Genomic DNA, 72089 nt, shown 5'->3' with positions numbered 1-72089 from the left:
TGGACGGTCCAAGCGCTTTCCGAGCAGACTCACCCCACGCATTTTTTATTTGCTTGTCCGGGTGCGATCCCTTGACCCCCGAATGTTGTTTCTCGTCTTGTGAGAGCAACTTCGGTGCTTTCATGGTGTCTGTCGATGTGTCCGCGTCGTGCGGCTCTGCGTGAGCGCTCGCTATCCACGGGTGATTTTGGACCACTCTGTACACGGCGAGCAAATATGGCTTTGACATTTCCTCCTCGAAGAGGCGACGGTGGCGTGGCCATCAGCCGCATCAAAAACATCAACGGGACGACGAGCACAAAGTCTCCCACAATGGAAATTGAAGATTAAAAATTCAAGCCACACAGGAGTGCGACCGTGGCTTAAGAAAGCCAAACTATGGGCCATATTGTGACAACAACAACAGCATTCGCCACTAAGTGGCGGTGACATCACCACGGCGTCTGTGCCAGGCCAGGTGCACTTTGAGGCCACGTGAAGTGTCGAGGGCTCGCTGCTGACAGGTCACGGGACAGATCCTGCAGGTGCCACGGGTTGACTGACGGAGATGACTGGCAGATGCACCAGCTGTAACCCCATAGGAACACGTGTAGACTCATACAGATTTATCAAAGACGAGCCACAGTGCCATTGTGGCCATACCAACCCCAGCCTATGGATCATGTAGTAACCTACTGGAGTCTGCGCTCCTCCAGCAGAGGAGGAAGAGCAAGGCTCCACGAACTCTCTCTTCTGAAGCCCCCCCCCCCTCTCTCTCTCTCTCGCCATGGCCAGCAGCATAGAGCTCCTGGACGTATTGCTGCTTATTAGGAAGCCACTGGAGCTATGCACTTTTAAATCAAGATTGGAAAACGAATTTATTTCCAACAGATTTTGTGTGTGTTTAGTTTTCTGTCCTTCCCTCCACACCTCCGATTAGCACGGTTGGTTACGAACGCAAGAAGTCCAACACAGATACTGCCACCATACGCAAAAGCAGATTTAAGCAGCACAATGAAAACAGCACGCGCTGCCTGAATGTTGTCACCGAATGTTGTCACTTGTGCTGCCCCTATAGCAGCCCGCTCACAACAACATGCCCCAGCTGCCTACCTACCGACCGGCGTAGCACGCGGTGTGCTTGCCCGCGTGATGGCATTTCCGATTTGCCCCTAGGGCCTCGGAGGAGAAGAAAAAAAAACCCTTTCGAGCAAATAGACACCGAGCGGCAGCGGTGGTGGTGGGGGGAGAGACACACACCGGTGTTGTGGGGCCTTCTCCTAGTTTATGATTTGTCGCCAGAGGCAACCCCCCCTCCTCCCCCCTCCCCCTTTATCCAGAACCCCCCCTCCTTCCTCCTGTCCCATCCCCTACAACCCCCAAACCTTTTTATTTGAGTGATTGGCGTGTTGCTTGTCGTGACTTGACGTTGACGCCAACCGGATGCGGTCGCGCGCACACGCGCGCGCTGTTGCTTTGTGGATGTTTTGTTCTGGTGGTGGAGGTTGTTGTTGGTGGTGGCTGGTGGCGGTGGTGGTGGCGGTGGTGGTGGTGGTGATTCAGTGGGGAGCGGTGGTGCAGCGGATTGCGGCACCGCGCCACGAACCCGAGGGGCGTCATCCCACCCAGAGCTCCACTTGACAATCGCCACCAATAAAAGTTGGCGAATTCATTGAAACTGGCCTGGGCCTCCCCGAAGTCGGCCCAGGCCTTAAGCGAGTAGCTGGTGCGGCGTGTACCCGGCAGCACCGGGGAGACAAAGGCGGCCAGGCGTGGTTATTGACCACAGGAACCACCGCGTGTGGCGTAGAGGGTTCTCATAGGTGCTCGCTGACTGCACTCGAGAGGATATACCGGGGGATCGGGTTGGTGGGTGTGTGGGTGGGTGAGTGAATGGGTGGAAAGCAAGGCAGTAGCCATTGAGGCAACATTGGGGGGGACCAAATCTTCAAGGGGGTCTGGGGGTCCCCGCCCAGGAAAAAAAATTTAAATTTGAAAACTAATTTTCTGCCTAAAATATAACAAAATTCACTAATACATGGGATTTTTTTTTTTTACAATAATGTCTAATAGTGTATTGCATTACATTGCTCTGTTTTATCTTTTTTACCTTTTCTTATTTCATTGTATGTAATGGCAGAGATTAAGGATTAATAAAGTACAACCATAACCACAATCATTTATACAGAAATCTATTTTATAGCAATATATTGGGAGGGACATTGTGAGCATATTTGAATATTGCGGGGTATGTTTGCCCCCCAATATGTATTATAATTACGGCCTTGGTGGAAACACACCCGGATGTATTTGTGTTTGTCTCCGAGATAGCAGAGGGACTCCCTCCCCGCCCAACTCTCCCCCTCTTTCTCCTCCTCCGCCTTACAACGGGCTTTAAGTAGTGTGGGAATGTCATCGTAGGCAACTGGTGGTACATTTCAATATGACAATTATAACAACCGAATGAAACAGCAATTTACGACCTTTGCATTGTTAATGTAGATACTGCATGGGACTCAACAGCTAGTCCTGGTTTCATACTATGTATGTTGAACTTCGTTTGTACCCTACGTCGCCAACCGCGCAAAAGCGGAAATTAGCTTTCAATCGACCGTATATTAGAAAAAAGTTTTGCTGGCTGGATGACAAGTTCGTTAAAAACAAATCTGCGTAAATTCAACATTCGCTGACCCCCCGTGCACGGCAGCACGCAGGCCCCCATCCACCAGCGGATCGGCAAAACAACCCCTGTACGCGCACACGTACACGTCACACTCACATTGTTTATTTATCCTCGACCGAATCTGATAAGCTACGAAGCTATTTTTGTTCACAGATTGTCCAGTATGTGCTGCGTTACGGTAATGACTGTGACGTGCAGTGTGGGTGGGTGGGTGGGGGAGGAGACTCAATGAACCGAGTCAGAGATCATGGTTCCAGGCCCAGGAACTTCTACACCAATCAGATAACTCATCTTCATCGCCACCCATCGCTGGGAGGAATGTGTCACACCGACTGGGACCGCATGCGTGTATGTTGAACTTATTTCGCATCGTACATAGCCAACCGTTCTAATCGGAGGTGAGAAGAGATGGCACAAGAAGAGGTAGGAGGGGGGGGTTGTTTAAAGAGAGCAACGGAAGTAGGTTCGAATCCAACAGGCATCCCTGGTTATTCCCTGCGGCGTGCATTAACCGCACGATCCCTTGACGATAATTTGCAAGAGCAGGGCCCATTGTGTGCCGCCGTCTGGGTCCGTATATTTATTTTGTTTCCAAATTCGAGCCGCAGTAACACGCGTGACCCCCCCGGTTAACGTCGGGGGTTGCGTTCCTGAAAGGCGGAATAACGACGGCAAATATCGACACGACGGCAATCATACGCGGGGTTTTTATTTTGTTTTGCCAACGAGAGCTGAACAAAGACGCCCGGAGGGTGCGGTGGTAACGCGCGAATCTTCGTCCTAGACGCACCCACAAAGTCACGTTGCACTAATTCTAGATTTGAAGCTTTCGTGACTGCAAGGATTCATATGCTTAGGTTTTTTCGGTAAAGTCACGTAGGTAAAAAATGTAAACTAATAAAAGTTAAATAAAATAAAAATCACGACGTTTCGGAGGCAACACAAGCTTCCGTCTTCAGGTGGAACCGTCACAGCCACGACAGCTGTAACACTAAGAATATCACATTGCACTGCTAGAGATACGCTGCTCATCGCTCATTTACGGCTGTTAACTCTGACACGAATTAAACAGGGCACAATAGGATACAGTGCGCGATACAATAAAACCAGAATGTACGTAAATCATCTATTGTACTCCACGCAGTGCGGTTACACGTCGTTATGCGATACGCGAAGTTGTTTGAGTACGGGGTAGGTGGAGGGGATGGCTGAGAGGTGACGGACACGAGAAACGGCGGACGATGAGAGACACACCGGCGTGACGAATTGGCCACGTTCTGCTTACGTGACGACCCTTACTAGTTGGCTGTGTCTGGGTGGTGGCGGGTTTTGACGACACGTTTAAACAGTTATGCGATCTAACCCCCCAAAAAAACCTCGATTGTGGATGATATCGGTCGCGAAAGCCGACGTGTTCAATTGATTCCTTGCGTAAGGTTTCTATTTGGCGTTCGAACATCTTAACGACTCCTGTTTTAGTGCCAGAAAGGGTCAAACCCATTCGTATTTGTTCATGACAGGTTCACGATTGGCCGACCGTGCTGGATGTAGCGGCCACGAGTCACTGCGCATGGTGACGCGAACCTCTGACACCTCAAACATAAATCTTTGCTGCAGCCTTGAACCCCATTTGGTACTGAATCGTTAAAACGTTATGCTCGTAAATACATAGGGGTTTTGATGAAACGAAGCAGTTGTACGGACTTACTTTGTGTTTTCGATTATGTACCTTCTAAAACAAACATCTGGTCACGTCTCGTTACCCCCCAGGGTGTGCGTGCAACCCAGGCTAAGGATCGCTGATATATAAACCAACAGCCCCTTGATTCTAGATTTGAAGTTTTCGTGACTGAAAGGATTCATACTCTTTGTTTTTTTGGGTAAAGTCACGTAGGTAGAAAAATTAAACTAAATTAAATCACGACGTTTCGAAGGCAACACAAGCTTCCGTCTTCAGGTGTAACCGTCACAGCAAAATTACTGTATCAAATTAGTTTAACAAAATTACCGACGTGACTTTACCGAAAAAAACAAAGAGTACCAACAGCCCCGTCTGGTGCTTGTTACCCAATGAACCAGCGAGCCGGACTGACGGACGCACGTGTGTGGAGCCACAGCCATGTCGTGATAGGTATACTGGATGTGGTGTGTCGGGTAGCGGGGAAAATACATAAATCCGGTTTGCCGAACCAGACGGAAGCCGGGCCGAAATGAAGTCCTACCGCAGACTAATGATGGCTCTGTGTGTGTGTGTGTCGCGCACGCACGCACACGCACAGAGTGTAAATGCGTAGATGTGCATGTAATGCACACACGAGCCGCCACTGGATGACCCGCTTATTCGTCTTGCAATTAGCGCATCTGCCCTTCTGCTCGGCGCACAGCGAGGCAAGCCAGCAGCAGCAGCAGCAGTCTTCACTGTCGAGTGCTATCGCCAAGTTAATCAGTAACCCTGAACATCGGTGACGTCTCACCGCCGAGATCAATCAATCACTGTCATTGTCAACACAGCGCGCCGCGTTTCACTGGAGCGCGTGCACCGTGAATTCGGGTGTGTACGCAGCATTGCGGGATGATTGCACCCTTGACGATGGCGAGAGGGGTTGCGTGCATCATGAATTACTACGCAGTCAGTTGTCAATCCACTGCTGAATGGAGACCTCCCGACATCGACCATTGGTGTCGGTTGACCAGAAGTTCGCCGCGCTGATCGCCGCTGCAATCTGAAAGGGGATAGAGCAAACGTCGCTTCGGGTATTACCCGTCAATCATTGAGGGTGGTCATTAATTCGTATTATTACTACTACTACTACATGTATGTAGCCATTGCCAGACTGTTTGGGGAAAGTTCGATTGTAAAGCCAATTGCTGATGTTGTACACACGGCGTCACGTTCTCATGTCAGGGGCTCAGTCGACATAGGGGAGGCCCAGGACTGTTTTCAAATAATAGTCACTGGTGTTGACCGTGAACGGGGAAATGATTCGGGTAACTGGGTTCGAAGCGCAGTACCCTAACCGCTGCGCCACCGCTCCCCACACACACGAGTTAACACACACACGAGTTAACACACACACACGAGTTAACACACACACACACGAGTTAACACACACACACACGAGTTAACACACACACACGAGTTAACACACACACACGAGTTAACACACACACACACGAGTTAACACACTCACACACGAGTTAACACACACGAGTTAACACACACACACGAGTTAACACACACGAGTTAACACACACACGAGTTAACACACTCACACACGAGTTAACACACTCACACACGAGTTAACACACTCACACACGAGTTAACACACTCACACACGAGTTAACACACACACACACGAGTTAACACACTCACACACGAGTTAACACACTCACACACGAGTTAACACACACACACGAGTTAACACACTCACACACGAGTTAACACACACACACGAGTTAACACAGACGAGTTAACACACACACGAGTTAACACACACACGAGTTAACACACACACACGAGTTAACACACTCACACGAGTTAACACACACACGAGTTAACACACTCACACACGAGTTAACACACTCACACGCGAGTTAACACACTCACACGAGTTAACACACACACACGAGTTAACACACACACAAGTTAACACACACACACACACACGAGGTTAACACACACACACACGAGTTAACACACACACATGCACGAGTTAACACACACACACACGAGTTAACACACACACGAGTTAACACACACACACGAGTTAACACACACACACGAGTTAACACACTCACACACGAGTTAACACACACACACGAGTTAACACACACACACGAGTTAACACACACACACACGAGTTAACACACACACACACGAGTTAACACACACACACGAGTTAACACACACACACACGAGTTAACACACTCACACGAGTTAACACACACACACACGAGTTAACACACACACACACGAGTTAACACACACACACGAGTTAACACACACACACGAGTTAACACACACACACGAGTTAACACACACACACACGAGTTAACACACACACACACGAGTTAACACACACACACGAGTTAACACACACACGAGTTAAACACACACACGAGTTAACACACACACACGAGTTAACACACACACACACGAGTTAACACACACACACACGAGTTAACACACTCACACACGAGTTAACACACACGAGTTAACACACACACACGAGTTAACACACACGAGTTAACACACACACACGAGTTAACACACTCACACACGAGTTAACACACTCACACACGAGTTAACACACACACACGAGTTAACACACTCACACACGAGTTAACACACTCACACACGAGTTAACACACACACACACGAGTTAACACACTCACACACGAGTTAACACACTCACACACGAGTTAACACACACACACGAGTTAACACACACGAGTTAACACACACACGAGTTAACACACACACGAGTTAACACACACACACACGAGTTAACACACTCACACGAGTTAACACACACACGAGTTAACACACTCACACACGAGTTAACACACTCACACACGAGTTAACAAACTCACACGCGAGTTAACACACTCACACGCGAGTTAACACACTCACACGAGTTAACACACACACACGAGTTAACACACTCACACGAGTTAACACACACACACACGAGTTAACACACACACACGAGTTAACACACTCACACACGAGTTAACACACACACACGAGTTAACACACTCACACGAGTTAACACACTCATACGAGTTAACACACACACACACGAGTTAACACACTCACACACGAGTTAACACACACACTCACGAGTTAACACACACACACGAGTTAACACACACACACACGAGTTAACACACACACACGAGTTAACACACACATACACGAGTTAACACACTCACACACGAGTTAACACACACACACGAGTTAACACACACACACGAGTTAACACACTCACACACGAGTTAACACACTCACACACGAGTTAACACACACACACACGCGAGTTAACACACACACACGAGTTAACACACACACACACGAGTTAACACACACACACACGAGTTAACACACACACACACGAGTTAACACACACACACACGAGTTAACACACACACACGAGTTAACACACACACACGAGTTAACACACTCACACACGAGTTAACACACACTCACGAGTTAACACACACACACGAGTTAACACACTCACACACGAGTTAACACACACTCACACGAGTTAACACACACACACACGAGTTAACACACTCACACACGAGTTAACACACTCACGCATGAGTTAACACACACACACGAGTTAACACACTCACACACGAGTTAACACACTCACACACGAGTTAACACACTCACACGAGTTAACACACACACGAGTTAACACGCACACACGAGTTAACACACTAACACACGAGTTAACACACACACTCACGAGTTAACACACACACACGAGTTAACACACTCACACACGAGTTAACACACACACGAGTTAACACACACACGAGTTAACACACTCACACACGAGTTAACACACACGAGTTAACACACACACACGAGTTAACACACACACACGAGTTAACACACACACGAGTTAACACACACACACGAGTTAACACACACACACGAGTTAACACACTCACACACGAGTTAACACACTCACACACGAGTTAACACACTCACACGAGTTAACACACACACTCATGAGTTAACACACACACACGAGTTAACACACACACACACACGAGTTAACACACACACACGAGTTAACACACACACACACGAGTTAACACACTCACACGAGTTAACACACTCACGCATGAGTTAACACACACACACACGCGTTAACACACACACTCACGAGTTAACACACTCACACGAGTTAACACACTCACGCATGAGTTAACACACACACACACGCGTTAACACACACACACGAGTAAACACACTCACACACGAGTTAACACACTCACACACCAGTTAACACACTCACACGAGTTAACACACACACACGAGTTAACACACTCACACACGAGTTAACACACACACACACGAGTTAACACACTCACACGAGTTAACACACTCACACGAGTTAACACACTCACACACGAGTTAACACACACACACACGAGTTAACACACTCACACGAGTTAACACACTCACACACGAGTTAACACACACACACGAGTTAACACACTCACACACGAGTTAACACACACTCACGAGTTAACACACTCACACACGAGTTAACACACACACACACGAGTTAACACACTCACACACGAGTTAACACACTCACACGAGTTAACACACACACGCGAGTTAACACACACACACGAGTTAACACACACACACGAGTTAACACACTCACACACGAGTTAACACACACACACACGAGTTAACACACACACACACGAGTTAACACACACACACACGAGTTAACACACACACACACGAGTTAACACACTCACACACGAGTTAACACACACACACGAGTTAACACACACACACACGAGTTAACACACACACGAGTTAACACACACACTCACGAGTTAACACACACACACGAGTTAACACACACACACACGAGTTAACACACTCACACACGAGTTAACACACTCACACACGAGTTAACACTCACACACGAGTTAACACACTCACACGAGTTAACACACACACACACGAGTTAACACACACACACGAGTTAACACACACGAGTTAACACACACACACACGAGTTAACACACTCACACACGAGTTAACACACACACACGATTTAACACACTCACACACGAGTTAACACACACACACGAGTTAACACACACGAGTTAACACACACACACACGAGTTAACACACTCACACACGAGTTAACACACACACACGAGTTAACACACTCACACACGAGTTAACACACACTCACGAGTTAACACACTCACACACGAGTTAACACACACACACACGAGTTAACACACTCACACACGAGTTAACACACTCACACGAGTTAACACACACACACGAGCTAACACACACACACGAGTTAACACACACACACGAGTTAACACACACACACACGAGTTAACACACTCACACACGAGTTAACACACACACACACGAGTTAACACACACACACACGAGTTAACACACACACACACGAGTTAACACACACACACACGAGTTAACACACTCACACACGAGTTAACACACACACACGAGTTAACACACACACACACGAGTTAACACACACACGAGTTAACACACACACTCACGAGTTAACACACACACACGAGTTAACACACACACACACGAGTTAACACACTCACACACGAGTTAACACACTCACACACGAGTTAACACTCACACACGAGTTAACACACTCACACGAGTTAACACACACACACACGAGTTAACACACACACACGAGTTAACACACACGAGTTAACACACACACACACGAGTTAACACACTCACACACGAGTTAACACACACACACGATTTAACACACTCACACACGAGTTAACACACACACACGAGTTAACACACACGAGTTAACACACACACACACGAGTTAACACACTCACACACAAGTTAACACACACACACACGAGTTAACACACACACACACACGAGTTAACACTCACACACGAGTTAACACACACCCACACGAGTTAACACACACACGAGTTAACACACTCACACACGTACACGAGCTAAATTCCTTAATTACGATGAGTTGTATGCACCAATAATTCGTGGTGAAATCACCGTTGCGCTGTACACATACACTAAAGGTCACTGGTGATGATGTTGATAATGATGATATCGACGATGATTCATTCTGTTTTAGGACATGCTTAGTCACGCATGTTGTATGTTATATACAAATTTGGCAGATAGCGTCCGACAGCTATGGAGTAGTAGTTAATGCTCAATTATTAAAAACAAAACTCAGCAAATTCGTCAATAACAATAATACTGTGGCCTTAAATAAAATATACATTCATAAGAAGCGACGTTTTGAGCACTGGTCCTTGTTAAAAACAAATATTAAAACTTGTTTTACGTATGTGCTACGAAGGACCGTTGCCCGAAACGTCGCCTCTATTATATATACGTTTTCCTTTTAAAGCCACAGCGTTATTGAAGACTTTTGTTGTTGTTGTTAACTGTACTTGTGCACCACTGCCAACGCAACAACAACATCATCATCATCAGCAACAGCAGCCTCTAACGATTCACGCTCGCGATTGTTACATCACTGCAGCGATTACCCCCCCTCCACTCCATCTCCATCAACTCTCACGTCCTCTCTGCAACAATTCATGACAATGCAACCACCGCCGTCCCTACTCAATCAGCTGTGAGTCACGGTCACGAGACGGATCCGGGCGAGAGATGTTTGTGTTTGTTTGTGATGGCGGAACCCGTGGAAAACGTGTACGCTGCTGCACGCGAGAATCAGAGTCGCGCACAGAACAACAACAAAAAATTGGGAGAAAAAAAAATCCAAAGCCAAAGATTCCCACACCCGTATAGCCTCAACAATCCTTTTGGGAAGGAGAGGAGGGCGGGGAGCCTCACCTATGAAAGCCGACACTGCACGTGACGGCTTTGCATGGCCAGAACCACGCCCGAACACCTTTGTCTCCCTCGCGGCCAGGTGCTCATTTGAGGCTGAGTCGACCTAGGAGATGCCCAGGCCCCCGGTTGTGAGATAATCGTCAGCGGTGTTGGCGGCCGTGAACGGTGAATCGAACTCGATCGCCAGGTTCGGAGCACAGATATTATCCACCTCCAAACTTTTAACGGATTGCTGGAGCAAGCGCTGTTAGCGAGCACCTATTAAGGTCGCGATGGCGCCCGGAGGGGTATTGTGGCTGCAGCCGCCTTTAGCACCCCGAAACCAGGTACTAATTTAAGGCTGAGTCGACTCGCAAACTGCTGAAGATAATTAATCACCACAGCGGTGCCCGTGAGCGGGAATCGAACTCGAGTCGCCGTGGTGCCTTGGTGTTCACGGCGCTCGCCAGCAACTTCCCACGCCACCACTCTTCACATTGTTGAGCGCACACACAGAAAGAACAAAGATCACCCGTGTAGCCTTATACAGACTGTTGGGGCAAGTGCTGTTGGCCAGCGCCTATGAATGCCGGCACAGTCGACGAAGGGGTGTGTGGCCAGCACCACGCCCGATCGCCTTTGTCTCCCCGGTGGCGATGTTTTTACGCACCGCACAAGGTACTCATTTGAGGCTGAGTCGACCTAGGGGAGGCCCAGGACCGGTTCGGATCATTGTCACTTGGTGTTGGCGGCCGTGAACGGGAATCGAACCCGCGTCGGTGGGTTCGTAGCGCAGCGCTAACCGCTACCCTTCCGCTCCCCACACACTCTAACACACGTACACACACACACAGACCACCACCACCCAGCCCTCAACACACGCGCGCTCATAAACGCACTCACGCAGTTGATCAAATAACTTTTATGCACCGAAGCCCGCATCGCAAGCACAGAAACGCACAGATCAAGTTTAATGCCCCCACCCCCCTCCACTCCACCCCCATGTTATGCACCCCAATGCGAACATCCATCAGACCCTCCCATCACGCTCAGTCACTCACCCAATGCAAGTCACACCCAGTCAGCCAATAAGCCATTCAAGCCACTCACCCAATCAGCCACTCTTGTCAGCCACCCACCCACCCGGCCAGGCAGACACCCAGTGCCCACCCCTCCTCTCATCCCGCCCACCAGATACGCATGCCGTCTCAGCTGTTCGTCGCGGTAGGGCAGCGATTGATCGATGCGCCGACTTTACAGGCAGCCGTTCAGCCACAGGGCCAAGCAATCAGCCCAGCCAGGCCAGGCCCAAGCGAGCCCGCTCGCACAGACACGGCTATTCCGCTAGCGCAAGCGACCACGCATCCAGACAAGCGGCTACCACCCGCAGAAAGTTTGCGCTCTGGGCGGTGATTACGGGAGCGCCGCTGTTGCTGTTACTGCCGCTGTTGCTGCTGTTACTGCTGCTGCTGCTGTGACTGCTGTTGCTGCTGCTGTTACTGCTGCTGCTGTGACTGCTGTTACTGCTGTTGCTGCTGCTGCTGTGACTGCTGCTGTTGCTGCTGCTGCTGTGACTGCTGCTGTTGCTGCTGTTACTGCTGCTGCTGTGACTGCTGCTGTTGCTGCTGCTGCTGTGACTGCTGCTGTTGCTGCTGCTGCTGCTGTGACTGCTGATGTTACTGCTGCTGCTGTGACTGCTGCTGTTGCTGCTGTGACTGCTGCTCGTCGCTCCCTCGGCTCCCCCGGTCGGCGGTGGAATTCTATCGCGCGGACACCGCGGAAGGAGCGCGTCGCTAGCGAACGCGCGCGTCCCACGGCGCTCGCGTTGGGAGGCCATCGAGAGAGTGCGTGGCGAGGTGGAGGGGGGGCGCTGGGCACCACCACGCTGATTGTACGGCGGCGAGACATCCCCCGCTGCTGCTGCGGCTGCTGCTGCGGCTGATATCGCGACGTAGCGAAGGGATTCCGGGGAAGCGGAGTGAGTCGCGAGAATTCAGCTCACGGCGCGTGTGTCTCGGCGCGTGTGACTGGCTCGCTGGCTGGGCGCAAGTCCGTAGCGAGCGCGTCTCTTCGCTGGGGCATTAGCACGTGCAGCGAGCTGGTGAGACAACACGCGCCACGACACGGCAAGTGTGTACTGTGTGTGTGTGTACTGCGTGTGTGTCTATAGCTCGACGACGAGAGGGTGCACGGTGTGTAGTGTGAGCAGATGTCGTGCGCGCGAGTGCTCTCTTCCGCGTGTGTGTCAGTGAGAGCGTGTGTGTGTGTGTGAAAGAGTTTGTGTGTGTGAGAGAGCGTGTGTGTGTGTGAGTGTGAAATAGTTTGTGTGTGTGTGAGAGAGAGAGAGCGTGCGTGTGTGTGTGTGAGTGTGAAATAGTTTGTGTGTGTGTGAGAGAGAGAGAGCGTGCGTGTGTGTGTGAAAGAGAGTGTGCGTGTGTGTGTGAGAGAGCGTGTGTGTGTGAGTGTGAAAGAGAGTGTGCGTGTGTATGAGAGCGTGTGTGTGTGAGTGTGAAAGAGTGTGTGTGAGTGTGTGAGAGAGCGTGCGTGAGTGTGTGAGTGAGAGTGTATGAGCGAGTGTGTGAGTGTGTGTGAGAGTGTGTATGAGAGAGCGTGCGTGTGTGAGAGAGCGTGAGTGTGTGAGTGAGTGAGTGAGAGTATATGAACGTGGTTGTGAGTGTGTGTGAGAGTGTGTGAGAGAGCGCGTGTGTGAGTGTGTGTGAGAGAGTGTGTGTGAGTGTGTGAGAGAGTGTGTGTGAATGAGAGAGAGAGCACGTGTGTGTGTGCGCGCGCGCGTGTGTGTGTGAGCGTGTGTGTGTGAGCGCGCGTGTGTGTGATAGTGTGTGTGTTAAGCTCGCGTCGCGACCGACTCTCACTCCACTCTCTGCACTCGCTCTCCCCCTCTCGCTCGCACGCCCGCACTTGTTCTAAAGCTCCCTGTGCGCTCGCTCACGTCGGTGGTAGCGAGCGAGTGGCTCTTTGCCGTGAACCTTAAACACACACCCCACCCACTCACCTACCCCAGCCACCTCGTACCCATCGCCTCGACAACAAACGCCGACCAACCATCTCGGAGTCAACTCGCTCCCTGCCCAGCGAATACAGCGCAGGTAAGAAGAGAGCTGAGGTCACCAACTTCTCTCCGTGCAACTTTGCAGATACATCTCTTCTACTGCGATGAAGAGGTCGCCGCCCGAAACGTCACCCATTTATACTTCGTTTTTTTTAATTGTTGGTGTTGTTGTTGTTGGGGTTAGCGATATTATTGACTTAATGCGCCGAGTAGTTTTTTTTTTGGGTCACAAGTGGCAGAGACGTCACAGATGTTACGCTCTGGTAACATCATCATGTACGCATGTTCAACTTATTTCGCACCGTACGTAGCCAACCGTGCTAACCGGAGGTTGAGAACGCGTAAGAGAGGACACACACACACAGTTGTGTAGGCTTCGGCTGCCGGGTGGCCAAGAGATGGCAGGACCGCAATTGATTCTTGAATCAATCTGTGCGCCGCTTTTTAGTGTTTATCCCCCTCCCCACCTCGTGTGCGTGATGATGGGTTTCCTCCCGGGGGGGGGGTGCTCAGGGTTGCCGCTGGCAATCATATACGACACGAGTTCAATGGAATATCACCAAAGGCAGGAACCTCCTGCGAATGTGTCTCGGGCATCAACTCGGGGATTATTAGCATTACAAAGATGTGTGTGATTTACTATGAGTGTTCGTGTGCTTTTGCGTGTGCTTCCCAAACAACTTGCAGACACTGCTTTTATTCATACATAACCTCTGTGTGTATGTGTGTTTAATGTATGCGGTGTTTGTATGTGTATGTCTTTATACGTGTGTGTGTGTGGTACACATACAGACTTACGGGTTCTGGGCATCCCGTATGTTCACTCAGCCTAAAATGTGTACCTGGTGCGGTGTGTGAAACATCGCCACTGGGGAGACAAAGGCGGTCGGCCGTACCGGCCTTCATATGTGCTCACGAACAGAACTTGTCCCAAAAGTCTGTTAAGGCTATGCGGGGGATCTTTGTCTTTTTGTATACTTACAAGCCATGTGTACTGGGCGAAGTTTCTGGTGGTGTAACGGGGCGGCTAAACGAGTGTGTGCGTGTATGTGCATGTGTGTATGTATGTGCGTGTGTGTGTATGTGTGTGCATGTGTGTGTGCGTGTGTGTGCGCGTTGTAAGGAGCGGTGGTGTAGCGGTTAGCGCGCTGCGCAACGAACCTGGCGACCTGAGTTCGATTCCCGCTCACAACCAACATCTGTGACGATTATCTGAATCGGCCCTGAGCCTCTCTTAAGTTCGACTCAGCCTCAAATGTGTACCTGGTTCGGTGCGTAAAAACATCGCCACTAGGGAGACAAAGGCGGCCGGCCGTGGTGCTGTCCACCCACCCTCTCGTGTCCCGTTCCGGCGTTCCGTAGGTGCTGCTCGCTAACAGCACTTGCCCCAACAGTCTGTGAAGACTATACGGGGGATGTTTGTCTTTGGTTTTTTTGGTTTGTGTTGGCAAAGTCTCACATAGAGTGAACCGTATTGTCCAGGTGAAAGCTCTTCATCTACACGAGGCCAGATGGTTTTATTTTCATCGGAACTCTGTTGATCACTGCATGATGATGACCATGACGCTGTAGCGGTGGGGTTAGAGTCGCGTCGGCGATGTAGTCTGTGATGAGTGACGCGTCGCTTAGTGGCCACCGCAGTAACTAAGAAGGGCCGTTGCCCGAAACGTCTCCCATTATATATTTCCGGACCCCCCCCCCCCCTTTTTGAAGAGCACAATGTTATTGACGAATGTGTTGAATATTATTCTTTTTTAAATGTTTGCTTTGTTAATGTTTGCTTGCGAAACCACCGCCAAAGCAGTCCAGCCACATGAATTAGTTTAGTAACGTGCTGGGGATAAAGTTTGTCCTGGGTGTGTGCATTTTCAAGAGTCTGATGCCCTGTGAGCAATCAGAGGGGGGGGGGGGGCAGGGGTTTCTCCACGTCGTGCGTGCACGGAGAATCCCATAACTCGTGGGCTATGGACTCGTGTTGGACTTGAGTCATTAGTCGTACGTGTGACACTACTCCCGGAGCAAAGCATATTCTCCCATATCTATTAATGCAGAGTGCTATGCATATGATGGTATGTTATATGTATATTATAGTACGATGCATGGAGTCTATAGAGTATAGGTACAACAGTATACTTCAGTGCAATGGATTAGCCTGTATATAGGAGAACCATAACACAGGGCGATCCATTTACAGATGCCCCATAAATTACGATGGTGACACATTTGACCTCGCCGTCGAGGTGATGACACTGTGATCTAAAAGCTGTCGAACGCGTCTCTCGCCAAACTTAGCTTTTGTTAATTAACCACTCTGCCCCCTCTCTCTCTGTACTATACGGGAGGCGTCGCTTGCTCGCCGCGGTGCCGTACTCGATGAACTGTAGCGAGGAAGAGAGTTCGACATTAGTGGGGTATCTCGAAATGGATCGCCCTGAAAAATAAAGTTTGCCGAGGAATATGGTCCAGGGCATTGGTGTCGTATCGCGCAGCCAGCGATGATTTTTATATATATATATACACAGTAAGTAGCCTTCACGTGCACAGTATGGATATACTGGCGCACGTCATGAGAATGTGGAGTGTCCACCACTCGCGTTTGTAGAGCGAGACGGCCGAGTTGATGTGTGACACGTGTGTAGAGATATGGTGACATTCACGTTCACATACAGGGCTTGCGTTAAAGGTAGGGTTCTGCCCAGACAAAGGCCGACTTTATCCACTGTCGTCATTAACAACACGACTGCCATATAATAAACATATATATATAAGCTGGCGTTTATGGAAACATTACTTATTCGAAGTACGTATAACAGAGGCAGCACTGTGCGTTGATAATAAAGCGTGCGTAGCGTCGCTAGTGGCACAACAACTGTTCACGTTTCTGCTATGAATGTAACAACACGTCGTATGAAGTTTCTACCATAATCCACTGCTGTAAACCACGGGGTCAAGTGCTGTTAGCGAGCTCCTATGAGAGCCGTGGTGCTGGGCGGCCAGCACCACGCCCGACCGCCTTTGTCTCCCCAGTGGCGACGTTTACTACACACCGCGATCACCAGGTTCTCATCCGAGGCTGAGTCGACCTCGGGGGGGGAGGCCCAGGACCGGTGCAGATAATCGTCACCGGTGTTGGCCGTGAGCGGGAATCGAACTCGGGTCGCCGGGTTCGTAGCGACGCAGCGCTGACCGCTACGCTGCCGTGGCGACGCAGTTCGTCATTTTAGGCTGAGTAAACTTTAGTGGGGGGTGGGTGGGGGGAGTCTTGAGACTCGTCGTGATGTCGTCGTAGTTGTCGCGTATGGCCAGGAATGTGACTCAGGTAGCCCGGCTTGTGTCGTAACGAACCTCCGATTGCATCGCCGTCAAGCTGTAAGGTTCAGCCCGTATTCTTGTGCAGGGGAATTGAGTTTTCACGTCCATACGGCGTACAGCCGTTGCAATGCGGGCAACAACAAAAACTGTGTTGTCTATTTGTTTGTGTTTCTCTCCCTTGTGACGGGACTTTGAAGAATGAACATTGGAATTGATAACAGCACGGGGTGACCAATGAGGTCAGAATTGGTCTCTAATAACGTCGGCACTGATAATGGGTTGACAAGTATGCGATGATCACGGTTGGCTACGTACGGTGCGAAAGAAGTTCAACAAGCATGCATACGTAACGCAAGCGACGAGCGACACATCATCCACACGAACAAATCTATGCGCGTTGCGATGCAACATGCGGTGTGACCGGAGCGGGTGGGGCAGGAGTTCACGCACTACCCTAATGAGCTCGGCTACGTGAGTTCAATTCCGGGCCACGGCTATAACATCGGTGACGAGTTCTATCTCAACCTGCCCCCCCACCTACACACACAAAAAGTATGGTCGACTACCACCCCCACGACCCAAACGGCACGGAGGGGAGGATGCCTCGTAAGCCAACAGTGTGTATTGATACAGGTCTGTCTGCACATCCTCACATGCCATACAAAGACAGCGTAGACCAGAGGGTTCGTTGCGACATCCCTCCCTCCCCCTCTCTCTCCCTCTCTCTCTGTGCGAGCGGCATTGAGTTCATGGCAGTGCCGACACAAGAGATGAGAGAGGAGAGAGAGGTGGGGGTGCTGTTGGTGGTGGTGGGGTGCGTTCTGCATTAGTAACAGCTGTGTATTCTCATAGCCGCCCCGTAGTAACGACTTCGCAACTTTTACCGCTCTTTCAACAACAACAGCAACAGCAGCAGCAGCAAGAACTACGACGACAACAACGTGTGCGTGTGTGCGTGTATCTAACGGTGAGCACTCAGAGCCCATGCCGGCTGCACAGACATCATCACTCGAGTCGAGCACTTCGCATTGCGTGGAGCGAATATGAACGACACGCACGGACGGCCACACAAGCGGGAGTTGGTGGGTGGGTGGTGGTGCGTGGTGGTGGTGGTTGGTGGTGTGTGATGGTGGTGCCGATGGTCGTTGTCGTGGTGGTGGTTATGGTGGTAGTACAGGGGGTGGGTGTCAGATAAATAGAAGCCCCTTTGAACACGGCTCATGTTGAGTCTTTGTGTCTCGCGACATTTATGAGCCAGTTGCTGCTACCGCTGCTGTAGCGACTGCTGTTGCTGCTGCTGTTTTAGTTGATGCTGCTGTTGTTGTTGTAGCTACTTGTGTTACTGCTGCTGCTGCTGCTGCAGCGACTGCTGTTGCTGCTGCTGTTTTAGTTGCTGCTGCTGTTTTAGTTGCTGCTGCTGTTGTTGTAGCTACTTGTGTTACTGCTGCTGTAGCGACTGCTGTTGCTGCTGCTGTTTTAGTTGCTGCTGCTGTTGTTGTAGCTACTTGTGTTACTGCTGCTGTAGCGACTGCTGTTGCTGCTGCTGTTTTAGTTGCTGCTGCTGTTGTTGTTGTAGCTACTTGTGCTGCTGCTGTAGCGACTGCTGTTGCTGCTGCTGTTTTAGTTGCTGCTGCTGTTGTTGTAGCTACTTGTGTTACTGCTACTGCTGTAGCGACTGCTGTTGCTGCTGCTGTTTTAGTTGCTGCTGCTGTTGTTGTTGTAGCTACTTGTGCTGCTGCTGTAGCGACTGCTGTTGCTGCTGCTGTTTTAGTTGCTGCTGCTGTTGTTGTAGCTACTTGTGTTACTGCTACTGCTGTAGCGACTGCTGTTGCTGCTGCTGTTTTAGTTGCTGCTGCTGTTGTTGTAGCTACTTGTGCTGCTGCTGCTGTAGCGACTGCTGTTGCTGCTGTTGTTTTAGTTGCTGCTGCTGCTGTTGTAGCTGCTTGTGTTACTGCTGCTGTAGCAACTGCTGTTGCTGCTGTTTTAGTTGCTGCTGCTGTTTTAGTTTCTGCTGCTGCTGTTGTAGCTACTTGTGTTACTGCTGCTGTAGCGACTGCTGTTGCTGCTGCTGTTTTAGTTGCTGCTGCTGTTGTTGTAGCTACTTGTGCTGCTGCTGTAGCGACTGCTGTTGCTGCTGTTGTTTTAGTTGCTGCTGCTGCTGTTGTAGCTGCTTGTGTTACTTCTGCTGTAGAAACTGCTGTTGCTGCTGTTTTAGTTGCTGCTGCTGTTTTAGTTGCTGCTGCTGCTGCTGTTGTAGCTACTTGTGTTACTGCTGCTGTAGCGACTGCTGTTACTGCTGCTGTTTTAGTTGCTGCTGCAGTTGTTGTAGCTACTTGTGCTGCTGCTGCTGTAGCGACTGCTGTTGCTGCTGCTGTTTTAGTTGCTGCTGCAGTTGTTGTAGCTACTTGTGCTGCTGCTGTAGCGACTGCTGTTGCTGCTGCTGTTTTAGTTGCTGCTGCAGTTGTTGTAGCTACTTGTGTTACTGCTGCTGCTGTAGCGACTGCTGTTGATGCTGCTGTTTTAGTTGCTGCTGCTGTTTTAGTTGCTGCTGCTGTTGTTGTAGCTACTTGTGTTACTGCTGCTGTAGCGACTGCTGTTGCTGCTGCTGTTTTAGTTGCTGCTGCTGTTGTTGTAGCTACTTGTGTTACTGCTGCTGTAGCGACTGCTGTTGCTGCTGCTGTTTTAGTTGCTGCTGCTGTTGTTGTTGTAGCTACTTGTGCTGCTGCTGTAGCGACTGCTGTTGCTGCTGCTGTTTTAGTTGCTGCTGCTGTTGTTGTAGCTACTTGTGTTACTGCTACTGCTGTAGCGACTGCTGTTGCTGCTGCTGTTTTAGTTGCTGCTGCTGTTGTTGTAGCTACTTGTGCTGCTGCTGCTGTAGCGACTGCTGTTGCTGCTGTTGTTTTAGTTGCTGCTGCTGCTGTTGTAGCTGCTTGTGTTACTGCTGCTGTAGCAACTGCTGTTGCTGCTGTTTTAGTTGCTGCTGCTGTTTTAGTTTCTGCTGCTGCTGTTGTAGCTACTTGTGTTACTGCTGCTGTAGCGACTGCTGTTGCTGCTGCTGTTTTAGTTGCTGCTGCTGTTGTTGTAGCTACTTGTGCTGCTGCTGTAGCGACTGCTGTTGCTGCTGTTGTTTTAGTTGCTGCTGCTGCTGTTGTAGCTGCTTGTGTTACTTCTGCTGTAGAAACTGCTGTTGCTGCTGTTTTAGTTGCTGCTGCTGTTTTAGTTGCTGCTGCTGCTGCTGTTGTAGCTACTTGTGTTACTGCTGCTGTAGCGACTGCTGTTACTGCTGCTGTTTTAGTTGCTGCTGCAGTTGTTGTAGCTACTTGTTCTGCTGCTGCTGTAGCGACTGCTGTTGCTGCTGCTGTTTTAGTTGCTGCTGCAGTTGTTGTAGCTACTTGTGCTGCTGCTGTAGCGACTGCTGTTGCTGCTGCTGTTTTAGTTGCTGCTGCAGTTGTTGTAGCTACTTGTGTTACTGCTGCTGCTGTAGCGACTGCTGTTGCTGCTGCTGTTTTAGTTGCTGCTGCTGCTGTTGTAGCTACTTGTGTTACTGCTGCTGTAGCAACTGCTGTTGCTGCTGCTGTTTTAGTTGCTGCTGCTGTTGTTGTAGCTACTTGTGTTGCTGCTGCTGTAGCGACTGCTGTTGCTGCTGCTGTTTTAGTTGCTGCTGCTGTTGTTGTAGCTACTCGTGCTGCTGCTGCTGTAGCGACTGCTGTTGTGGCTACTGCCGCTGTACGCTACTCTTGTTGCTGCTTACCTAGCAGAGGCAATGACGAATATATTTGATTTAATTCTATGCTGAACCGAGATGCGCTCATTCCTTACGATGACTTTCCTGTAATCTATTCGCATGATTTACTGCGGAGAGAACATTCATGAGAGTCAAGATATTCCGAGGACAACAACAAATGCGAGCGAAAAAAAACAACCACAGCGTGGAATGTTTTCTGTACGCGTTTTATATTGATTCAATATAGATTGTGTCGTTCTATGGAGAGACTGTGACCTACCACGGGAATGTGGAATTGCCATCGCTGTTTCGTAGCCACAGTAACGGCGATGATCCCCATCGCAGTTTCCGTTTAAAATCAAGGAGATGCTTTGATTTTGTACGCATGGGGCGATTTTAAAGGCGCGAGCTTTGGCCCATCGCATCACGATGCCGCTGCCGTTGGGAGGCACCGTTGAACTTTCTCGTCGCTTGTATGCATGTTGGACTTCTTTCGCACCGTACGCAACCAGACGTGCCAATCCGAGGGTCGTCTCGCGCCCAATGCCATCACGACGGATTCTGCTGCCACCGCGTTCAGGCCATGGAACAAATAAACAACTGCGTTAGAAACTCTCTGCAGAGCGGCAGGCCAGCAAGCACCTGTGTTATAAAGCGGTCCGAGGAAGCAGATATCAGAGAACTATACATCGAAGAGTCATTATCAAGTCATCTGTTGTGCAGGCTAGGGGTGGATATCTGGCGGCAGACAGTTGATAACACACGCCATCAGTAACGAGGCTCGCTGAGTTGGCCACATAGCAGCGTTGAACTCCAAGGCTTTCCCTGAAAACAGTTTCCCCCCCACCACCACCACCACCACCCCCTGCTGATGGTAATGATGCAAGGCAACACTATGCGCGCGTCATTGTACGTGACTGGCTCTTTGTGTGTCACTGCTGTTGTATGGGGGAGCGGTGGTTGAGTGGTTAGCGCACCGCGCAACGAACCCCGGCGACCAGAGTTCGATTTCACAATGATAATGGCAATAATAGTGGCGTGTATTGTAATCGGTCCCGGGCCTCCCCCAAGCTCGACTCGGCATCAAATGAGTACCTGGGGAGACAAAGACGGCCGCGCGTCGTGCTGGCCACCTCCTCACCCCCGTCGTGTGGCATCCCGGTCGTTATAGGTGCCCTCTAAGAGCACCCATCCCCAGCAGTCTGTTGAAATGCTATACGGAGGATCGTTGTAAATAACTCAGAGTTCTCATTTCGTTATTAATTTAGAAACTGATTTTACTGTTTAGTTTTGTTGTCCTTCCCCCCGCAACTCCGATCAACAGGATTGGCGGCGTACGGTGCGAAAGAAGTTCAGCATACATATATACATAGCTAGCTAATCAATCAAGTCCGTGGTTAGCCAGTTTCTACTAAGTCGACGGGTTCGATTCCCGATGCAGACTGCAGCCACACACCTCGGAGGCGGTCACGATCCAAATGCGCTAGTCTCCCCCCCCCCCCGGCTAATTATGCACGCAGCTCAAATGTGTCCGTTCCAATTATCGTGTATTTCTTGCGTAATGGATCAAACAATTATGGGCCTCCCCCCCCCCCCCCTACATTACAGATCAGGCATCGTCGGCAAGAGTTGGGTCGGTCAACCTGTGGTGGTGTTGGCGTCAATCGCGGGTGCCGATGTTGCAAGGCCGTAGCCATGGAGTCAACATTCGTGGGGGGGGGGGGCAAATCTTCCAGGGGGTCTGGGGGTCCCCCCAACCCAGAAAAAAATCTAAAATTGAAAACTAATTTCCTGCCTAAAATATAAAAAAATTCACTAACACATGGGATGGACTTTTTATTTATTTTTAACAATAATTTCTAATAGTGTATTGTATTACATTGCTCTGTTTTTTTCTTTTTTTTACCTTTTCTTGTTTCATTGTATGTAATGGCAGAGATTACGGATTAATAAAGTACAACCATAACCACAATCATTTGAACAGAAATCTATTTTATAGCAATATATTGGGGGGGGGGGCATTTTGAGCATATTTGAATATGGGGGGGGGGGTATGTGCCCCCCCAATATATATTATAATTACGGCCTTGCAATGTAGGGATAAAAAACAAGTTTGCGTGTTTGATGCGCGGGGGGGGGGGGGGGGGGAATGCGACAAGGCGTCGATATTTACACGCGCGTGGAGTTTGTGTCACAAACAAACACAAAAAAATGTTTCGGATATAAAATACAAATTGCCGTAATTGCGTTAACCACTACAATTTGATGCTGCACCAAGGGAAAATCGCCGATCACAATGGGACTGTCTCGCGTGGTTAATGAGACATCATCGCTTAGGGTTTCTGTTCGTGTGGCAGTAAAACAGGCGTGTGTGTGAGAGAGAGAGAGAGTACGCCTATGCGTGTGGTAGTGTGGTGGTCGTGCTACGCATTTGAGGCTGAGTCGATCCAGGGGAAGCACAGCACCCCTAGGTCCACTCAGCCTGGTGCGGTGTGTAAAAACATTGGCACTAGGGAGACAAAGGCGGCCGGGCAAGGTACTGGTCACCCACCCCCTCGTGTGCCACAGTGCCGGTCTTCATAGGCGCTCGCTAACAGCACTTGCCCCAACAGTCTATTCAGGCTACACAGCGATTTTTTGTCTTTGTTATTGTACGTGCGCCTGTGTGAACGTAGCGTTGTCTGTTCCTGTGAATGTTCGTACGTGGAGGCGGGTGCGTCTCTTCTGTGTGTGTATGTATGAGTGTGCGTGTGGTGTGTATTACACGTGTGAAAACGCGCATGTGTGCGTTGACGTATGTACCAGTGCGTATGTTCTCGTGTGTAGGCGTAAGTGGGAAGTGTTGTTTAGAGGGGGTTAGGTAGGTGAGTGGGTAGTTAGATGAGTGGGTCAGTAGGTGGATGGGTAGGTGAGTAGGTAGGTGGCAAAGTCGGTGGGTGGGTAGGTGAGTCGGTAGGTGGGTAGTTAGATGGGCGGGTGGGTTTGTAGATGGACGGATAGGTGATTAAGTGGGTGGGTAGGTGGGTCGATCGGTCGTTAGATGGGTGGGTAGGTGGGTAGGTAAGTGGGTGGATAGATCGGTAGATGGGTGGGTAGCTACGTGGGTAGGTAGGTAGGTAGGCGAGTGAGTAATTGGGTATCTGTGCGCGTGCATACCCATGGGCTCGCGCGCTTCGGCCACTCCGCTGCGCGCGCGGGGAGGGAGGGAGGGCATGCGGGCACACATACACGCGCCCAGCGGCAGCAGCAGCAGCAGCATGGAGACACGGAGCGAGTTGGCCAACACGCGCTAACATATGGCGCTGTAAGGCGCCGCGCAGCTGGGGGTGCCATTTCTCTCCCTGGCGCGCATCTGACGGGCAGATTGTCGACGGGATTCGGCTCGTTCCCCCCTGTTTGCTAAAGCCCCCACCGCGACCCCCTCCCTCAAACCCCCAGCATCTCCCCTTCCACCCTCTCCTCCCCCTCCTCCGATTTCTCTCCCCCCCCCCCCACCACCACCACCACGGGCTGTGGGACATTCACGGGGCAGGATTGTACCGCGAAGTGCCCACCGCACCCCAGGTGCACGGCTAAACGGGAACGCGCTCACGTGCCACGCGCCTGCGCTCGTGCAGAGGATCACGCGGTGGCTTGTGAATTTGTGTAGTGACAGCCTGGAGAGACGCTATATCAGGAGGCACTCTGTTTATTTATAGCCCTCGCAGGCACTGAGGATACGGTAGCAAGGTGAGGACAGCAAACGTGCTGCCTGAGCCACGGCGCTGAGACGAGGGTGAGACGGTGGTGTCGATGATGACGAGGACTTGACGGGACATGACGCTCCCCCTTGGCTACCCCCTCGGTCCCCTTCTCCCCACTCTCCTTCCTCCCGCCTGCCCCCTCGCCTCTGGCCCACAGGGTTCATGTGGCAGCCGAACTTCTCTATGCCGGCGGCCAGCGCTGCACGCCGAAGTGACCCGTTCCATATCACTACACTTATTTAAACGTGTAATGCGTTTCGTGTTTGTGTGTGTGCTGTGTGGGTATTGGGTGGAGCGGTGGCGCAGTGGTTAGCGCACTGAGCTAGGACTTGTATGTGTGTGTGTACTGTGTGTGTATTGGGTGGAGCGGTGGCGCAGTGGTTAGCGCACTGAGCTAGGGTGTGTGTGTGTGTACTGTGTGTGTATTGGGTGGAGCGGTGGCGCAGTGGTTAGCGCACTGAGCTAGGACGTGTGAGTTCAATTCCCGACCACGGCTAACACCAGTGGCGAGCGATATTTACCGGTTTGGACTAAATTGATTCCCTCACCCCACCCCCCGCTACACTTCGCCGACCCGCACTGACCGGCGTGGTGAAGTATGGTCAATCTACACCCAGGACCGGCAACGTCGCAGGGAAGGCAATCATCCAGCAGTGGATTGTGGTGAAGGAATACTTTGCGTTAAGAGTGATGCGTTTGTAAAAAAATGCACTTTACAGAATCACCAGCGCACGTGCAGTGTTTTATAACTTGAACGGATTGCGTGTAGTTGATTACGATCCGGTCCTGGTCCTCCCCTAGGTCTACTCGGCCTAAAATGAGTACCTGGTGCGGTGTGTAGTAAACATCTCCACTGGGGAGACAAAGGCGGCCGGGCGTGCTGCTGGCCACCCACCCCCTCGCACGCCGTGCCGGCCTTCATAGGTGCTACTCCCTAACAACATTTGCCCCAAAAGTCTGTTGAGACTATACGGGGGATCTTTCTATATGGAGTATCTACGTAGGAGTTGATGAGTATATCTATATGAGGCGTCCTACGCACCGTAATAGCACCCTAAACAACAGTATGAGTAAGATTAATTGGGGGAATTTTATTTTTTTATCTTGAATTCCTTAATTTCTAAAAGTCCCGAATAAATCCTCGGACATGTCAACAGCGTGTTGGCTTCTGAAGGACATGCCGATTAGTGAAACAGCTTGCAGACGATAACTAGCACCAATGTCTCGTGTCAATACACTGCTGGATGAACGCCGTCGGAATCAGAATCTGTATTTATGCTGCAAGGAGGAATCCGATAAGCTATGAAGCCCTTCTTCATAGACGTAGGAACGTCACAACAACAGCAACAAACAATACAAAATCACGACGGGAGTTTGCGTTATTTGAGAATACTTCATCACGTTCGTCACCGATGCGGGTTGGTGCAGTCCGGCACTGCAGACTGATGATTTTCATTCACGGTCCTGCTACTACTGGACTCACTGAGTAATAGTATTTACTCACGGTATGTGTCTGCACAGTACCTTTTTTGCGGATATTGATGGAATTTGCCAAACATCCCCCAGTTCTGGACGCTCTCGGCAATGCATCTTTACGCCCAGGCTTGGCTCCAGCGTCAACCGAGATCGGTGTTCTACGTTGTAAACATGTGGCAAGGCTGGTGTTTACGACTGTATTGTTAAGTGGGGTGACTGGGTTCGCATCGGAGTTCATGGTACTGGCGGCTGTATTAACATCTGAAGCGGCCAACCCCAGCGAGGTGAAATATGGTTAACGGAAATTCAGAGAGAATTATTATATCATTGTGCCGTCGGACATGAAACAAAAGACAGAGATCCCCCGTGTAGCCTTTAATCGACTGTTGGTGAAAGCGCTTTTAGCGAGCACCTATGAAGGCTGGCGTGGCAGAAGCACGCCTGGCTGCATTTGCGTCCCCGGTGGCGACGTTTACACATCTCACCAAGCACTCGTGTGAGGTCGGGTCGATCAAGAAGGAGGTCCATGAGTTCTAGATTTGAAGCTTCCATGAGTGTTTAAGATACTCATCACTGGGTGTTGGTCGTGAGCGGGAATCGAACTCGGGTTTGTAGCGCAGCGTAGCTGACTGCTGCACTGTCGCTCCCCATAAAACACAAGTAACAAAGACAAAGATCCCCCGTATAGCCCCTCACAGACTGTTGAGGCAAGTGCTGCTAGCGAGTCACTGAACGGCACACGAGGGGGTGGGTGGCCAGCACCACAAAGATAAAGATCCCCCGTGTAGCCTTAACAGACTGTTGGGGCAAGTGTTGTTAGCCATCCACTGAACGGCACACGAGGGGGTGGGTGGCCAGCACCACAAAGACAAAGATCCCCCGTGTAGCCTTAACAGACTGTTGGGGCAAGTGTTGTTAGCCATCCACTGAACGGCACACGAGGGGGTGGGTGGCCAGCACCACAAAGACAAAGATCCCCCGTGTAGCCTTAACAGACTGTTGGGGCAAGTGTTGTTAGCCATCCACTGAACGGCACACAAGGGGGTGGGTGGTCAGCACCACAAAGACAAAGATCCCCCGTGTAGCCTTAACAGACTGTTGGGGCAAGTGCTGTTAGCGAGCACTTACGAAGCGCGGCACGGCCGGCCGCCTTTGTCTCCCTCGTGGCGACGATTACTCCACACGGCACCAGGCACCCAGATAATCGTCACCGCCGTCGTTGGGTTCGTGGCGCAAGGGACCTGCACGACCGCTCCCCACGGAGCACCCACGCACACTGACAGACGCATCACGCGAAGCTTTCCCGGCCTAATGAAGACTCGATCCAAGTGGAAGGTACCTAGGACTGGGCTGTTTTTGTGTTGTTCTCAAGGACCTGTGCCTTTTCATTGATGTCTTTTTTTAGCCCTGTTTTGAATAGCCACGCCATTCCCATAATAACGGGGGGTGGGTGGGTGCTTCGTGTTGCCCTGGGAGACCCACACCCAACTTGAATTTCACGGCTGCGAAATGCATTGTGCAGGATTCTTCAGTCGATCGGACAGTCGCTTTAAGTCGGCGGTGTTTTGATTCTCTCTCTCTCGCTCTTTAGAAGTACAGTTTACATTATACACTGCGTTGATCACAACGTGCCCGTTACGTTCCTATTCGTGGTCTCTGCTGCCACCCCCCCCCCCCCGCGGTACGGTGCGAAAGAAATTCAACATACATACTTCATAACAACATAATGTAACGTATACCCACGTACATGCGTGCACTCATAAAACGTGCACGTAGCTACTGCAATGTACTGACGTAGACATCCTCAGATGCACACGCACATGCCAATACAAACTCGTACCTGTGTTAATACACACACACACATCCATGCCTATGCACGACCTCCACTTCTGGTGCGTACCGACGGTCAATCCAGCGCGTACACGATACGGATACACGATGTCGCTACTTATATTGAAGATATACGCGCGCGTGTGTGTGTGTGTACGAGCACTTGGGTAGGATTAGGCGTATGTAGAGCTATCGTCAGGGCTAAGGGCTAGAGTGAAGGATATGATTTGGGGTTCGGGTCGTGCGTATGCGCGCACGCACGTGTGTTTAACTTATTTCGCGCGGTGCGTAGACGACCGCGTTTTGTGGGTCTCGGGTTTCAGGAGCTTCGCTTGTGGACGAGGTCACGCAAGAAGGTCAGCAGCTATAGCTCGAGACGTCGACCGCCTCTCAAACCCCTTCCACGACCCTCAATCTTCACCGCGTTCTGCTCGCAATGGCGCTTGACTGAACGCGTTGTGATACCAGCCCAAGGGGAGGGGGGGGTAGTGGGTCCCTTCGAAAGCGCTTCTCAACGATCTTTGTAGGGAGTTCTGGGCTGCACACATAAACCCGTCGGGGTAGCGCCTTGTTTAGCCCAGAGGTTTGCCGGCTCAGCCTCCAGGCGTGAGAGTTGGATGAAGTTGTACCATCACCACAACCACCACAACCACCACCACAACCACCACCACCCTACCGCCTCTGTGCACCCTGCGATATCAAAGGAGTCACCACGGGCAGTCGATAATCGGCAGGTCGTGCGCCACGACGGGATCAAGTGCGCTCGGATACTCCAAACCTCTTCCAATATGTTTTTGACCGGCGTGGAAGAGTAGACCAAAACACCCTCTTTAAGTGGAGACCCTCTCACCAGCGATGGCGTGGACAATAGCCTCAGGACTGCGCCTCTCTGCGGCTTTCTTTGCCGTCTTAAATGTATCCGAGTTCCCGAAGAGACGACGGATCAGCCTCGGAGCGTTTTTGCCGACGCGACCGCTTTGCTTGCGAGTTCCTCTCTCGTGTACAACAGCGACTTCGTAAAGCCCGTTTTACGGGTCTTCAGTTGGTGATATAAAAAAAAGATGTTCTCGACTAAAGTTCTCAAATAACGCAATCCGAATAACGTGCAGCGTTCACGTCAGTCTACTGCTGGATGAAGACCTCCCCGCGTCGGCCAGTGTCGGTGAAAGGGGTGGAAGAGGAGGAGGGACGAGGAGGAGGTGGTGGTGGTGGTGGTGGCAGGAGCCGTTCAGATATTACTCGCCACCGATGTCAGCCGTGGCCGGTTTAGTCATCGAACTCGAGTGGGCAGGGTTTGTGAGCGATGTGCGATAACCGCTGCCCCCACCGCTCCACGCAGGAGTTCAGTTGTACACGTGCTTCATTGTGAACACGTGCTTCATTCATCTCCACTGCCAACGCAGGCTCCCAACTCCGTACTTGAATTGGCGCACGAGTGGTACGCAAGGAGCGTGGGCACTGATAAATATGATCGGTTTGTGGTTTCAGACGTCCGCTGTAACCGCACAGGTGTGTACTCACTGCGATGTCGCGTACACTGCGCTTGACGATTCCATGATTGATGTCCCGTCTGTCTAACCGGGCGAGAGCCCGTGGAGTGAGATTCATTATCTCCGGTGAGAAGACGTCGGGTGTGACACGGCGACCTACAAATATTTAGCTCTTGGGAAGCGTATTTGATTTTTGCTCATGGCAGCGATGTGTCGAGGAGATGAATTGCAATGTCGAGGCGGTGTGCTGGCCACCACGAGATGGCTTCAGGAGAGAGTCCGTGTAGCGCTGCTGCTGCTGCTGCTCTGGAGAAGCACAGACTACAGTCCTGATGTGCGCGCCGTGCCGCGTTGGCTTCTGGTTGCCGAACAAACACACCGTGAGGTCGGACTCATTACACACGCAGTGCTTGCCAAAAATGAACCACAATGCCTCACTGATCTCGTCAGGGAGCGTAAACCATTGTCACGCAAACTCCGGGCATCCTCGCAGCAGCGGATTTCTGGCTGGCCATCGAACAAAGCTGGTCAGCGCATCGCGCGCTGCGGCCGTCTGGAACGCTGTGCTGTCCGATATGAGGAAGCTACTGGGATCGAAGCACTTTTAAAGTTTGTTGTCCTTCCCCCGCACATCCGATTAGCACGGTTGGCTACGCAGGGTGTGAAAGAAGTCCATCGTACACACGTACATGTCACGGGGTCTTTAACGTCTATTCGTTAAGGTCTTTCGGTAAAGTCACGGTAGATAGGGTCATAGAAAATAAACAAAAATATTTATTTTCTTTGAACCTGTCGGCGTGACTTTACCGAAAGACCCAAAGAATACGAATTCCTGCAGTCACGAAAGCTTTAAGTCAAGATTCTTTAACGTCCGATTTACACGGGAAATACGTTGCATTCTGTTGATGTCCTCCAACCCCTTCACCGCCACGTGAACCAAGTCGCCGGGGAAAATGGTATTTCGCAAACTGTTGAGTAACCGCCGAACAATGCCGCATCACACCCACGTGCGATTTCCAGGCGCGTATTTGGACGTGCAAATAAAATCACCGCGTGCTGAGTTTCATAGTTTCGGCATGCCAAGGTATTAATACAGCCGATGAGTAAACAAGGACGGGGCGGGGAGGGGGGCTGGCACTGCTGTTGCTGGAACCTGCGCACCTGAGTTCCATTCCTGGCCAGGGCTGATGTCAGTGCCGAGTGATGCCTGGAACCACCCTCCAGTGTGGTGAAGTATGGTCAAACAGCCTCGCAACAACCGACATGGCATTGGGGGGGAGGGGGGAGAGACGGCTTCATCTAGCGGTGGAATGAGAATGTGTCGTAGGTTATCATTATGAGCATCACGCACTTCGGACAGCTGTCAGTAACCAAGACGGCTGGCTCTGGCTATTGCAGAGTTACGTGCTCACCAAGCCGCGTCCCGCATCGTAAACCGCTGCAGCGGAGTCCATTCCCTTGTAACGCCGCGTGTTTTCTTCACGTCGACTTGGACGTAACGCGATGAATGTGTTGTGGAACGCAACTTTGTGTTAATGACGCGGTTGCGAATTGGCAATAACGCGAGCGAGCGAGGAATACGCGGTTTCGTGGCTGCCTCGGCGAAGCATCGCAACAAGGCACTGGGATGCTGCTGGATGCTTCTGGAAGCTACCTACGCGACTCCGTCTTCGTTTCAGCCTGCGTACGCATCTCACGCGGACTGTGATTTACCCTATGTTCATACTCTTAGTTCTTTCGGTAAAGTCACGTAGGTAAAAAATTTAATTAAAATTAATAAAAATACAATAAAAATCACTGGCTGTGACGGTCCCACCTGATGACGGAGACTTGTGTTGCCTCCGAAACGTCGTGATTTATTATTTTATTTTTTATTAATTTTAATTTCATTTTTTACCTACGTAACTTTACCAAAAGAACTAAGAGTATGAATCATTCCAGTCACGAAAGCTTCAAATCTAGAATTACCCTATGTTCTATATTATTCATTATAACGCGATTTTGCCCATGAAGCAGTGCTCTTCTGGAACGCTCGTCACAGGAGCACGGATTGTCGTCTGTGCTCTTTCAACGGAGGAGCAGGAGGAACAGAACAACGAGAGCAGCTCTCTGCTGAAGCCCTCTCATCGTGGCTCGGCAGCAGACCTCGGCATTGGCATCGAGCTCCTAAACCACATCGCTGCTGCTGCTGCCGCGCAAGATTAGAGTGGAATCGCGGCAAGCAATTTGCGCTCGCGAAAACATCGACCGTTGTGTGTATACATTAATAACAAGTAATTGGCGATATATTTTGGCCATCGACTTGCAGAGTTGCTTGTTGTGTTCAGTTTGTTGTCCTTCCCCCCCCACCACCACATCCGATTCGCAAGGTTTGCTACGTAGGGTGCGAACGAAGTTCAACATACATACAGAGTCAATCGTTCACGAGTGAGCTGTAAATATTAGGCTCGTCTATAATGATGCATTAATTATAATGATTATTATTGGAACAGGTGAAAGCTGATTGATACACATATCTCCTCCGCAAAGCAGATCTTGAAAGGAACACACCGAGTGAGTGAGTGTGCAGCAAAGGTTCAAACATATCGGGGAGAAATACATTTTACTGGTAGGAACCTCCTGGTTACACCAGCCCACAGGGAATTATTGTGTCCGTCGTGCAGGGAGGGGCTGGGTGGGGAGGGAGGGGCTGGGTGGGGAGCGCAGGGTGGGGAGGGGCTGGGTGGGGAGGTGAGGGTGGGGAGGGGCTGGGTGTGGAGGGGCTGGTCACCCCGTGGTGCCCTTATAAAACTCAACGTTTAACCTACTCACGCCGGCTTGTGCCCACCCTCAGTGTCGGGAATATTTGTGGAATACACCACGCCGCCGTTGACCCTGGCCATTGACCGAGCAACCCAACGTTCCTACCAGCTCCCTCCGCAGGAATGTGTTCCCTCGATCTATAGCGGCCGTTTCATCAGCTCCACACCTACGTCATTCCGACCACAAGAATACATTGTAGGTACGGGTGTGTGTGTGTGTGTTGAACTTCTTTTCGCACCGTACATAGCAAACCGTGCTCATCGGAGATGCGGGAAATTCAATGTCATTTGCACATCCTCTGAGTAAGTAAGTAAGGACATTTGATACTGCGAACTCTTACGAGTTCAGTCCATCACGAATGTGCATTGATCGCACGTCGAATTTCATTGATCACTCGTCGAAATACATTGATCACACGTCGAAGTGTATTGATCACACCTCGAATTTCATTGATCACACGTCGAAATCGGCTCTCTGAAACGACACCGGTTTTGAGTCTGTTGCGGAACTGGCTCCGCCTCGGGGGAAAGATGCCGAGCGTGAGCTGGTAGCGGCGTTCCAGGTTCTTTGGGGGCCGGAGACCTCGAAACTGCGTTGCTGGCCGTGTCGCTAGCGAGGTTTGCACGCGGTGGGTACAGCAGCAGCAACAGCAGCAGCAACAGCAGCAGCAGCAACAGCAGCAACAGCAGTAGCAGCAGCAGCAGCCGCAGCAACAGCAGCAGCAGGAGCAGTAGCAACAGCAGCAGCAGCAACAGCAGCAACAACAGCAGCAGCAGCATCAGCAGCAACATCAGCAACAGCAGCAGCAACAGCAGCAGCAAACAGCAGCAGCAACAGCAGCAGCAGCAGGAACAGCAGCAACAGCAGCAGCAACAGCAGCAGCAACAGCAGAAGCAGCAACAGCAGCAACAGCAGCAGCAGGAGCAGCAGCAGCAGCAGCAACAGCAGCAGCAGCAACAGCATCAACAGCAGCAGCAACAGCAAAAACAGCAGCAGCAGGAGCAGCAGCAGCAACAGCAGCAGCAGGAGCAGCAGCAGCAGTCGCGGATCGTAGTCGCAGTCGACGTGGATCTGTTGGGAGGCGATGCGCAACTGAGAAAACCACTTTGGTGCTCCTTGTTTTCTGATTCCCTCCACGCGTTGCGAGCACCACATCGCGTAGAAGTCACTTGCCGTTTCAGGAGGCAGATTCCGAGGGTTCCGTGGTTTGAACGCACCTCTTTCCTCGTCACAGAAAGTGGACGTTGCTATCTCGATGTGCCATCTCCTGCAACATCGAATGGCAATACTAGAGAAAAAAGTTGGTAATGGTTGATGAGATAAGTCGAGTTTATGTGTGTGTGCGCGTGTGCATCATATCTTATCGTGGGAAGTGGTGGCGCAGTGGTTAGCACACTCTGCTTGGAACCCTCACGAACCAATAACAGTGGTGAATATTTTAACTGGTCTTGGGCCTCCTCTATGTCGACTCAGCATTGAAATGATAACCTAACGTTGTGCACTGGGGAGACAAAGGCGGCCGGTTGTAGCGCTGGCCTCTCTCTTATAGGTGATCGCTAACAGCACTTGGTTCCAACAGTCTGTTGAGGCTATACGGGGGATCGTTGTCTTTGTATCGTCACGGGATTTTTAGTTTTTTTTGTTTTAAGAACTACACTCGGAGTTCATTCCACTGGACACTCGCCACTCGACCACGGCGTGGTCTCCCGGCACCAATTGGCGCGTGCACGTCAACAGAATAAACCTGCTTATCGTTCTCTCTGGAGGAAGGGGAGGGAAGGAAAAACACGAACAAACCCAGCTCTGACAAGGGGCATCGGTCACAGGCCGAGGATGGCGCTCTCTAAACGCCGCGTCTGCCCGGCGCGTTACCGAGTCGCGTCTCGCGGTTGTGCAAAGCCATCGCCCGCATCCACCGCCGCTTCGTAGCAGCAGCGAACACGGAGCTCTGTTCACTCCCCCACCACCGCCATCACCACCACCGCCACCACCACCGTCACCACCCGCCACCACCGCCGCCACCACCGCCACCATCACCACCACCGCCACCACCACCGCCGCCACCACCGCCACCACCACCACCACCACCCGCCACTTGCACCACCACCACCACCGCCACCACCACCCGCCACTTGCACCACCACCACCACCGCCACCACCACCCGCCACTTGCACCACCACCACCATCACCACCGCCGCCACCACCACCGCCGCCACCACCACCGCCGCCACCACCCGCCACCACCACCATCACCGCCACCACCACCACCACCACCATCACCGCCACCACCACCACCACCACCCGCCACTTGCACCACCACCACCACCGCCAACACCACCACCACCCGCCACTTGCACCACCACCACCACCACCGCCACCACCACCACCACCTCCGCCACCACCCGCCACTTGCACCACCACCACCACCACCGTCACCACCACCCGCCACTTGCACCACCACCACCACTTGCACCACCACCACCACCGCCACCACCACCACCACCACCCGCCACTTGCTCCCACCTGGCTCACGCGGCTCCACTCAGCCCCCCCACCACCCATCCACCAGCCCCGCTAACCCACCCGCATCATTCCCCGCCATATGGCGAGCATCAGGGCCTTCTTCACTCGCACAGCGGCAAAGCTTCGCGCTGCTTCGCGCTGCTTCACGGCATCGACGCGGCCGCTCTCCATGATCAGCGGCGGCTTTGGGCATTTCTACTCCGCGCATAGGCGCTGCTGGCTTGCGGGTCTGGTTGGGAGTTTTAATTTTAAATTATTTCCCCCCCCCCCCCCCCCCCAACGGGAGATGGCACCCTCCTGCAGTACGCAATGCAGGGCCGACGCTTAATTACGCTCGTAACACATCACCGCGTGCGGAAAAACAATCATCGTCGTCGTTGTTATCATCATCAATGCCCCCCCCCCCCAATACCGCTGCCTCCGGTACAAAATCGATGCGTTGTGCCCACGGGCTCTCACCTGGTTGCTAATGGGTTTTTATTATTTCGCTAATTTACTAACGCTGCAGTTCATTTAGGTTGCTGGCAATTGGGCGAATATTAAAGTGAACTTGTCCACCCATCTGGCTCTGATAGTTTCCTGTACCGAATTAAGCTCTCCCCCTTTCCACCAAATATGTCTCCATTGGGATGCCGCTCGCTTTAAGTAAAGGCTGTTCAAGCGGACACATTCTTGAACGCCGTAGTAGTCCACACACCCTGCGTTGTGAACTGAAAAGAGTCCCATTGTGTAACACGTGGTGTCCTTGCCACGAACATCTGGCAAACCCAGCGATATTTGTTTAGTAAGCCTTGTTCTGCCGATGAGACCTCAAAGGTTAAAACTGGTCCACAGCTGTGTTGTTTAAACAAATGCTGATGGATGATATTGGTCTGGAAAGTCCATGGGCTCAGAGTTATCATTTTTTCAAAAGTAGTATCTCTATGTAGAGACACGAACAGGGCGTATATTTAATTATAATTTTATAACTCAGAAAGATCCACAAAAGCGCATGATGAGTTGTTACACAATACACTACGAATGGTTATTACCGTGGCCTCTGAGATTACTGACACCGAGATCAGTGAAAGAAACCGCTACTGCTGCCACTTGGAAAACTGTACGGAGTGGTTCAGATGACTTGTGACTCCCAATTAATTGACCCCTGAATATTGTTTTTCTTTTCGGTTTGAAATAAACCTTGCTAAAAATATCGATTAAGTTTTAGATAATTAAATTGGGGGGGGGGGGGGGGTCACGAGACATCTGGACCACGCTGTACAACAATAATCAGCACTGCTGTGTGACTTTAGACGAATGCATTACGCTCAGTGGTACAGCCATCGAGTTGTGGAGGTGGTGGTGCTGGCGGTGATGCTGGCGGTGGAGATGGTGGTGGTGCTGGTGGTGGTGCTGGTGGTGGTGCTGGTGGTGGTGCTGGTAGTGGAGATGGCACCTGGGCCCCCAGGCGATAGGCTACCAAGAAGTGGGGAGGTGGAGAAATTGGCCGTGATGAGGGGCATCCAAATCCATGGCGTGCACACTGCTGCCCACGCCAACTCTAGCAGGCGAGACGGCTTACACTCACCACCACCTACACTGAGTACACTCACCATCATCTACACTGACTACACTCACCACCATCTACACTCACCACCATCTACACTCACCACCATCTACACTGAATACACTCACCACCATCTACACTCACCACCATCTACACTCACCACCATCTACACTCACCACACTCACCACCATCTACACTCACCACCATCTACACTCACCACCATCTACACTCACCACCATCTACACTCACCACACTCACCACCATCTACACTCACCACCATCTACACTCACCACCATCTACACTCACCACACTCACCACCATCTACACTCACCACCATCTACACTCACCACACTCACCACCATCTACACTCACCACCATCTACACTCACCACCATCTACACTCACCACACTCACCACCATCTACACTCACCACCATATACACTCACCACCATCTACACTCACCACACTCACCACCATCTACACTCACCACCATCTACACTCACCACCATCTACACTCACCACACTCACCACCATCTACACTCACCACCATCTACACTCACCACCATCTACACTCACCACACTCACCACCATCTACACTCACCACCATCTACACTCACCACACTCACCACCATCTACACTCACCACCATCTACACTCACCACCATCTACACTCACCACACTCACCACCATCTACACTCACCACCATCTACACTCACCACCATCTACACTCACCACCATCTACACTCACCACACTCACCACCATCTACACTCACCACACTCACCACCATCTACACTCACCACCATCTACACTCACCACCATCTACACTAACCACACTCACCACCATCTACACTCACCACACTCACCACCATCTACACTCACCACCATCTACACTCACCAACATCTACACTCACCACACTCACCACCATCTACACTCACCACCATCTACACTGACTACACTCACCACCATCTACACTGACTACACTCACCACCATCTACACTCACCACACTCACCACCATCTACACTCACCACCATCTATACTCACCACCATCTACACTCACCACACTCACCACCATCTACACTCACCACCATCTACACTCTCCACACTCACCACCATCTACACTCACCACCATCTACACTCACCAACATCTACACTCACCACACTCACCACCATCTACACTCACCACCATCTACACTGACTACACTCACCACCATCTACACTGACTACACTCACCACCATCTACACTCACCACCATCTACACTCACCACCATCTACACTCACCACCATCTACACTCACCACACTCACCACCATCTACACTCACCACCATCTACACTCACCACCATCTACACTCACCACACTCACCACCATCTACACTCACCACCATCTACACTCACCACCATCTACACTCACCACACTCACCACCATCTACACTCACCACCACCTACACTCACCACCATCTACACTCACCACCATCTACACTCACCACCATTTACACTCACCACACTCACCACCATCTACACTCACCACCATCTACACTCACCACACTCACCACCATCTACACTCACCACCATCTACACTCACCACACTCACCACCATCTACACTCACCACCATCTACACTCACCACCATCTACACTCACCACCATCTACACTCACCACACTCACCACCATCTACACTCACCACCATCTACACTCACCACCATCTAGACTCACCACACTCACCACCATCTACACTCACTACCATCTACACTCACCACCATCTACACTCACCACACTCACCACCATCTACACTCACCACCATCTACACTCACCACCATCTACACTCACCACACTCACCACCATCTACACTCACCACCATCTACACTCACCACCATCTACACTCACCACACTCACCACCATCTACACTCACCACCATCTACACTCACCACCATCTACACTCACCACACTCACCACCATCTACACTCACCACCACCTACACTCACCACCATCTACACTCACCACCATCTACACTCACCGCACTCACCACCATCTACACTCACCACCATCTACACTCACCACACTCACCACCATCTACACTCACCACCATCTACACTCACCACCATCTACACTCACCGCACTCACCACCATCTACACTCACCACCATCTACACTCACCACACTCACCACCATCTACACTCACCACCATCTACACTCACCGCACTCACCACCATCCACACTCACCACACTCACCACCATCTACACTCACCACCATCTACACTCACCACACTCACCACCATCTACACTCACCACCATCTACACTCACCGCACTCACCACCATCTACACTCACCGCACTCACCACCATCACGTGTCAACATGTGCAACTTCTTAAGTGGCACAGGTCAAGCGTTTTAAATCCCTGCCCTCCTCCCAACTCACGTCGCCGTTTAGCCCCAATCCATCCTGGCCATGGTGGTGGTGTGGGCCCTCTGGTCTCATGTGTGCCTACTGGACGCACAGCATTCCAATGCCCACACACGCGCACGCACACACACACGCGCACCACACCACAAACCCCATCATTGTTGCCTCTTGTTATTCTGGTAAATACCCAAAAAGATGTGCAGTGCATGCAGAGTAAGGCACGCACTGGGTAATCTATCATGCCAGTAACGTGTTTGTTTGTTGCAAATATATTTTGAAAAAAATAAGTTTCGAATCTATTTACAGCCATTAATTAGTAGTAGGTTTTTACCCTTTCAACTGGTACAAAACTGACACCTTTATACAAGGGATCATGTTTGCAATAACCACAACACAAGCAGTCAAAATGCAAACAACACGAATAGGGACTAGACTCTAAGACTCTAAGAAAAGCTGTCTCGGGTGTGGACCAATCAACTTCAAGAACAGTGCATATCATTATCAGAGTGGTTTCTTTTTTTTGCATTTTGACTGCTTGTGTTGTGGTTATTGCAAACATGATCCCCTGTATAAAGGTGTCAGTTTTGTACCAGTTGAAAGGGTAAAAACCTACTACTATATTTTGCCACTGGTAAAGGAGGTCTCATAGTGTAAAAGCCATTAATTAATTCAATACTGGATGAATGCCTCCCCCATGCCGCGTCTATCATAATGGTCGTTTGACCATACTTCACCGTGCCGGTCAGTACAGGTGCAGGTTGGTAAAGGGAGATGCCCTGGATCGGTTCAGCTGTCGCCCACAACTCATGAGAACATCGGCTCGCCCGGGTTCATGCCGGACATCTGCGGAAAAGAGCTTCACAGCTCATCGGATTTCTCCAGGATGAATAGAGATTCTGATAGTGCGGTGCACTCACCACTGCGCCACCACTCAGGCAAACTCGGCACACACAGATTCCATCGTGCCGCTCCACCAGGAAAATCTGGACTACTAACAGCGACCGGACATCTGCGAAAAAGAGCTTTAAAGCGCATTGGATTCCTCCAGTATATAATATATATAATCCATAATAGAGGGGGTTTTTTTGGGGCTAGATCACGTAAATATACATTTGTCGTTAAACCCGCCACCACCCGACACAGCCAATTAGTAAGGTTTGTCACGTAAACAAAACATGACAATTCGTTACTATTTAAGCTCCACCTGGTGTGTTGGAGAGTAAATAAGTTGTCCGATTCTGAAAATCTGTAGCTGGGCTCATTCCTGCAGCTCGCCACTTGAAACTAAATTCAAACGCAACTTGACACTGGTATCGTCAACACAAACCCATCCAAATGCTGAAAAATTACCTTGCAAATCACACAATTCGAATTGTGCATCATGAAACATTTCTCCGCCGGCCCCCCAAAAAAAAAACTTGGCAAGACCCCCCTCCCCTAATTAAAGAGAGACTCATTGAGGCTTTCCTGGGTAAATAAGCAGAATAATAGTATCACGAATAATTAAACAAAATGCAGCTCAAATACTAAAGTACCGATGCTCATTAAAACCTTATACAATTCCAGGCATTTTATTTTTATTTTCCAGAATGTGTCCTTTGCCCTTGAGTTCTAAAAATTTAATTATATCTAAAAAAACGAAGTCTCCTGAAAGGCTCCACACTCTATTCTGTGTGCATTGCAGCGTTCATTAGTATAACTGTAATGATGTCTTTAGGATGTTGCCCAATTATCGCTGGTCAACACACTTTTTCTGGAATAAGGTATTCCAACGGTTTTAAGGTAATTTTGGGGTGCTGATTCCAAATCTGGCATCAGTTTTTGTCTATCACATCAGGTTTTTGAGATATCAAATATTGCATTTTCAATAAAAACTGCAGAAGAAAAATATTAAATAAATGTGGATATCTACATAAAATGATATTATAAACACACTATCCTAGAAATACAGCACCATATTTTAACACTAAAGCAGTCACTGACTCGCAACAACTTACAATCATAAGTGACAGAGTTAATTTCGGGTAAAATCAATGAAAATGGGGTATGCCGATAGCATACAAATGAGATGTGATAGAGCAAATCTGAGATCAGATTTGGAATCAGCACCCTGAAATTATTCTAAAACAGCTGCAAAAGTCCAGGCCAGAAAAAAATGTTTTTTATTTTGTTGACCAGTATCATGGAATACAATTAAACAGCACCCATAAGAAGTTTGTGGCATCGTTTCTCGATTAATATGGCAGTTTATCACTTGAATATTAAACAAAAGTTACCATTTTTAAAATAACATACATATACACACACGCGCATTTTTTTAATTCAAAAACAACTTTAAGGAAGTGGAACTACCGCATCACTTCCAAGAGTATAATTAACTGTTTTACTGTTCAAGTTAATTTTTTACTTTTTTCAGACTACACTTATCTAAAAAAGACAAATTGAGACGTTCAATCATGTCCGTTAAGAACGGGTAAGATGAATCGCCCTGAGCAGGACGCGTCGCGAGAAGGGACGATCGACCACGATCAAGGGTAACAACAGGGCAGAGGTCGCAACCGGGTACCCGATACCCGTACCCTACCCGATACCCGGCTACCCGTACCCGGCCGGGTACGGGAAGCCGTTTGCGACCCTGGTGCGGCCGGGTACGGGTAGACCGTGAGTCACTGGTGAGTAGCCGTTTGTCACTCATTTCGGGTAGGGAACGGGTACGGGTAGGGAACGGCTACCCATACCCGGTCGGGTACGGGTACCCATTTGCGACCCTGGTGCGGCCGGGTACGGGTACGGGTAAGGAATCAAAACCCGTTTGCGACCTCTGCAACAGGGTGACAGCCAAGGAACGGAACGCGTTCCCAAAAGGTGGCCACCTGGGGAGATGGAAGCGATGCGATCAGCTGGCGTGTTGGTGTGCCGGGTGGATTAGCGACATTGTAGTTGCTTGAGAGATGGCAACAGATTGGGAAGGCCTTCATCCAGCCACGAATTTTGATGATGATGATGAACTTAAAATTGTTCAGAGTTTTAATGCTCGATGGCTGAGCTTACAAGTCCAAGTGAGGGCTCTTTTCCAAGCTTACTTTATTGCTTTGGCACCAATTGAAATGCCACTGAATGTATTTAAAATCAGCTATATATTTATGCATATATATTACAGGCACATTGGTTTCTCAGATATTTTGTAATTTGTACGAAATGTGTATCCGGACTGACAACTTTAATTGAGCTGTTTGGATATTTTCGGAATTAAGCCACAGCTAGTTTGTTGTTCGGCAGGTCACGTATGGTGGGGTTAAGTGTGGGGACCTCGGCTTGCGTGTCGCGAGATTTTAAGTGACGACTCGCCGTTGCAGTTAGAATACTGTACCTATACACATACGCCTGCACATAAAAAAAAACAAAGGCAATCGTGTACCTTTAAACATTAACACATTTTTGTGGCCATTAAAATGAGCGAGACTGGGGATGGTCATTATGAAGGAAATATGATCAACTCATTTCTCAGTCCAAAGTTCAAGAACAGTGCGGTAAAGTTGTGCAACTCTGACGATGGCATCGCCCATGCAACTGCTGTCGGGAGGGCCTCCACCAGAGCGAGCTCTGCAGGGCACTTGGCCTACTCCTCCACGCCGATCAGGCGTTTTCGAAGAGGTAGGCGTGCCCACATTTTACGCCCACCCATTCAAACTTCTGGATGAGAATGAGAACGTTTAGAATCTTCCTGGAGAAAATCCGATGGGCTATGAAGATATTTTTTCACAGATGGTTCAGTAGAGAGGGGTGGGTTAGAAAGTCACAACCACGAACAATACAGAAGCACGATCGGTATACAGGGGTGGCGGGGTGAGGAATTTAAAAAAAGTAATATTTTAAAAAACTTTTTAAAAACACGCTTTAATGAAATGTACTGCACTAGTAATGGAAGAACTCCACGACTCCAGGAAGTGGCTCCGAAGCTTGCCATAACGTAAGGGGCCGTAGCCAATTACAGCCAACGTCAGTTGACCGTGGACAATTAGAGCCAAGCCGAAACATAACATATAAAAAATAATGTTTTAAAATATATATATATATTTATGACAGAATATATTATTGTCATCAGTATGACATAAGTATACTAAGTTTGCAGTCGATGCCACATTGGGAAGTGGGTCAAAATTGAGTTACAATATTTGAGGATACAACAACAACAACAGACAGAGTGAGTGAGTTAAATAAAAGCGTGAAATAGACTAACTCCAGCACCGTGAGATCTAATCGAACGGGTGACCCTCTGGGATTGATAGTCCAGTTTTCTGACCATTACAATCACTCTGACTGCTGCAATCCTTCTCATCGTGTCGATAGAGCATTGCTCATCGATTATCAGCACGACACACATCGATGCCACAGTGGTTTGTGCACCGGGAACTCGTGGCTTGAAAGTGTAACTGGTTTACGGCAATCGACTTTTAAGGTCTCTAGACTTGGGCCAGCAAAACAGAAATGAAAGGCGGTTCGAATATAATTCACGTTGCATTTATGGGGGGGGGGGGGGGTGTTATTTTATGGAAAGACACAATGCACCCGGAGTGATATTGGCGAAGTGGCAATTTGTCGGAATCAAAAGTGAGGATCGCGCGTCGTGAATACCGTGTACTCTGCAACGCGAGCGATAGCGATGCATGCAAAACAACACTTTCATAGAGCAACCACTGAGAAGTAGCAAGAGCGCAGAAGTGTGGTCACAACATCTACGCCTCTATATAGGGAACGAAACAGGTGGTGTTTATTTTAACAAATCATATCGGGTTATGTCAGTTATGTTAACAAGCGTTGAAACTGACTCCCATTGACGTGAACGCATGTCTGCATTCTCTTTTGAAATTAATTGATAACTTTTTCAGTTCAATAATCGTTATTCAATTATGCGTTGACTCAATTCTTGCGGGGTTCTTGGGTGGAGTTTTGTAAAACTACGGATTTGAGGTGACCACCCACGGGAAGAAGACTTAAAAAAAATAATAGCAAATAATAAACTATTAAAATGTTTGAATGCCAATGACAAAATAATGAAATAATCGTGTGTCCTGACTTTTGGGCCACCCTGCACAAGTACACCTTAGATGGGAGAAACTTGAATTTGGTATAGGTACACAACCCGTACTCTGGATGATGTTGACTTGTTCGTCTTCGTTTGGCTCTCTCTCACAACACACACAACGATAATAATGAACAAATGTGTACGCGTCTTTTTTTATTATTTTAAAATTCATCCATCTGCCTGAGCCTCAAGCTGTCCAACTGGTTAAAGCAGTCGGGGTTTTGCCTTGTTTTAAAGACGTGCTTTTTACATTATTGCATCTGCCTGAAGTTGCTCACAAGCAAAATCCAAAAATATTACCGTCTCATCATCAGCCATAGAGAAAAAAAACATCCACTGCTGGACGAAGCTCTTGCAATCTCAACTGGTCTCATCCCGTAACAGTCCGTCTAGTACCTGCACACGTGCCGATTTTATCACTCCATCTCCCCAGTTGATGTGCTCTCAGGCACGTTCCCTCCTTTGCCTTCCACTCGGTCTTGAGTCTTGACCGCTGGCCATCATCACTCCACGTCTAGCGACATGTCCTGCTCACACCATTCACTATTTCCTCGGAGTCAAAACGATGTCCCTGCCTCGTGTCCGTCCCCTAATCCACGTCTTCCTCTTTCTGCCTCTCAGTGTGAGTGCAAAGCGTGCACATCTCCGCCTCTCTTTGGGCGCTTTTCGGCCTTGTGTTCCATTACACAAACTTCAATATCATTCCGCCTATAACATTCGCGGTTCTGTGTAAGAACACACGCCGAAACAGGATGTAGCGATAAACACAACCGATCAACTCGACCTTATTTTGTCGTCAACTCTTTCTTCGCTCAACCAAACAAAACACATTCCTCATTTGCCCATTTAGGTGAACAACTGTGTAGGTATCTACGTGCTTGAAGAGTGCACACAGCACTTGCTTGAGTCAGCTGTTGCCAACGCCGACACGTGTTTGACTAAGGCTGGGGGGAGGGGGGGGTAACACCACCACCACCACCAGCGTGGGTTTGATGATCAGCTGTAAATAATTTACAGCCTCCACGCTGGTTTTACTCCTGGGCAGAGAATGTGCCCCTTACTTTGCGGAGTTGTCCCACCCGCACCCCCATCCCTCTACGCCTTACCCACTTCGCCACACACCCATCAACCCACCCACTGACCCAACCCAAGCCAACCCCACCAACAAACTCTGCAATCGAGCCAATTGCCTTGCTCGAGGAGCAAACGCACACACACCGCGTGTGGAAACGTGCCATATCCTATCATCGTCCCGCACAATCGCCTTCAAATGTTCCTTGAAGATGCTAACAACAACATTTTGAGCCGGCTCGCTGCAGCCAAGATAGCTAAGGGGGTGGGAGGGGGGGTGAGAGGTAAGCGTCGTGGAGACCTGTTGCTCATAAACCCCTGGCACATGCACCCACCACGGCCAATCGTCATCCGTCATCCCCCCCCCCCTCTTCTCTCTCGCTCGCTCGCTCCCTCCCTCCCCTGCACATAACCTGGCAACACAGTCAACAAAGGTACGTCTGACAGCGTTTAACTTGCGGACGACGACTTGAGATTCAACCGCAGAGCTCTGCTCGCAGATGCCAACCAGCAGCATCATTCGCCAAAGTCTACAGGGCTCCAAGATGATGTTGTTATTATTTTTATTTTTGACACAACCCTGATAACCGCCGCCTACCCGATTAGCCACGGTTGGCTACGTACGGTGCGTAAGAAGTTCAACAAGCATACGCACACCGTATCGCATCGGTTGATGTACTCGTTTGTTGGTGTTGTCGATGACGACGGCGACGATGATGATTTGTCTTAAACGAATTTTCTATGTTGTTGTGTTATCTGCGCGTATCATCATCTTCATTATTATTATTACGACGACAGGACTGTTTAGAGTTACTGAACCTATTCTTAGGTTTTTTCGGTAAAGTAACGTCGATAAAACATTAAAATTAAAATTAATTAAAGTAAAACAAATTATTAATTTTAATTTTACATTTTTATCTACGTGACTTTACCGAAAAAACCTAAGAATATGAATCCTTGCAGTCACGAAAGCTTCAAATCTAGAATTACTGAACGTACTCTGTGCTCACGAACTTTGCGACCCGAATTCGATTTGCCGCTCACGGCTAACGCCAGTGTCGGGTGATATCCGAACCGGTCTCGTATCCCAGCCAACCACCCACCCGTTCACCGACCTGCACTGATCAGCGTGGTGAAGTATGGGCAGAGAAACCCCTCGTGACCGACATGGCGTAAGGGCGGCCTTCATCCAGCAGTGGATTGACAAAGGGGCTGTGGATGAACAAAAAAATATCACTTTGCTTTCCAGGCCGCCAACAGACGGACTTCTTTTAAACTGCGTCGGCACAATTGCCAGTGAACGTCACAATGTGGAATTCGTGCATTTCTTTGGAGGGGCGATTCGTCGTTGTTGTTTTAAAGTTGCACGTTTTCAGAATCTACCTCTCTCGCTTCGTGAGCCGCGTCCTCTCTCAAAGACGACGGCAATCCGATCGTGGCCTTCCTTCCATTGAGCTTAGGTCCGTGATGTTTACTCAACAACTCTGCACCAGACGCTCCTTCAAGTCGCATCCAATCGTTAAAACTCCGCGTGCCACCTATTTCGCTGTCTTGCCCGGATTCTTGTCGGAATTAATGTTCCCAGACAGAACATTATACTCCGTCTCTTGCTTTCTCATTTTTTGAGAATAGCATGCACATTATTCTTGGTTCTTTCGGTAAAGTCACGTAGAAGGGAAATGATAAAATAATAAAACATAATAAAATACAATTCTCACGACGTTTCGGCCACAATGCAAGCAGCCGTCCTCAGGTGAAGAACAGGTCTGTCGGAAAGACAGCGTCTGAATGACGCTGTCTTTCCGACAGACCTGCTCTTCCGACAGACCTGTTCTTCACCTGAGGATGGCTGCTTGTGTTGTGGCCGAAACGTCGTGAAAATTGCATTTTATTATGTTTTATTATTTTATTATTTTATTATTTCCCTTCTACGTGACTTTACCGAAAGAACCAAGAAGATGATTCCCTGCAGTCACGAAAGCTTTAAATCGAAAGCATGCACATTCTATGCTGTTTTACATATGCCCGTGTGTTTTTCAAAGTATGAATTTCACCAAAATAGTTGGGCAGAGTGGTGACCCCCCGTTAATCCAGCACTTGGGGGAATCACTGGAGTTGGTACAATAAATGTGTGAAACTCCCAACGCATCGCGTGCTGGCCTGATGGCAGGTGTTCAGGAGATGGCAGATAGACAAAGTTGGTTGGCAAAGCTGCGCAACGTGGACAATTGGATGTATGCATCCATGTGTTTTATATCTACGTATGTATATGTATGTTGAACTTCGTTCGAACCGTATATAGCCACTCGGAGGTGCGGGGGAAGGACAACAACTAAACAACAAAAAAGCAGCTCTAAAGAAATTAGTTTTCAATCTGGATGGTTTAAAAGCTCCAAGTGGCTTTCTTATATTGGAAGGCAGAACGTTCCAGACGGCCGCAGAAGCGCATCATCCTGCCGTCCCAACACAGGCGCATGTTGGCACAGCCAAGTTTACATTCGCTGAGCTTTTAATTTTGCGCTGCTGCATTGGCCTACCTCGCTATCTAACACTACCTAACACGTGAATGATATATTCTTTATATATCATGCACGTGCATGTACACAGCGCACACACCAGCACGACGCATATTTCCTCTCTCGTAGCCGCTGGCGAATAACAATAATGAGAAGAGCCATTATCCCTATTAATGCACGCTCTTGTCGCACGCAAACGGAGAGACTCTCTAAATTGACGATGTGTGTTCACAGCAGGTGTTGTGTTATGACACCGACTGAAATAACATCTCCACGGTGCCAGAAGAGAGCGTGTAGCTTGGAGGCCGTGCGTTGCTACCGGTGTGTGCCCGCACAGTCCCAGCGAGGTGTGCAGCGGTGTTTTCTGGATTATCGGCCGACGAGGGAATGCACCAAACCATTAAGCTAGATTTTATTTAATTGATCAGGTAAAACACGCTGAGCTACATTCGCTATTTTCCAGAGGCGGCCTCACCATCACAAATGATAGCTCAACGATGTGGGGGCTTCTCGTGTGGAAATTTATAGCGGTGAGCCAAATACTCTGACCGCATGTGTTCTAAACCGCACTGCTCTTCAAGCTGGGACAGGAAGAACTCTCCACCGTGCCGTTCATCGGCTGATCCCCCCCTCCCACTCTCCTTGGGTCGTGGGGGGCAGTACGGCAGCAGGCCGCCCTTAACCTCCACCCCGGGGCCCCCCTCAACTCTCCACCCTAGGCCCACAGCGATTTCGTGGGCCGGCTGTGTGGCCGCTAAGATCGAGAGAAAGCTCGAGAGAGTGTACCGTGGACAGCGAGAGAGGTTGGGAAGCGCCAAAGTCGAGTTGTCTCCCAACAGTTCTTCGGTATAGGCAATCGTTTGTTTGTTTTAGTGGTGAGTTTAGAAATGCCTAACAAGTCGGTGCTCTCCCCCTCGGTAGCCTGGGGTTAGCGAAGTGTTTGCCCAATCGTGGCCCGGCTAGCTGGCTCACGAATGAACGAACGAGCCGTGCCAAGCGCAAGTCACGACGCTGGACAGGACGTCTCGACGTGGCTTAGCGCGTATGTTTAAAATAACAGCGGACCACGAATAAGTCATTGTGCTGTGCGTGAGACCAGAAATAAATAAAAACACTTGGCAAGATGACATTTTTTCGAGGGTGGTAAGAAAAAGTGCTGAGTATAACAAATATGAAATGTTACACACCACGTGACACAATGTATACCAGTACATTTACACGTGCAGCCCGTTGTGCCACTACACAGCCTGGATGAGGGCCTATCTCTCCACGCCTTGCGGGCCGTCGTGAAGGGTATTAGACCGTACTTCACCACGCTGGGCACTGCGGCTTGGTGATGGCTCGTGGGAGATTGCAGTGCAGAGCAACAATGAATGTGCAGCACTGCCCTCTACTGCCCACAAGACCTACTACACCTGCGTCTTTTTGCATGGCGATGGTCACCCAATGCAAGTAACTATTCGGGCTCAAACCTCACTTGCTTGGCTTCTGAGATGTGTTGAGATCAGGGGGTGGGGGGGCGTTCCGGTTGATTTGGTCATAGGCTATACCAGACCGTTTCCTGAAACTATCGTTGAATTTGTGAAGCAGATTGTTTTGATCGCTACCGCTACCACCAGTGGTAATCTGCGAGCATGTGTGTGTGTACAGCGTTCAGATTTGAAGAATACAAATACAACGTGACCCAGCATGTATATGAATTCAAACAGTGATGATTAATTCTAGATTTGAAGCTTTCGTGACTGCAAGGATTCATATTCTTGGGTTTTTTCGGTAAAGTCACGTAGGTAAAAAATTTAAATTAAATAAAAATCACATCGTGATTTTTATTTTATTTTAATCACGTCGTGATTTTTATTTTATTTTTATTTTTTACCTACGTGACTTTATCCGAAAAAACCCAAGAATAGTGATGATTAAGTTTGCAAATGTTGTTTTGTTGTAAAAAAAGAAACACATTCCTATTTAGTCATCGATATGTATTGGGGAAATTTTACCCTACCAAAACCCCACAATTGCGTTATGAACCTTTGATGTGGATGGCGTGAGTTAATACGAAGTGGCGGAGAGATTGGTTCTCATTCAGAAGGTCGTAAGTTCGCATTTTATAGGCGGAGGTGGACTCATCCCATCATCCCTCCCGGGGCACTAAAATGAGTATCACTTTGCGGGGAAGAGAAAAACAAATCTCCTTTGTAAACAAATTATTTGGCGATCCTGCTGCTGCTGCTGGGTTGGCAGTGGTGCAGAAGCACAATTAGTAAAAAATACTCATCACACTTGTCAGCAATAGCGCCTTTAAATTAAAAAAATATATATATATAATCGGTGACGTTTAAGGCAATAATCGTTCATGGCACATTAGACATTGAGTTCTCAGTTCTGATATGGATCGACTGAGCCCTTCCACGCTACGTTATGACCACCTTTGTAGACTTAAACTCGTTGACTCCTGGAAAAACCCGCCGCCTTTCAATGTATAAAGTAAATATTGGGGACCGGTGGCGCAGCAGTTAGCGCACCGCGTTACAGGCCCATCGGCCCGAATTCGATTCTCGGCCACAGATGGCATCAGTGGCAAGAGACAGCCTACACCGGTCCTGACCCCCCCCCCCCCCCCCCCCCCACGTCGTCCTCTACACCATCCCACACTGACCAGTGCGGTGCAGTGTGGTCAAACAGCCCTCATGATCAACACACCATGGGGAGGAGGCTTTCACCCAGCAGCAGACACTCACGTTTAATGCCGAGCGATAGACAGACATACATTCACAGTCCCACATCGCGTATAAACCCTTTTTTTTTTATTATCCGTGCCTCTCTAGAAATGTTTTCAATTACATTTCTCACGGGGCCATTGACAGCGAGAGTCCATCTATTTGTGGTGATGCAGCCATCGGTAACCCCTCTCGTCTCAATCCCCTCCACCGCCACCACCACCCTGCCCACCCGCTCTGCCCGACCCACCCCTATCTCGTCCCGTCCACTCCCTGTAGGCATACAAATCCTTTCGTTTGTTAAGTGAGTTAGCAAACACTGCGGTGTTCCAGCAAAGGTTCGGCCATTCCAAAACCCCATGGCTTTGGTTGCCGTGGGGCCCGTGGGCCCATGCTCTCCCCATACCCAAACTAAAACTAAACTGCTTGTTAAATTTCGATTTAAAGCTTTCGTGACTGCAGGGATTCATCTTCTTGGTTCTTTCGGTAAAGTCACGTAGAAGGAAAATAATAAAATAATAAAAACATAATAAATAAGATAATTCTCACGACGTTTCGGCCACAACGCAAGAAGCCGTCCTCGGGTGAAGAATGTTTTATTTTTATTATTTTATTATTTTCCTTCTACGTGACTTTACCGAAAGAACCAAGAAGATAAACTGCTTGTTATAACCATGGGTGGAAAAAACCCGATTAAAACCCGGAATTAAAACCTGGTTTAATGAATACGAAAATCTGATCCAAGGCTTAGGCTGCTTCCTCGTCGGTGCTGCTATCGTACTCGGGGCCGTCGGGCACGGGGTAGTCGTAGAATGCGGCGGGCAGGTTGGTCTTGATGAACACGAGCTTCTCCTCCACAATCGTGGGCGCCAGTGAGTTCCTTAGCTTGGAATGGATGAAGCCCATCGTTGAGAAGTTGGCGAAAGTGCGGTTCTGCAATTAGAACCAATTAAACCGGATTTTTCCCAATCTCAGATGATCGGGTTTAATTTCAAAAGACAATTAAACCCGATTGTAAAAAACCCGACTGTGCCACCCTTGGTTATAACAAGCGCCTTTCCTAATTATCTGACCAGGTAAGGCACCACTGAGCGATACAGCTCGTTTTCAGAAGCGACCTGACCACAAATGATAGCTCAACGAAGTGTACGTATGTACTGTGTGTTGAACTTCTTTCGCACCGTACCTGGCCAACCGTGCTAATCGGAAGTGGCTTATCACGTGGACATTCGTAGTGGCCAAATACTGTAAACGCATCGTTGATTTTAAATGTCGAGGAAAAAGCCGGAGAAAAATCCACGCAACCACAGGGAGAACATGTAAACTCCAAATATACAGCAGGCGTCAGGGTCGGAATCGAACCCGTGACCTACTGCATACAAGGCGAGGGAGTTAACATCTCACCACCGTGGCAACTGTTCACGGTAGAAAGGTAAAAGTGCAGCCCTGTAATTGCTGGTTGACGTCATTGCTGGTGGAAGGGCCTCCACTCGAGGCATATCTAGAGAGCTCCGTGTAGAGGGTATTTGGCCTACTCTTTCACGTCGATTAACTGTGGTGTATCAATTCCTGCAGTCACGAAAGCCTCAACTCAAGCATTAACATCGCTGCTGTGGGCAAACATTCTCGACCCCAGCCTCACGAGCCGCGCCTTCACCTCTCACTGAGCATCCTCACAAGTTTCAGTTTTCAGTTTAATTTGTTTGGTAGAGCCCTGTGAGCCATTCGGCTCTTGAATCGGGTGCAACCACAACAAACAAAAAACAAAAACATGAACAAGAAAACATCTAAGAAAAGACAGCAAAATATTGCAGAAAAAGCATCGTACACCAACGCTGTGCAAAAATCCCAGTGGGATGCAAGTCAAACAACAACATTAACCACAAGACAACTTAGATTAAGGCCATCAGTCTAACTCCGTACAATAACAAACAAACATGGCCAAACCAAAAAACGTTTTCGAAATCACCAAAATAAAGCCATAAAAGCAATGTAACAGTGATCATAGGAACTGGTTCCGAATTTTCCAAATAAACAACATGTACCACCAAACCCTGCAGCCATAGCTGGCTGCATGAGTCACTCCACAACAGCAGGAGTGAACTGGACATTGTCACAAAAAGAAACTCCTCTCCGTGTGCTACACGGCATGCTCGCGAAGCCGTCCCATGCACCCCCTGAGGCTAAAAACCATCAGTTTATCAGCAACCCTTTTGGCGGTTGCTGATTTTCGCTGAGCTACAGCAGTGGTGGCCCAAATCAAGATCCTGATTGCACCAGGTTGAGAACCGAATGAGACCCCAATTTCCTTTTGGGGGTTAGTGGACCTAGCCGACCGCCATCGATGGGATTTTCAGCCACCTTGCTGCAGAAGGCTCGCTTTGGTAATCCCCCCCCCCCCCTCATTTAAAACTGTAAAACTAACCAGGGCAATCCGCGGTGGCATTTGGATCATGCGCTTTGTGCGGTGATTTTTTTGGCCATGCCTAAATGAGATGCACCGCCTTCAGGCACCGACTGCAGAGACCGCCGTTGCTGCTGTTATTTTTGTTCGTTCGTGAGCTAAAAGCCGACAACATTTCGGCGAGGCTCAGCCAAGGGGGGGGAGGGGGGGTGTGGAGGTCACAGGCATGAGCCGACCGCAACCTGTCTCGTTCGGCCACCGCCCACTTTTCACTAACCACGCCCACTCAGCCGCTAGCTGCCCGCCCCCACGCGGTGGAGTGGATTCACTCTTTTCCAACATTGGCGCCACCCCACGCACCGCTCACAGGGACCCCTTTCCCAGCCGGCTCCTCCCCACAACTTCCGCCGTCGCGAGACAAAGAGGGTCGCGAGACAATTGCAACGAAGGGGTGGAAGTACTGCAGGGCTCATTGGGGCAAATGTCCATTATGGTCGTACCTTTTTCAAAGAGCGCCGATACATCTTAACTCCGGGTAGATTGTGCCACGCGTCATCCCACCGTTCAGGTAGCCCTTTTGCCCTGCACAGTGAGTTACACGTCAACAAAAAGCACGACGAGGTCTGGCAACAACAACAAAATTTCCAAGCTGCAGCATGTGTAACATTCTTTTGGCACGTGTCGTGACGGGTACTGCAAGATCCGACCGCGTCTGTCCGATGTCCCGCTGAGCTGCGTTGGCTTCCGGTTGCAGAACGAATACAATTATGAGGTTGCACTCATTACACCCAAAGTGCTTTCCACAAATGAGCCACAATACCTCGCTGCTGATCTCGCCAATTAGCATAAACCATCATCACTGCAAACTCCGGTCATCCTGGCAGCAGCGGCTTCTGGACGGCCATCGAACAAAGACGGTCTCACCGCATCGCGTGGCGCTCTCAGATGCACTTCTGCGGCCGTCTGGAACGCTCTTCCTTCCGATATTAGGGGAGACACCTGGAGCCATGTACTTTTATATCATCATCTAGATTAAAAACTAATATCTTTCGAACTACTTTTTTGTGTTTAGCTTGTTGTGCTTCCACCGCACGTCCGATGAGCACGGTTGGCTACGTACAATTGGCGTACGTGCATGTATACGAACTCTTTGGGAACGCCGTCGGGACAGATTTTCCGAAGCCGACTTGGGCGAGTCGGTCGAACTTCGCTTGCAGCTTGCCAATGCTGCGAGGGTGCGGTGGCCTCTATCAGATCCCGATGTCCATGAGAGAGAGAGAGCGAGAGAGTGAGAGAGCACGCAATTAGCCCGCAGCCACTCTCCATGTCCCCCACAGCCACGCCCTGAACACTGCCGGATTAAGCGAGTGCAGTGCCTGTAGCATATGTTACAAAGGGGCCCTAAAAAAACACGTAAATATTAAAACTAATACATTTTTTACTGGCATAGTAAAGTAATTGTATTTTTTCATTTGCTCTACAGCCAGATAATACGACAAATCGCTAACCTTAAACACCCAGTCGTTCATAAAAGTTGAAGGCAGTATAGTACTATAGTAATAGAGCAAGTGCAGAATCACTGAACCAGAATTGATAGCTGAAAGCATTTAGCGCGGGGCCCTTCAAAGTGTGGGGCCCGTAGCTACATGTGCTAGTTTTGCTACTCGGATAATCTGGCACTGAGCGTATGTCAGCTGAATATTATTAACTTTGATCAAAAGATATATTTTTTGGGGTTAGTCCGCAGAATTGATCTAGGGACATTTGTGTTGTTGTTGTTGCCATGTAACCCTCCACCGCCCAGCATCGCCAAATGTGGGTGTGAGAATTGTTTAACTTACCAGAGAGAGTGAGCTAAAACAATCATAATTGGCGCATCGTTAAATTCCCGTACATCGCGTGACGATGTAATCTGTTTAGCTGTCAGAACAGATTACATTTTACCAGGTCATTACTATGCGACATAAACCAGACATCAAATGACGATTCACAATAATGGCTGTGGCGGAAAACCTCCTACTATGTGCTGAATTGAACATATTTTTAAACGTTTTACTTTAATATGCTGTTAACAAAGATGCAAATAAGCGGGGGTTGCTCTAAACTAGACCGTGTGTGGTCGATAATCATCAAGCCTGACAACGTCCCCGCCAGGGAGCTGAGCGCGACCAACCATGACGAGACCAAGCTGCCGGGCGTACATATACTCATACTCTTTGGTTCTTTCGGTAAAGTCACGTGGGTATAACATAAAATAAATCACGGGCGCAACACAAGCGTCCGTCATCAGGTGGGAAAGCATGGCCTGTTACTCGTCGCATTACATAAAACTCGTAGCGCACCGATGAAGACCAAACATGGTCATTGTCTATTATGGGCATTATAAACGAAACTATATTCTTGGTTCTTTCGGTAAAGTCACGTAGAAGGGAAACAATCAAATAATACAAATATAAAACAATAAAATTCTCACCACGTTTCGACCACAACACAAGCAATCATCATTAGGTGTGATAAACACAGCAAGAGAACACAGCAAGAACATTTTCTTGCTGTGTTTTTCACACCTGATGATGATTGTTTGTGTTGCGGTCGACACGTCGTGGGAATTTAATTATTTTATATTTTTATAATTGTATTGTTTTATATTTTTATCATTTTATTGTTTCCATTCTACGTGACTTTACCGAAAGAACCAAGAATATGAATCCCTGTAGTCACGAAAGCTTTAAATAAAAACTAAACTATGTTTTAAAATAGCAGGTAAGGCCCACTGGCTATATAGCTTTTGCTTCAGAAGCGACCTGGCCACACGTGATGATGGCTCAATCAAGTAACTCATGGCTCCACATGACCCCAAAGCCCACGCGCTCACAATCGTAGAGAACTCCAGTGGTGATTGAGGGAGCAGGGATGTACAAGCAGCAAAGAGTGAGAGAGTCAATTGGAAGCCGCCCTGTATTTTTCCCGGACAAAATCCGATGTGGTGTGAAGCTGTTTTTTTCACGAATGTCCAATAGGGGCGGGTCAGAAAGTTACAACAACAAACACATTTTTTTTTTGAACGATTGGAGTGCAAAGTATAGGAAATGTAAGTAACTAACAATAAATAAACTAAAACTAAAATTTTTTATTTTACCAGGTAAGGCCCACTGAGCTACTAGTTATTTTTCAGAAACGACTTGGCCGTCATAAATGATCGCTCAAAAAAGTGGCTCATCACGTGGGAATTTATAGCAGGATAGGAGCATCAATCATCGTCAACGTTGAAATATTTCACTGAATAAGGCTATATATTCTTGGTTCTTTCGGTAAAGTCACGTAGAAGGGAAATACTAAAATAATAAAAATATAAAACAAAAAAAATTCTCACGACGTTTCGACTGCAACACAGGCAATCATCATCTAGTGTGACATCCACAGCAAGAACATTTGAAAAAAGTGGCGGTTTTCCTAACGTCAGCACCACGGAAAGCGATTTACTGATGATGAATGCTTGTGTTGCAGTCGAAACGTCGTGAGAATTTGTATTGTTTTATATTTTTATTATTTTATTATTTCCCAGTCACGAAAGCTTTAAATCTAAATTGAGTAAGGCTCGTTGGCTGAAGCATTGAGATTCCTTGGCGTTCAGGGGTGTGGTATTGCGAGCGTGTTATTATTGTTATTAATTAATTAGTCGTTTTCTTGGTTCTTTCGGTAAAGCCACGTAGAATGGAAATATTAAAGCAATAAAAATAAAACATAATAAAATAATTCTCACGACGTTTCGGCCACAACGCAAGCAAACCGTAGTGGCTGTGTCGGAGGGTTATGACCCGTTTATATATTTACAGCGCTCTAAGGGGCCGTCCATACATGACCACATGCACAGGGGGGGGGGGGGGGTCAGACATTTGTGACGATGTGTGACGAGGGGGGGGGGGGGGGTTGAGAAATGTGACGTCACATCAAAATGCGCAACTTTTAAATAAATATAGACAACACGTTCTACTTAATTAAATAGACTTTTTAATAAATGTTTTCTCCTACAACATCAGAGTGCAGCGCCACATTAAATGCGCACTACAATGACAATAGTTTAAAATGATTTGAAGCCTATTTAATTTTTTTGGGGGGGGCAGAGCTTCGTGACGTCATATTTGAGGGGGGTCTGACTTTCTGTGACGCCGTGTGACGAAGGGGGGGGGGGGTCAAAAATCGTCCAAAATCGCGTGACGTAATTTATGGACTATCTTATCGTATGCGGGGGGGGGGGGGGGGGGTCGGAGAGAAAAGAGGCACAGGGATACGGGGACAAGAATTTGTACAAACAAGAAAAATATATCTCCCAAGAAAATCCAAATAATGTTGATTAAATAATCCACGATAGCCTCACCGAGCCTCAAGACTGGTTTGAAGAGGGCCCTGCTTGGAATTTTTGAGCAGAAAGTGACGTTGGCTGCCAATTAGAAGTACGAACAATCCAGGCCTACTTCCCTTACCGCAATCATTGCAGGTATTTTATAGCCGTTGTCAATCCACTGCTGGATGAAGGCCTCGTCCCCGTTGCCACTGTCACTTGTGTGGGTGTGTTTAGAAATCTGATTTCACATCACACTGGTCAGCGTGGGTTTGTGAAGTAGGCACTGCCATGTGCCAATGTTTGTTCAAACAAGAACAGCAATTCTCTTTAACTTTTTCCCATACACCTTTCTTTTTTTAATACACATCCTGGTCTAAACTGCTATATGCGTTTCCAAACGAGGAAATGTTTACGTTTTTTTTCCATCACTTTCTCAACCATTTTTACTTACGCAAACCATCACTGATTTGAGCAAAAGCACCAAATTGTAAACCACGGAGCGGGCGAGGTTTGCGTGTTCATGCGTACTTAACGGCATTTGCGTGGACAAGACCATGCTCCGGGGTTTGAGTCATCGGCAGAAACTTCACCCCTCGCAGCCCGCGGTCCGGACAGACAGACAGCCAGACATTGTCTGAAGTGACCGTCGTCTCGAATAACCCCCAACACCCCCGACCCACTCGCCCCGTGCCGACCTCTGCCCTCCTCCTGCCCTCTTGCCGCAGGCTATGAGCAGTGGAGGATGGAGTTCCCGGGCCACGGCGAGCGGCTGCTGCGGGGCCTGAGGCAACAGCTGCTGCGCGGCTTCCTGTGCGACGTGACGGTGCGCGTGGGGCCCGCACACTTCCGCGCCCATCGAGCCGTCCTCGCCGCCTGCAGCCTCCACTTCCAACTGTCGTGCCGCGCCGGGCACCGTGCGGTGCCCAGCCCCGGGCCCACCGACCGTCCTGCCAAACGCGAGCGCTTCGACGGGGACAGTGAGGGTGGCGGCGACGGCGGACTCGGCGCGGAGGTGGACGAGAAGGGGGTGGCGACCGGCGAGAGGCGCAGAGTGAAATGGGAGAGGGCCGAGCCGGACCACGACGTCCATAATCGCTGCCGCCGCCCCCCCGTTGACGAAGGCTACGGCTGTCAAGGCGCATGGCCCCGACGGAGCGACGGCTTTCTCCTGCACGGGGCCGGCGGAGGGAACCACCGGCCGCACGCCATTATCAGCGACACGGCGGCGGCGTTTCGAGCGCGCCTCGAGGACGAGCGTCTCGGCGACGCGGAGAGTGCCGAAAGCTGCCGCGGGCGAGATGAGGCGGAGCGCGGGCCGAGGCACGGGCGCTTCAGAGAGGAGCGCCTACCGGGCGGCGGGGTGGTGGCGAGACGCGAGCGGCAGAACGGCGGCGAGAGGCGCCGCGAGGAGGAAGGCGGCACCGGCCGCGGGGACGGGGGCAGCGGGGGCGGCGTGGACGAAAGGTCCCCGTGCCTCCGAGGCGGTGACGGAGACGCGCCGAGCGGCGTCGTTCCCGACGACGCCCGCCTCGTCAACGGCTGCGGGCCGACGGATCGGCCGTCAAGGGAGAGGGCCGGGAAGCGAGACACGGCCCGCCATCGGGGTGATGGGACGCCACGGGAATCGGAGCACGGCGACGGCGCGACGGGGGAGCGCCGGCCCGTCGCCGGCTCGGAGGGCGACCCGGACCACGCCTGCGTCATCGACCTCAACCCGGAGATGGTGACGCCCTCAGCGTTCGCCATCCTCCTCGACTTCATGTACCAGGGCAGCCTCAGGGTGGATGCCCTGCCACCCGAGGACCTGCTGGCGGCCGCCAGCTACCTGCACATGTACGACGTGGTGAAGGCGTGCAGCCAGCAGCTGGCGTACCAGCACGTGGGCCGGCCGGCGGGTGGGAGTCACCTCTCCGGGCCGGACGGTACCTGCCGTGAAGACGACAACGGCGGGGGTGGAGGCGGTACCCGCTGGTCGAGCAGAAATGGCCGGGGCTTTGAGGAGGACGGCTTCAAGGGGGAAGCGGAGAGCGGGTCCTACCACCACCTCCACCATCACCACCATCTCCACCTGCTACGCAAGGACGTGGATATCAAGGCAGAGGCTCCGCCATCCAGGAGGATGGAGGAGCCGGACAAGGTCTTCAACGGGAAGTTTCCTGGGGGAAGCCGGAACGACGTGGAGCGCTGGGCCAAGGCTTCTCCAGCGACGAGCAACGGCAGCGACGTGGAGAACGACCGCGCGCTGGACTTGTCCTTCAGGCCGGTGCTGCCCACCCGCTTCCCCTCCCCCGCGTGGCACGTGGAGGCCGAGCGGCGCCGCAAGCCGCTACCGTGCGCCGTCAAACCGGACCGTGAGGCCGCCGAGCCCGAGGAGGATGAGGAGGGGCTCCTGGGGGAGCTGCATCCGCATCTGCCGCGGTACGAGAGCGTGGTGAGGAAGGCCGGACCCGCCGCGCCACTCGCAGGCGGCATTGGCGGCGACGGTGGCGGCAGCGGTGACGAGCGTGGCTCCTCGCCGACGGAGACGGACGGCAGCCCTCGCTCCGACGCCAGCAGCGTCGGCGGCGGCGGCCCCTGCGCGGCGGGGATCGGCAGGCAGAGCCACGAACTGGTGGCGGCGGGAGGGGCGCCCGCGGAGGCGTTTGCCTACGCCCTGCCGTTTGTATCCGCCGCGGCCGCGGCCGCGGCCGCCGCGGCCGGCGTGTTCGCCTGCCCCCTCTGCAGCTGCATCTTCCCGGCGCCGCAGCTGCTGCAGATGCACCTGAGCGCCCACTTCTGCGACACGGACGCCCGGCGCTGCGGGAAGGCGGCGCCGCTCCAACGCGGCGGCGGCCAGTTCGGCTTCGGCGGCGGCAGCGGAGGAGGAGCGTCGGGGAACGGGGCGAGTGGCGTCGGCGCGTCCGGATCCGGCGTGGGGACGCCCACGTGCTCGCAGTGCGGCAAGACATTCTCGTGCGCGTACACGCTGCGGCGGCACGAGCGCACGCACTCGGGCGAGAAGCCGTACACGTGCGCCACGTGCGGCAAGAGCTTCCAGTACTCGCACAACCTGAGCCGGCACGCCGTGGTGCACACGCGCGAGAAGCCGCACGCCTGCAAGTGGTGCGAGCGGCGCTTCACGCAGTCGGGCGATCTCTACCGCCACATCCGCAAGTTCCACTGCAACCTGCTGTCGAGCGTCGCGGCGGCGCAGTGAGAGCGATCGGGCGTCGTGCACCACGTACGCGTGTGCGCGCGCACGTGCCTGTGTGGTGGTGTGCGTATGCAAGCGGCGAGCACGCCGGTAGTGCGGTCGCCGTCATCGTATTTATGTTGTTGTTTCTTTCACAAAGTTCGAAAGGCAGTGCGCACGCGCGCACGGCCGGTCAAGTCCACGCGCTCGCATTTACCGGTTTATTGTGACGCGTTTATCTTGAGAACAAAACGCACGCGTGTGTGTGTGTGTTTGATTCCCGCTCACGGTCAACACCCAGTGACGATTATCTGAACCGATCCTGGGCTTCCCCTAGGTTGACTCAGCCTCAAATGAGTACCTGGTGCGATGTGTAAACATCACCACCAGGGAGACAAGATGGCCAGGCTTGGTGCTGGCAACCCACCCCCTTGTGTGCCGTGACGGCCTTCATAGGTGCTGCTCGCTAACAGCGCTTGCTCCTACCGTCTGTTAAGGCTACACGGGGGATTTTTGTCTTTGTGTGTGTGAGTGTGGTGGCGTACGCCTGTGAATCGAGCACTTTGGTTCGTCTGTACGTGTTACAAACCACCGTTGACCAGTTAAATGGTACAGCAAGTAGGTTCCCTGAACTATCTGTATGGATTTCCATTATCCCTCCTCGCATGCGTTGGGTTTTCTCCGAGCGCTCCGTTTTTTTCCTCCCACCCTCAAATGGCTCATTTGCCGAATGTGTCAAATCTTTTTAGCGAGACTAAAGGCTACAGGGCTGCGTCTTTGTAGAACGTTGTCCAATGCATATGGCTCGGTTGTCGACTTTGAACAAAGAACTTAAGGATTCACTAACATATCACGCAACTTCCACAAATTATTTTCCAACTATTAAACAGCTTAAACCCAAACATGAAAAGTAAACAATTTTTTTTCATATTTGTATTAACATTTTTCTGTACAATTCATTTCCAAATCGGAACCTTCCAATGGGAAACAAAACAACAAAGACAGCCCCCTCCCAACACGTAGCCTTATATATCTTGTTGAAGCGAGCACTGCTAGAGAACACCTATTAAGTCCGGTACGGCGCACGAGGGAGTTCTGTGGCTGGCATCACTCCCAGCCGCCTTTGTCTCTCCAATACTCATACTTTACAAGCTACTTATTTGAGGCTGAGTCGACCAAGGGGAGGCCCAGGACCTGGTTCAGGTATCTTCGGTCGCCGGGTTCCGTAGTTCGGTGCAAGGAACCACTTCGCTATTTAAAAACACTTATACACACGCATTAAAGGGAGGATATAAACACCACACGTTAAATAAAGTGTCACGATGACTTTGTTCAGATGAGGGAACAAAATCCCCCCCCCCCCCCACACTTTGTGACAGTTTTTTACGCACTCAATGTAGCCGATTAAACTGGCAATAGTTTATATATATATAAAAAAAAATTCAGAGCACTGTGTTTGTAAGATAGCCAGATATAATAAGTATTGAGGCTTTATTTTGTTGATCTGTATATGTTTGATCCTCTAGTTTTATATGTTGCGGCATCTCCCTGAAGCACATTTACTGATGCCACCTGCCCGTCGTTGGTAAGAGTTTTTTCCTGTAAAGGGTCAATGTGAAATGTGGCAGCTTCACGAATGCTATGGTGGCGTTTCCTTCGGGCCTACGGTCCAAGGCCTAAGTGGACTCCGCTTACCTTTCTCTATTTTATTTAAGATATTAAAAGGATGATAATTAAGTTGTTTTTTTTTAAAATAAGGCAATCGGTAATAAAAGGACGGCAGGGGAGGTGGAAGTGGAAATGCATTGGTCGGTGGCACTGTGCTTAAAACCGTTAACCTGAGTTAAATTTCCGAGCCATGGGCAACATCGATTGGTGAGCAATATCTGAACTGGCCACTTTCTCCAACACACTCTTTGGTGAGGGAGACCGCCTTCATCCAGCAGTGGATCGAGAAAAGGCACCTGTACATGTATTTATTTTCGGCAAAAAATACTGTAACAAACAAATCTCGACCTTTCTGAGCCTACGAATCTAAATGACACGAGACGGAGGCAACAGAACGATCTTTGGACACTGTCAGTGAACATATTTATCTCACAAAAGTAAAAAAAAGCCCGAAAATAATTAAGCTAAACAGTTATTTTCTAAGAAAAGAAAAGGTATAGAGCAATGAACACTGGGCCGTTGGAGTCAATGTCTACCCAGCACGTTGTGACGTAGCAACGCTGTCACGCAGGATAGTGACGTCACTACCCTGTCACTGTGCACGTGGCGTGCATGTAACGGTCTCTTTAGCTCGAGGACACGAGGCAATCGTGGTCGTTGCAGATGAAGCATACATATCCTCGTGTGACCGCTAACGCCTTTGAACAAATTTTCGTGGAAATGATCTTGCACCTTTGTTTTTTTTCATTTACACAATGCAATGTTATTTTTATGTTATTTTTTGTGAACAATCCACCCCCCCCCCCCCCCCCACGATAAAGCTTCGCATGCTTTTCTTGAACCGTCGTCATTGGTTTTAGGCCCTTTTGAATAATACTTATCTGTTTCTGTCCCTACCTCATTTTCCCCATCGTTACTAAATGTCGTTGGGTTGACCTCAGCAGAGAAACTCACACCCGTGTAAACATACGGCTTGTGTCTAACGACATGCATATTCTTAGGTTTTTTCGGTAAAGTCACGTAGGTAAAAAATTAAAATTACCTACGTGACTTTACCGAAAAAACCTAAGAATATGAATCCTTGCAGTCACGAAAGCTTCAAATCTAGAATTAACGACATGCACTCTGTACAACCACATTGTTCTTCTGTTAAAAGTTACGAGCAATGATCAACGTTGCCCACAACCCGGGTGAATAATTTAGGCGTGACGAACATTCACTCCCCGATGACTCGATGAATTGGCTTGACTCAGATTCGTGATTCCCACCTGGAAATCAAGAACCAAGAGGATTCTTTTTTTGCCATTGTGGATCGTACGGAATTTCTACTGGCTGCAGGGATCACGTGAACCCGTCACACAACACACACACACGGTACACACGATCAATAAAAATCTATCAGGGTGGCAGAGTAGCCCAGCGCTAACACTCGCGCCCCACAGCAAGACGGGCCCCGGTTCGATTCCTACTTGCGTGGAGTTAGTATGTTCTCCCCGTGTTCTGCATGGGGTTCCCTCTCCGGGGTTCTGCAGTTTCCTGCAATGGCTACAAAAAACACGATGTAACTTGGTCTTGGACAAACATCCCCCACATGCTGACAAACAAAAACAATCACAGCTCCTGCAAATTACTCGATTTGGGATTGTGTACTGTCGCCCCTAATGTGACCATTTGGCTGGCACCCTCCTGGAAGATAGCATTGAGACCTCAGTGAGGCATTGCCCGGGGATACGGTCATTACATTCTTAGCCGTGCGACTCGGTTATTTTCTCGCGACTCAGCGCTTGCGGTTGTGAGCGCGAGATTTCAGTCAGTTTGCCTTTACTTTACCGGTTGAGAACCCACGGTAACTACAAATCTATTTTTTTTGCAAAGGGGTTGACCATGGGCCAACGAGTAAATAACGAACTCAGCAACGTTACACTGTGCATAGGAGCAGCCTAACAACCAACAACTAAAATAAGGGGTAATATTACGTGAGCAGGGGAGAGGGGTGGTGGTTTTAGAATGGTAGAGTCCGGCTGAGAATAATGAATCGATGCACTGTTACCCGCCTAATGAATTACCGTAGAAGAAACAAAACGCTACCTTTTTACCGATTGGTACATTCCAAACTGCTGCACCTACGCCGCACTTGAATGTTGATGAGGCGCTCGTGTCAACGCTGGGCTCACGGTAGGGATCGAGTGCGTCACGGCGATGTCCAACGTCACGGCAGTGAGACTCTTATCACGCATCCACCTCGGAATCAAGACACCCAAAATGACCACGAGGCGGTTGTTGTTTCTGCAGACTGCGGAGATCGGCGTGGTCCACCTCTGGTTTTTTTTTTGTCCAGCCTCAGGTGATGGGCCAACCGGCGATTGAAACGCAGTGGCAAATGCATGGCCCTGATTCAAACGATGGCGAGCCTTTGCTGGGCTTCTCCTACCAGAGCTGTCTCTGCGTTGAAATGCCTGCCTGGCCCCTCTGTGTTAAGAGGTCGATGGGTCTCATCGAGAGCTTAGATCACGAAGGGCGTCGTCGGTGCGCGGTGGCGATTTGCAACCAGCGCTGGGCGAAAGTGGTGGTGACGAAGCCACGTGCTTTCTCAATGAAGCCACCGGCGTGGTGGTCGCCCACCCGAGATGGAAAACCCGAGAGCTTGACTTTGTCGCCCCCTCTCTTACAACCTGGAGCCACCGCCACACGCACGAGAGAGTGGCCGTTCTCTCATTCTGCACATCAATCCCACCCACTCGCACCCACCTTCCCCACCTCCTCCTACATCATGGCACATCTTCGCAGGCCTTGAACTGACCCGTCGTCGTTCGCTAGAAATAATCGACGGGATTAGTTGGGGAAGTCGTGGGGGGGGGGGGTGAATATAGGCGTTGAGAAACTTGCACAATGGCTCAGCGACCGGGCGTGCTTTCGCACGGATTGTGCTAAATCCTTGGTGCTTCCACGGCTGGGCTGGAGGGGGCTTCTTTGCGTGAAACTTGTCCTTCGCTCGTCGTTTGTAACCGATGTGGCAGTGGGGGGAGGAGGAGGAGGGGGTAACTGGGAAGTGAGTAAACAAACTTCGTTTCCAACGTTGGACACCCCCCCGCCCCCCGCCGACCTCTGCGGCTGCAAAATAAATGACCGCGCGATCCTGAAAGTTTTCAATTATTGCCCGCAGCATCTTTTTTTTACTTGCTCCCATTCGATTACCCTCCTACCGTATTCATTTTCTGGTATTTTGTTGTTTTTGTATCGATCTTGGGGGGGGGGGGAGGCGTAAACCATTGTGCCTGTTGAAACGTTACAAGAAATGTTTCAGGAAGAAGAAGAACACACAAAATAAAACTATCGGGTGGTTGGCCTTGGGGTCCGTTCACCGATGATGTTGCAATGTTATCGATGTCGAATCGTTTGTCAACGTTGTTGAAACCCGCTATCCTCGCATGCCATCTAGTGGCACACAGATGGCTTCTTAACCTCCCTCCACCCACCCCTCAAAGTGGATTGATAATACAGAGTGCTAACGCGAGTGCCAAGCTGGTGTTGTTGTTGTTGTTTGTGTGGTCATCATCATCAGCACCATCATTATTATTATCGTTGCTGGTCAGCTTATATATATAAAAAGCGTTTTACTTTTTGGGACAAAACCACTCGTGGGGGGGGGGGGGGGCTTGCGTTGCTTCGCCAAAGCTGCTTGCGGAGAGAGAGAGGCAGAGCGAGGCAGTGATGTTGACAAGACGCAGGAGGCTTTCGCGAACAATCTCGTCCATGATTCAGCTTTTTTTGGTGAGATCGCGTCAAAATGTGTCGCCAAAACCCGCCGCCACCCAACACGGCCAATTAGGAAGGTTTGTCACGTAAACAAAACGTGCCGATTCGTTACGCGTGTGTTTCAAAGCAAATCCGCAACATTGTAAATGTTGTGTAAACATTGTAAATGTTGTAAATGTTGTGGATTTGCTCTCTAACACACCGGTGTGCTGTACTAGTAACGAATTGGCCACGTTCTGTTCACGTGACAAACCTTACAAGTTGGCTGTGTCGGGCAGTGGCGGATTTAACTAGACATTTATATTTACACGATCTTACTCCAAAATAAACCTCGATTATGAACAATCATGTTAACGTGAAGCAGCCTGCTCGTCCTTCTCACCACCACCAGCCCCAAAGCCCAACAACGACTCGGAAAGACGCGTCCAGTGTTGTGTTATTTAACTCTCGAGGGGTTCCCCAACTCACTCCCTTTTAGTTGCCCTACTGGACGCGAGAACGCCACGACGCGCACTGAACGTAAAGCGTTACCACTGGACTCTGTGGGGGTCGCAGGGCGTCTCTAATCAGACTGTGCTGCTTGTGAGAAAAAAAAGAATGAACAATGGGATATCCTCTTCTTGGTTCTTTCGCTAAAATCAATTAGAATGGAAATAAATAAAATAATAAAAATAAAACATAATAAAATAATTCTCACGACGTTTCGGCCACAACGCAAGCAGCCGTCCTCAGGTGGAGAACAGGTCTGTCGAGAAGACAGACCTGTGGCCGAAACGTCGTGAGAATTACTTTATTATGTTTTATTTTTATTATTTTATCATTTCCATTCTACGTGACTTTACCGAAAGAACCAAGAAGATAAATCCCTGCAGTCACGAAAGCTTTAAATCGAAATGGGATATCCATAAAAGATGTTTTTTGAGAGTGGGGGGAGGGTGTTCGGGTTAGATCGCATTAAATAGAACTGTGTCGTTAAACCCGGCACCACCCGACGCAGCCAAAATCGGTGAGCTTTGTCACTTAAACGAAACGTGCCAATTAGTTCCGAGTTTAGCACGCCGGTTGTGTGTGGTGGAGTTAAACCCACCACGACATTTACCGTTCGAGTACCGTGACGTTGCACCGGCAATTACAACAACAACAACAGCAGCAGCCAGCCTCATCAGGCGACTGCCAGAGATTTCGATGTAAAGCTTTCGTGACTGCAGGGATTCATCTTCTTGGTTCTTTCGGTAAAGTCACGTAGAAGGGAAATAATAAAATAATAAAAAATAAAACATCATTTTATAATCTTCTTGGTTCTTTCGGTAAAGTCACGTAGAAGGGAAGTAATTAAATAATAAAAATAAAACATAATAAAATTATTTTTTTTTATTACTTCCCTTCTACGTGACTTTACCGAAAGAACCAAGAAGATGAATCCCTGCAGTCACGAAAGCTTTAAATCATCATTTTATACCATTTATCATGCTTTATTTTTATTCTTTTATTGTTTCCCTTCTACGTGACTTTACCGAAAGAACCAAGAAGACTGCCAGAGAGTTGTGGAGAAATCCTCCCTCCTGTTTCGACCTTAAATCGAGGAGGGGCTAAATGTGACGTCACCACTCGTGAGCCAATCGGGTGCGAAGACCCGAGTGGGGGTGGGGGTTAATGTAGTCACATACATTACAATGGATATCTATTAATGAGTTGGGTTATTCACAGTTATTCAACATACATGATGTATGCGATCTCACCCAAAGAAAACCCTCTATTATGGATAGCACCGGTCGTGAAAGCCTACTTCGTGTTAAACGATGGGATGACTCGATTCGCAGGACCACTTGGCAATCTAAAATTGCGTGTTTATTTTCAAATTGTCGATGATGAACGTCGTGCAAATGGTTGGTTGTGTAGGGTCAGGTCGCATAAATGTAGACTAATTGTGAATGCGTGCGGTCACCGAGCACGTAACTTTACAAGAAGGATTTTCCAGGAAAGGCAACTAACGCAGTGGCTGGCTGTGAAATTAACTTTAAACAACACACCGTAACCTTAAAGACCTGCCAGTGAAACGAGCATCAAAATAGTTGATCATTGTTTTTTTACCCTTTTATCTGGCAACAAAACTGACACCTTTTTTACAAGGAGTCATGTTTGCATTGACCACAATACCTGCGGTCGGAATGCAAACAAAAAACACAACTCTGATAATGTATGCACTGTCCTTGAAATTGATTGGTCCACACCCGAGACAGCTTTCCTTAGAGCCTAGTCTCACATGGTGTTGGACCAGAAGACGCCAAAAGGCGCACAACATACATTATCAGAGCTGTGTTTTTTGTTTGCATTCCGACCGTAGGTATTGTAGTCAATGCAAACATGACTCCTTGTAAAAAAAGGTGTCAGTTTTGTTGCCAGATAAATGGGTAAAAAAAACAATTATCATATTTTGCTACTGGCAAATGAGGTTCCAATGGTATCAAAATAGTTACTTTGAAGTGTGCATGAAACTCGAGTTTTTTTAGTCACCACGGTGACGTTGAAAACATAACAAACCGACGTGTACAAGAAACCGTGGCTTGCTACCCACGTAACGCCTTCGCTGTCGTCCCGAGAATCGAGTTGCCATCATGACCCTCACACGCCGCGATGAGCCGGTTCAACAAACTTTCTGTCGAAGCACTGCGCACGACGATTGCAAACGCCTGAATGGAGGCATTCCCTCGCAGTAAGAGCGGTACACTGGACACCACGTATGTGGGCCTCCTAGCAGAGGCAATGCTGCTTCGTAGCGTAGCCGACAAACAAACAAAACAAGGCAAACGCTTTTAATTCACTTCATCTCGTCACGCCCGATGACTGCAGGCGGAGGGGGCGGGGGACAATTTGAAATGCAAACGTTATTCCGACGGATCGCAAAGATCAAATCCGAACGTTGTTTTGCGTCGCTTCAGAATCGCTCAGAGACTTGATTTTAATCAGCTCCCTCCCCCCTCCACCACCTTCGGGGAATCAGCCGGCCAATGCTCAATTTAACGTGGCCCAACCGCGTTAGAAAAAATATATGTTCAGAATAAATCATCAATTGGTCGGTTTGTTCCTGGAGGAATGGGAGCGAGGGTGGCGCTGATGTGCCGGGGTGAGAAGGAGTGGCGGGCGATGAGAACACAGCACTGTACTGTACTCTTGAGCACTGGTGGATGTGTCGAAGCATCCTTTATGATTCCTGTATTAAAACTGTTTAAAAATGGAGAATGTTTTTTTTTCAAATAATATGTAAAGAAACATTTTGTACAAAGGAAAGTTGATAAAACTGTAATGGAAAAAAGTAATAAGAATTTGTATTAAAAAAGGAACATGTCAAAAGTGTTCATTTCATTTGCGTTTAGATTAACGCGTTATTTGTGTGCACAGTCACCTGTCTCGAGCAAAAGCTAAGAATATGAATTTACTTCAAAAACACACACACACGAAAGCGTCGGGTTGTTTCTTTTTAAATCCTTTATATTAAGTTCACTTGCTTGCTTGCTTGCGTGCTTACGACCGTGCAAATCTTTCGGTCGTTTTTTAACCCACTTCCCGTGATCCAATCGAGCTGACATTTTGCACACAGACTCGTTGTGCGTGACAATTTATTTTCGTGAAAAAAAATTCCTAAATTTTCCACTTTTTAGGAATTTTTTTTTCATATTTAATTTCAAATACCAATGTGATAAAAATGAAACTCTTACTCAAGAAAAACAGAAATGAATAATAAAATAAAACCGATGCCACGCATATAAAGGATTTATAGTGAAAAACTTTGTTTTTACGGGTTAATTTTTTTTGTAAGTTGAGATTTACTCTTCACTTATAAACGCCTAACTCTTTTCGATAGAGGACCTCGCAGCCAGGGCCGAGGAACAAACGCGCCGTGTCAGCTTGTGACGTCTCGCGCGGCTGCGATGCCATCAGTGCAACTCTCGCCGTGGAAACACGAGGGCCGCTAGAGTCTCGAGACGGGACTTTGGGGGCTGGTGGGGGCTTCTGTAATTTGCAGAGCGCAGTCGATGAAATTAAAATCTTGCATCGGAGGAGGGGATGGCCTATCCGGCAAGTTCCGCTTGTTCCCTCCACCACCGCCGGTTGCGACTGATCTGGCTGAATGCGCCAGCGTTCCCCATGCATTGACTGGTGTGGCTATAACAGCTGTACGCCTCCTCCACATGGAATGATCCCCACTCGCGTGATGGGATCTGCATTCCTAATCCTCTTTCTCCACAAATTCCTGCGCTGGGACATCATCTGCACGTCCACAACGCAGCCCCTCTGAGTTCACCACTTTGGCCCCATTGTCTTCTCCAGGCCTGCCCCTCGGTCTCCACCACTTCTAAATTCTTCAGCTTCTTATCACCTTCTGCTTCACCTTCTTGTTCATGTTTTTTTGTTTGTTGCGGTTGCACCCGATTCAAGAGCCGAATGGCTCACAGGGCTATACCTCCCCATGTGGTTTTCCTCCGTGCGTGTGGCGTGCCCTCACCGACGGAGTCACCTTCTCTCGCACCTCGTCTGCAGATGGCCACCACCATTCTTGCCGTCTCCCTCCTCTCTCAGTTTCTCACCCAGATCGATTTTTCTCACGGTGCCCGGCATCCATCATCTCGTCCTCATTCCTGCGGTGCACAACGCCTGCTCCCTCACTGGTCCAACCTCTCAGACCCGTTTGTCAACACCGGTCTCATTCGTGCAACTACTCACACGCAACCCAGTGCGGTTATAAAATAGAAATAAATGAGTCTGGAATCAAATTGTAACCCCGAGTCGCAACTATGCACTGAGCATGCTGCTGGAATGAGTCAGTCATTGCACCGCAAGATTACAAGAATGCCCAACAGGCAATGCCAGCCAACGACACAGCACATTGATGCCACGGTGCAATGCACAGTTGACCCAGGAACACGGTCATCGATTTGGTGAAGCGGTGGTGCCATTATAGCACGTGCCCCTCAAAACTACAACCAGTCCCGATGTTGGCCATCGCAACGCCCGTGAACGTTTGAAACGAACGTGAACGACCGACACTGTGGCCGACCTTCAAACTGATCCTGGAGCAGACCGACCAACCCGCTAACAGGATCTCGTATGTACGGTATGTTTAACTTCTTTTGCACCGTACGGCGGAAGGACAGCAAACTCAAGGGCAGTTCCAAATGAATGAGTTTTCAATGTTTGATTTAACAAGTGCACAAAAGCGATGGAAGAGCCCCAGGGCCCGATCATCGAACTGAACCGTCGGACCATCGGCCACGACGCCGTCAACAATCGTCGAGTTCCGAGGCCCGACCCCTCCAATTGCCCCCTCGAAACTCACCGAGGGGAATTCAGCGGCCGATCTCGTCTGCGTGCCCACGTCGGCCGATTCCAACTCGACGGCTACACGTGCATCGGGCAACTTGCGCGCCGCATGGGCGCCACGGTGGCGAGATTATCTCGGCCTCGCTGTGCGCTGCGTTGCACCGCTAGTCGAGTAGACAACCATGTGTTCAATAAACCCTCGAAGCCAGGATGACCGTCCAACTCCGATCGTCATTTATTGATTTAACAGGTAAAACTAGTGAGAAAACACAGATACAGCATCTGTTATAATTCGGAAACACCCACACAATGAACACCACAGCATCAGAACATTGTCTCAGATAACAATAGATCCTGGAAGGACCAGGCCACCACGTTACCCTTGAACAACTAGACAAAGGCACAAGTGTATTCATCCCACTGCACCCCAAATGTACAGCATTACACTTAACACTAAACTGTGGATGAGATACTTCGTTATCACTCTCAGGATCGCAACATAGGCACAAGTCTGACTCGACCTACTAAATCACAAGTAACATCCACAATAAGGAAAGTCACAGGCATCGTTACTAACTAGGCCTCGTATTTACTACAACAACTTAACGGCACCATAAAGGCATTTACATTGCTATAACGGTCATTCCAACATTACAACAGCATTTCCAATATTAGAGGAATATAAACAACTTACAGATAATGCTTCTTAAGCTCCCACAATGGATAAGTGCGGCTGTGGTCTCACTGAGATGCGATGCGTGCCGCCATCTTGACTTATATGTGTAATGGCTGACGCCCGCGTGGTACAGTGGAAATCTGACATCGTCACTTCCTGGTCACGTGACCAACATTAGCATCA

At 49.6% G+C, this 72089-nt stretch overlaps 1 protein-coding gene across 3 annotated transcripts; it reads left to right on the top strand.

The window, feature by feature from the left end:
• The first annotated feature begins 12728 nt into the window (after positions 1–12728).
• LOC133342278 (zinc finger and BTB domain-containing protein 18.2-like) lies at positions 12729–67168 on the top strand. 3 transcript variants are annotated; one of them, XM_061551340.1, is made up of 3 exons: positions 12730–13363; positions 14285–14369; positions 58041–67168. In XM_061551340.1, the coding sequence occupies exon 3, from the start codon at positions 58058–58060 to the stop codon at positions 60509–60511; it is 2454 nt and encodes an 817-aa protein (XP_061407324.1). In that variant the 5' UTR covers positions 12730–13363; positions 14285–14369; positions 58041–58057; the 3' UTR covers positions 60512–67168. The 3 variants fall into 3 exon arrangements, with proteins under 3 accessions (XP_061407325.1, XP_061407324.1, XP_061407322.1); XM_061551338.1 differs by having other exon boundaries at positions 14193–14369; XM_061551341.1 differs by lacking the exon at positions 14285–14369 and having other exon boundaries at positions 12729–13363.
• The last annotated feature ends 4921 nt before the right edge of the window (positions 67169–72089 follow it).

This window comes from Lethenteron reissneri, chromosome 14, assembly GCF_015708825.2.
Source record: "Lethenteron reissneri isolate LAM-NWPU_2019-01 chromosome 14, ASM1570882v1, whole genome shotgun sequence".
Classification (NCBI taxonomy): domain Eukaryota; kingdom Metazoa; phylum Chordata; class Hyperoartia; order Petromyzontiformes; family Petromyzontidae; genus Lethenteron; species Lethenteron reissneri.
This window is presented reverse-complemented; position numbering and strand designations above follow the sequence as displayed.

Coding starts and splice junctions, on each gene's coding strand:
- LOC133342278 (XM_061551341.1), top strand. CDS start 58,058: ATGGAGTTCCCGGGCCACGGCGAGCGGCTGCTGCGGGGCCTGAGGCAA.